Source organism: Triticum aestivum, chromosome 2B (assembly GCF_018294505.1).
Source record: "Triticum aestivum cultivar Chinese Spring chromosome 2B, IWGSC CS RefSeq v2.1, whole genome shotgun sequence".
Taxonomy (NCBI): Eukaryota; Viridiplantae; Streptophyta; class Magnoliopsida; order Poales; family Poaceae; genus Triticum; species Triticum aestivum.
In genome coordinates, this window is record NC_057798.1 from 795945341 (window position 1) to 796017429 (window position 72089).

Here is a 72089-nt window from a genome sequence, read left to right on the forward strand (position 1 = left end):
ACTCAATGCCACAGCCTTCGAATATGTAATCCCGACACTTGTGCTTGATCAGCCGCAGCTTGGATTTATTTTCTTCCGCGTTCACCACCTCCACCTCCACGCCCGTGAGGATACAAGCCAGGGCTCCGTTGCAGATGTGGAACTGCTTGGCGACGCAGAACCTGCGGGCCCCGAGGTACAGCAGGCTGCTGCTCATCAGCGACCAGCTCGGCATGGGAGGGCTCAACAAGCCACGCCACTTGTGCAGCACCCTGGGCGGCGCAGCGACGCCGTCCTGATCGGCGGAAGGGAGCTCCGCCGCGCAGAGGGTGTGCGGGTTGCTGTCGAGGAAGCCGAAGAAGAGGTTGTGGAGCTCCGGGACGTGCAGGGCGCGGCCGATGAAGGGCAGCGCCGAGGCTCCAGACGTGGCCGGACGTGTCGAAGCAGTAGGTGCCGAAGCCGCCTTTTCTGCCCGGGGCGGAGGAGAAGCGAATGGTCTTGCCGTCCTCGAGCAGCGTGTAAGAGTGGATGGCGCGTCGAGGTAGGGCGGCGGCGGGAGATCCAGCCAGCACCACGCCTCCTCCTCCTTCCCGTGTGGACGAGGCCGCGGCCAGAGGGGTCGTTGCGGTGGAGGAGCTAGGGCCTTGAAGTTGCTCGAGTTGGCCCCGTTGATGGCGTAGAGGGCGCCGTCGGCCACGCAGAGGGAGATGGGGCTGTGCCACTTGGGCGCGTTGAGGCGGGGCAGCATCTCCATGGAGCCGGGGTCGGCGTCGTACAGGCCGGTCTGCCCGATCGAATCGGCCACCACGATCTTGCCCTCGCCGCCGCGCCACCTCGGGTCGTAAAGGGGCATGAAGTCGAGCCTCGGGTCGGCCGAGTGGGACGATCTGAACCGGAACTCCGGCGGGCGCAGGTCCAGGGTGCTCCCGGACGGCCTGATCACCTGAAGCGTCTCCCTCCTGGCTTTCTCCTGCGCCGCCGCTGCCTCCGTCGCGGACGAGTAGAAGAGCTTCTCCTCGGGCGCCAGGCGGCTCAGCCAGTACGAGCCGCCGACGCTGAAGTCCTTCAGCACCAGGTTGATGAACCGCCGATGCATCACCGTTTCCTCCCTTTCTTCCACGCAGAAGAGAGACGCCGGTCGCCGGTGGTGGTAGGGTTTTAGTCCTTTTTTTTAGACACGGTTGCGAGACCCCTGTGTGCTGCCCGCGGGCGTCAAAAGAAAGGAGCTTCGCGCAGGCACGCGCCAGCTGGGCCGGTCCACTAAGCCTGCTGCTGATATTTTATTTTATTTTCTTCGTTTTTAGTCTGCTTTACTAGAGCTCTGAATTTTACTGAAGCACCCGGTTTATTATATCGGACCGGTTTTGAACATTTTGAAAAATGCACATTGAACATTTTGTAATATCCGTTGAACATTTTGTAATATACGTTGAACATTTTCTTAATATACGATGAAGATGTGAATAATACATGATGAAATTTTTTATTGTACAATGTACTTTTTAAATATAAGATGCTTTTTTCAAAATATGGAAATATACATTAAACAATCTTTATATACTCATTGTACATTTCATACCATAAGTTGAACTATTTTTGAATACGCATTGAACATCTATGTACTATACGCTGAACAAATTTTAAAACCACAATGAACATGTGTATATCATTGAACAATTTCTAATATGCGGTGAACATTTTTATAATGCATGATAAACTTTTTATGATGAACCTTTTTGTTAGACTTGAATTTTTTTAGAATACACTAAAAATAAAACAAAAGGGAAAGGGAAAAAGGGGAAATGGAAAATAAAATGAAAGAAAAGAAATAGAAACAAAAAGAAATAGCGAAGCGACTGTGGGCCAGCCAAACTGGGATTCAGAAGGCCACGCTTCAGTGAAGCCACGCCCTCTTGACCTCTTGACGGTCGCGGGAGTCAAATAGGAATCGCCATTTTCTTCCTCCTCACCGGGGGAGCAACTGGTTGACGAGCGCTCCTTTAGAAGCCTCCCAACAATCACTTGGGGGTAGGCTGAAAGCGTGTCACTTGACGTGCTCTCAACGGTCGTCACGTATCACACTCTGGACGCTCCCTCCAATTTTTTGTATTTTTTGCACGTGTTTTCTGCTTTTTAGATAGATTTTATAGTTTTTCGCCTTTTTGGTTTTTCACCGATCTTTCTTAGATTAAAAAACAATTTTTCTTATTTTTGCGTGGAAAAATGTGTTTTTTTCTTTCACGAGAGACACGATTTTACTTCCGCGAGAGGCACGGATTTGCTTTTGCGAGAGGTACGCCTCACAAAAATGAAAAAAAATATGTTTTATTTTTTATTTTTCATTCCACGAGAGGCACGGTTTTGCTTCAGCAAGAGACTCGGTCGTGCATATCAGAAACGAAGAAAAACATGTTTTCTCTTTTTTGTTTCTTCCGAGTAACGCCCAGTTTTGCTTCCGCAAGAGGCACGGCCATGCTTCTCGGAAATAAAAAAAAACTTTTTCTATTTCTTTTACTTGCGTGAGAGGCACATTTTTTTTTGACTTTTTTTTTCAAAATCTATCAACATGGTATCTTGTTTTGAAGATTTCGAGGCAAGGAATCAAATGGTGAAAATGGCTTGAGATTTAGACACACGGTTTAAAAGATAAAACATTTTAAATAAAGAAAATCCACGAAAATAAAAGCTCACAGGTCGCTAGAAGTGACGCACATACATCCTATTAGTGATTTCGCCTCGTCGGCCTTGCTCGAGGAATCTTCTAGGCAGCAGTCTCACTAGGGCTATTTGATTATTGCAGCGCGAGACCTATATCTCGCCCAGTGCAAGATGGGTATAGCTCTCGCCTTCACAACTGCTGCAAGTGGGCTCTCCCATGAAATGGGTTCCAAGTTGCGCATGCTCGCTCGGTCGCTGTAGGCTATAGCGCAAGCTTTTTTCATATTGATTTTTTTTGTATTATTGTCTACGAACTAGACTGTTTTCATCGGTTTTCGTCACATTTATTCGTTGTTTAAAAAAATCACTTTATTTTATTCAAATTTATTGTGTTTTCCTTTTTTTGCGGGGGATATTGTGTTTTCCTTGTTTCAAATACATGTTCACTTTCTTAATACATGGTGTACATTTTTTGTATATACTCGAGCCTCGGGTCGGCCGAGTGGGATGATCTGAACCGGAACTCCGGCGGGCGCAGGTCCAGGGTGCTCCCGGTTGGCCTGATCGCCTGAAGCGTCTCCCTCCTGGCTTTCTCCTACGCCGCCGCCGCCTCTGTCGCGGACGAGTAGAAGAGCTTCTCTTCGGCGCCAGGCGGCTCAGCCAGTACGAGTCGCCGACGTTGAAGTCCTTCAGCACCAGGTTGATGAACCACCAATGCATCAGCGTTTCCTCTCTTTCTCCACGCAGAAGAAAGAAACTAGCGGACTAGGGTTTTTTCGTCCTCAAACTAGCTACTAGCCTTTGACAAACTATAAAATTATTAGTATATGAGAGGTATAATATAAAAATTATAATATTAGAAACTCCTCTCACATACAAACTCAATGGTATGTTTGGTGTAACATGCATGTCATACATTATTGTGCTAACCATGGTCAAAGGTAATCTTGAAAAACGTATTATGCCTTACATGCATATATGTGGATGGAGGGAGTAGCTAGATAAAATCTCTTCTGATTTTGCTATTTATCATGTACCTGAAACTTTTTGTTGTGTCTGTCACTTTTCCTTCTTCTTTCCTTCTTCCCGAGTGCGTGAGATGGGGAGTCTGGACCTTGCCGGAGAAGAAGTAACCTCGCCGGAGAAAAACTAGCCCCACTATCTATCTTAGCGAGAAGTCATAGCTTCATTATCTATCTTAGAGGGAAGACGCAAACCCATTATCTATCTTAGGGGTGAAGGTGCAGGGGATCGTCGCAGTTCTTCATCGGTGGTGCAGGGGGCTTAGAGGGTGGCCGGGGCAGTGGCTAGCAACAACGGTGCGGGGGAGGATGAGGGGAGGGCGGGGCGGGGCATGATAGCTGCCAACCATGGGGGGTGGAGGCGGGCGGGTGGGGCATAGGCTGCAGGGGAGGAGGAATTGTCGTGGAGGAGGAAGAAGATGATTGTGGTCGTTGGATATTGATCCGATGGTCAGGAAAGAAAGTTCACGACTTTGACAAACAATTCATGAATCAAAAGAATGTTTATGAACTTCAAAATAAAATTTCCTGAATTCGAAATTTTCATGAATTTGAAATAATATGCCGAATAAAAAGTTCAAAAATTTAAAATATTAACGAATACGAAAACACCGAATTAAAACAAATAAGAAAAATAATTCATAAATCAAAGGAAAGTTCATGAATTTAAAAATAAAGGTTCCTGAATTTAAAAAAATCAACTATAGCCATTTAAAAAGATTTACTCGATAATATTGTAATATGATTAAAGTAAGTATAAAAGTTTGGTATAAAAATAATAATTAGAGGACGTGCTAAAATAACTGACGAGCTTTTTGTTGTGATAGCAGTGATACCCGCCCCACCCCCCTTAGGCTGACAAAAAAAAGAAGCATGTTTCTCTCAAGGGGGGTTGTATATATATAGAACGGACAAAAGGAGACTTGAAGTAGGAAAAAAAGAATATTTCTCTCAAGGGGGGTTGTAGATTAGAACGGACAAAATAAGCATGTTTCGCATGTAAACTGGTCTATTTCAAATGTCTAGAAATGTATTTAATTGCTGAAACGTAGCAAACAGATCCAGAAAATGCAAAATTTTGACATGATTCATATAATGGTGTGTATTGAGTGTGCAATTTTTTTTAAGGTGAGCCGACAAAGTAGCGCTAGGTTCACATGCAAACTTGACATGTTCCCTCTCGAAACCTAGTTTCTTCCTTGAAGATGGTCCAGTTTGTAAGCAGTCTGCGTGAAAACTTTTGCGGGACATACTCAATTTTTTACCGCAACCTCTAGGGGTCATATCATGACACCATGCCAAAATTCATGATTTCCTGCCTTTAATTGATTTTCTGTGAATTAAAATCCTAATAACCAGCAAGTTGGTGCCCTGAGTCTTTCCCACTTGTTTCCATGAATCCTAATAACCTTGCACTAGGCTTAACTCTTACCACTTACTCCCTCCATTCCTCAATATAGGGTGTATAGTTTTTGGCACGAAAATTAAAGAACGCACGTGGAGGAAAAATTTCACAAGTTTTGGGCGATATTACACCCGACTAATTGGCATGAGAAAATAGAGGATATTGCCTAATATAAGGAAATGTAATCAAATCCCTGAAAAATTATCCAAACGAGTGGTGCAAGGCAATACACCTTATATTTCGGGTTTTTTCTCAAAAATCTATACACCTTATATCAAGGAACGGAGGGAGTATTACATAACATGAAAAATTACTAACTTCGCAACTTTACCATTATTACCACTTAGCACATAACCCAATAATTACTTACTCACTAGTTATAATTCTCAAGTTAAACCTTCATAGTTAACTAGGTGTGAAACAAGCCAGAATTATTCTCTCAAGAGAATGAATTTTCTTTGGAGCTTTTTGCAAACAAAAATTCAACAAAGGGGTTTTGGTTAGAAGAAAATATAATACTCAAGTGTCACATTAACACCAACTAGCCCCTCTGAATCATGACTCTCAAGTATTTCCCTCAATGATTGTTCATCATAGCTTGAATCTTTGGTGACAGGGTTATGTCAAAAAGTGATATATGCAATGGGTTTTCGCGTGTGGCTTAAATTTCTACACTACAGACAAAAAAATTGTCTCCTTCAAGCGCATCAATCAGTGTTCGGTTTTTACTGTTGGAAATATGAGCAATTTACCGAGTGATTTTATTAACAGAAATACTAGATAAAACATGACTAGTGTAGCAGTGATAAAACAAGCCATGCGATTTGACAAAGAGAAGGTAAACAACATCTTCATATATGAGCTAGAAACGATCATCTCTTGAGCAGACAGTAGATCAAGATGCATATATGAGGTAGATCCTAACATGTGTAGGCTAAGCACTAGAAGAAAGAACTGTGGCAGGACCTCTAACAACAAAAACAAGAACATGTACTGGACAGCAGCCAGAGCAGAGGCACTGGACTTGGGGTCGGTGTCCTCCATGTCGTCGAGGAGGTTGTCGACGTCGGGGAAATAGTCGTCGTCGGGGAAGTAGTCATCGGAGTCCGGGGCATCCGTGACGAAGAAGTCAGTAGTCGCGCAGAGCGCTCCCCAAAAACCTTATCACCCTTCTCCCGTACAAGACTCAAAGAGGTGCGGTTTCGGAGGCCTACTGTCCCGACTCGCGGTGCATGCTGCAAGCCGGGATGAGGAAGACAGCAGCAGCGCAGAGATTGGAACCGGTGGCGAGAGGAAGGAGGAGTTCTGGTGCGTCTCTCTGGGAGGAGCGACCTCCCTTTTATAGGCGCAAGAGAAGGAGGCGAGAGGCTGCGCCGGGAGCTGAAGGGAACGCGGGAGACGAAACGAACAGGCAGCAGCCGAAGGGGCGGGCCGTTCGAATTTAGTGTCCAGAGACAGAAAAATGTTTCAGCTTCCGAGTGACCTTTCATATACCCATAGTGCGTGGCAAAAATTTAGACACCGGCTCGGCTCATTCCCGCAACCCGCGGCATGTCGTGACGAGGCGGGCGGCAGAGGAGGAGCGCGCGTGGATGTCCCTCTTGTTCTCATGCTCATACAAGTGGGGAAAGAACCTCCCTTATAAGGAGGTCCAACTCCCACTTAACTAACAATGTGGGACTAAACTTTAGTAGTATCCGTTGCCTTGCACAAATGGGCTAAGTGGGCCTCTAGGATTTATTTAGGAATTTCTGAAATAGTTATTGGGCTGTCCCAAAATAGACTAAATTCCAGCAATCCCCCACCAGATCCCAGAGGCACACAAAATTTGCCTTTGGTTCCAAAACAATGTTTTATATACCGGTACTACAGTGTAGACTGTTAAGTTGAACTTCCACCTAGAACTCTATGCTACACTAGTAAGCAACTTGGACAGTGGAGTGGGCCTTGAACTGCAAGTTTTCTGCAAATCTAGCTTCACATAAAGCCTTGACCGATACGTGGCTACCGTGGGTCTTCCCCGTGGGTGGAGCTTATTCGTCATACTCCGAGACCTTTCATGAGTTTACTAGAGAGAACCCTACTCTCGTAGATTGCGACGTTTAACAATCAGACTCATATAGGTGCGTTCTTCAAAAGATGTTCTGCAGGACAACATCTCTGCTTCAAAGAGCCACTTAGAACACATTAAGATATACATCAACCTGCCATGTGGATTTAGGAGAGTATTGCATCTTCATGGAGTGGTATTTTTAACAGTAAGGATACTCTCCTCCCAGTTGACCAACAACTTGTCTTCCACATCTAATTCACGGGATCTCCGATCACAAAGAATAGGTTACCACTGTGAACAACTCATATTGTGGGTCTCATACCCATCTCCCTCGATGCATTATCTATCACATTACGTGATAGACCCTTAGTAAAAGGATCTGCCAGATTTTTAGACGTTTGGATATAATCCAATGCAATAACTCCGGAGTTTTTCATTTTTCTGACAGACTTTAACCTTCTCTGAACGTGTCTTGATGACTTCATGTTATCCTTTGAGCTGCTCACTTTAGTGATCACAGTTTGATTGTCACAGTTCATAAGGATACCCGGTACAGGTTTCTCAACTACCGGCAAGTCATTCAAGAGCCGACGAAGCCAATCTGCTTCGACCGTAGCTGTATCTAGTGCTGTGAGTTCTGCTTCCATTGTTGACCTCGTTAAGATGGTCTGCTTGCAAGACTTCCAAGAAACAGCGCCACCTCCATGAGTGAATACATATCCGCTCGTGGCCTTTATCTCATCAGCATCTGAGATCCAGTTTGAGTCACTATACCCTTCAAGCACCTTTGGGTGCCCGGTGTAGTGAATTCCATAATTCGCAGTGCCTTTCAAATAATGCAAAACTCTCTCTAGAGCTTTCCAATGCACATCTCCTGGTTTTGAGACAAACCGACTCAGTTTGCTAACAGCAAAAGAGATGTCAGGTCTTGTAGCACTAGCTAAGTACATAAGCGAGCCAATAATCTGAGAATACTTCAATTGATCTCTAGCAATTCTTCGATTCTTTCGAAGCAGCACGCTAGCATCATATGGTGTTGGAGAGGGCTCGTAGTCGCTATAGCCAAAGCGACTCAAGATCTTTTCCACATAGTGGGATTGAAGCAATGTAATCCCACCATCATCGTCTCTCAACAACTTGATGTTCAGAATGACATCAGCCACTCCTAAATCCTTCATCTCAAAACAACGAGATAGGAAATCCTTGACCTCCTTAATAACATTCAGATTTGTTCTGAAAATCAGTATGTCATCAACATACAAGAAAAGCATAACTCCCTCGCCCCCACCATGGCGATAGTACACACATTTGTCAGCTTCGTTCACAACAAAGCCTGCAGCTGTTAAAGTTCTTTCGAACTTCTCATGCCACCGTTTGGGTGCTTGCTTGAGTCCATACAAAGACTTCAACAACTTGCACACTTTCCCTTCCTGACCATCTATTACAAACCCATCTGGTTGTTCCATATAAATTTCCTCGTCCAACTCTCCATTTAGGAAAGCAGTCTTAACATCCATTTGATGAACGAGAAGACCATGTGAGGCAGCTAGTGAAAGTAGAACTCGAATAGTGGTCAATCGAGCCACACATGAGTAAGTATCAAAGAAGTCTTCACCTTTCTTTTGGGTATAACTCTTAGCCACGAGCCGAGCCTTGTACTTTTCAACAGTACCATCAGGCCTAAGCTTCTTCTTGAATACCCATTTGCATCCTATAGGTTTCCACCCATAAGGACGATCAATTATCTCCCAAGTTTCATTCGCCAAGATGGAATCCATCTCGCTACGAACTGCTTCCTTCCAGTAGTCAGCATCTTCAGATGCATATGCCTCTGAAATAGAACTGGGAGTGTCATCTATGAGATACACAAGAAAATTATCACCAAAGGACTTTGTACTCCTCTGTCTCTTGCTCCTAATAGGAACTTCATTGTTCTCCTCCACAGGACTTTCAAAGTGTTCCATAGAAATGGCAGGTTTAGTAATTGTAACTGGTTCCTGATTCCATGAACTAGGCATCTCCTGATTAGATGAGCTAGCCATATCCTTCATGGGAAAGATATCTTCAAAGAAAGTCGCATCATTCGACTCCATGATCGTACCGACATGCATGTCGGGTACCTCAGATTTTACAACCAAGAATCTATAACCAATGCTATGAAAAGCATATCCCAGGAAAACGCAATCCACAGTCTTTGGTCCAAGATTCTGCTTCTTTGGAATTGGAACATTGACTTTCGCCAAACAACCCCATGTTCGCAGATAAGAGAGTTTTAACCTTTTCTTCTCCCATTCCTCGAATGGAGTTATCTCTTTGTTCTTTGTGGGGACTCGATTTAGGACATGACATGTTATCAATATCGCCTCCCCCCACCATGCCTTGGAGAGAGCCGATGTGTCTAACATGGCGTTAACCAAATCAGTTAGAGTACAGTTCTTTCTTTTGGCCACCCCATTTGACTGAGGTGAGTAGGGAGGCGTCCTCTCATGGATTATACCATGTTTTGCACAAAAAACATCAAATTCATTGGAAAAATACTCTCCACCACGGTCGGACTTAAGCCTCTTGATTTTCCGATCAAGTTGGTTTTCCACTTCAGCTTTATAGATCTTGAAAAAGTTCAAAGCCCCATCCTTAGATTTCAGAAGATACACTTGGCAGTATCTAGTGGAGTCGTCAATTAATGTCATGAAATATTTCTTTCCACCTTATGTCAAAACACCATTCATTTCACATAGATCTGAATGTATAAGTTCTAGTGGTGTAAGATTTCTCTTCTCCGCAGTCACGTGAGACTTACGAGGTTGCTTAGCTTGCACACACACTTGACACTTAGATCCCTTGACAGTGGTGAAACTAGGGATTAAGTTTAACTTTGCTAGTCGCGACATGCAACCAAAGTTAACATGACAGAGACGTGAATGCCACACATTTGATTCACTATTGTTGCAAATATGATTAACAACTTTATTGCAAACATCTGATAAAGATAAACGAAACAAGCCTCCTGACTCATAGCCTTTACCAACAAAGGTTGCATACTTGGATATTACAAATTTATTTGACTCAAAGACAAGCTTGTAGCCATCTCTACATAGAAGAGATCCGCTAACAAGATTTTTATTGACGGAGGGGACATAATGCACGTTCTTCAGCCGCACGATCTTCCCCGAAGTAAACTTCAGATTGACCGTGCCAACACCACGAACATAAGCACTTGAACCGTTGCCCATCAGCACGGTTGAAGTCCCTGCGGTCTGATAAGACGAAAACATGGAAATATCACCGCATACATGCACATTAGCACCCGTGTCAATCAACCAATCAGGAGGATGACATACTGAAAGAATAGTGGGAAATATACCATACCCAGCATCCTTCATGTCAATGTCTCCGATGACAACATTAGCGGTCTTGCCGCCTTTCCCAGGATGACGCTTGTCATAGCGATTAGGACAACTAAGAGCCCAATGATCAGGATCTCCACACACATGACAAGCACCTTTCTTCTTGTCACTCTTCTTCTTGAAGTTCGTGTGTTGTACAGCCTTGTTCTTCCCATCAAACTTTGCTTTACCATCAAGCTTGCCCTTGTTCTTGAACTTGTGAGACTGGAAGTTTTTCTTCTGTACCAGATTGGTACTCGATCCTCCCTCAATACCTCGAGCACGTGTGTCCTTTGCTCTCTCCTTTTCTTCCATATCAAGAGTACCAATGAGATCCGGAATGGAAAACTTCTATCTCTTATGCTTCAGTAAGGTAGCAAAGTTCCTCCATGAAGGAGGAAGCTTAGTGATGATACCCCCGGCAACAAACTTGTCCGGTAGGATACAATTGAAGTGCTCAAGTTCTCTAGCAAATGACTGTATCTCATGAGCTTGCTCAACCACGGAGCGCTCTTCAGTCATCCTGTAGTCATAGATTGCTCCATGATGTACAGCTCAGTGCCAGCATCCGAGACCCCAAACTTGGCCTCGAGTGCATCCCACATATCTTTTCCATTATCAATTGACGCATAAGCATCAACTATGTTCTCATCAAGAACACTCAAGAGAGAAGCCTTAAACAAAGTATCATTTTCTGAAAAGCTTGTGCCTGTTGAGCATCAAGTTCTCCTTCAGGTCTACCAAGAGTGGCGTCATAGCAACTCATGGTTTGAAACCATAAGACTGCTCTCACGCGCCACCTCTTATAGTGGATACCCTCAAACATAGGAGGTCTCATGGAAGCAGCAAAATCATTCGAGGTGAATTGCCTATAATAAGGTTTTTGGATTGTTGGAAATATGAGCAATTTACCGAGTGATTTTATTAACAGAAATACTAGATAAAGCATGACTAGTGTAGCAATGATAGAACAAGCCATGCGATTTGACAAAGAGAAGGTAAACAACATCTTCATATATGAGCTATAAACGATCATCTCTCGAGCAGACAGTAGATCAAGATGCATATATGAGGTAGATCCTAACATGTGTAGGGTAAACACTAGAAGAAAGAACTGTGGCAGGACCTCTAACAGCAAAAACAAGAACACGTACTGGACAGCAGCCGGAGCAGAGGCACTGGACTTGGGGTGAGGGCTCCCCAAAAACCTTATCACCATTCTCCCGTACAAGACTCAAAGAGGTGCGGTTTCGGAGGACTACTGTCCCGACTCGCGGTGCACGCTGCAAGCCGGGATGAGAAAGACAGCAGCAGCGCAAAGATTGGAACCGGTGGCGAGAGGAAGGAGAAGTTCTGGTGTGTCTCTCTGGGAGGAGCGACCTCCCTTTTATAGGCGCAAGAGAAGGAGGCGAGAGGCTGCGCCGGGAGCTGAAGGGAACGCGGGAGACGAAACGAACAGGCAGCAGCCGAAGAGGCGGGCCGTTCGAATTTAGTGTCCAGAGACAGAAAAATGTTTCAGCTTCCGAGTGACCTTTCGTATACCCATAGTGCGTGGCAAAAATTTAGACACCGGCTCAGCTCATTCCCGCAACCCGCGGCGCGTCGTGACGAGGCTGGCGGCAGAGGAGGAGCGCGCGTGGATGTCCCTCTTGTTCTTATGCTCATACAAGTGGGGAAAGAACCTCCCTTATAAAGAGGTCCAACTCCCACTTAACTAACAATGTGGGACTAAACTTTTTAGTAGTATCTCTTGCCTTGCACAAATGGGCTATGTGGGCCTCTAGGATTTATTTAGGAATTTTTGAAATAGTTATTGGGCTGTCCCAAAATAGACTAAATTCTAGCATTTACCATATACATATCGCTCAAGGGAAAGCCGAACAATCTCAGCATAAACTCAAGAGCACCGAGGGAGTCACATTTACGCGCGTAAAGCCAAATATAGTGCACATGGATCCATGGAGAAGCTGAAGCGCCATGATTTGTTTAAAATTGTGGACAAGCTTTGACATAACTTTGATCAACTGAAATATTCATTCTCAAAACAACTTTATGAGCAATACCATCAAGGCAATCAAATTCATGACCTTAGTCTAATCTTCAGCCTCCGTCCAACTTCGTGGTTCTATAGTTTTTCCAGGCGTTCACGACATGGACCATTGGCAACAGCATCTCCCACCGCTTTTCGGTCGACCCTTTGCTCGTGGGCAGTTCCATCATTGACCTCACACCCACTCTGGTGGCACTTGTGCCAAGTAGGAGGAGGCGCTCCCGCACGGTTGCCCATGCTCTTCATGATCGCGCCTGGATTCTTGACATCCAGGGATCACTTGGGCCCGCTGTAACTACTGAATATGTTGATATATGGCGCCAACTACAACAATGTGGCACTCACCTCGCAGTCAGACATGATTCAATGACGATGGACTGACAATGGCATCTACTTGGCGACCTCATGCTACAATGTGCTTTTCTTGGGTTTTACCTCGTCCGAGCACTGGCGCCTGGTTTGGAAGACCCGGGGCCCCTTTCGGTCAAATTCTTCATCTGGTTGGACTCCCAGAACAGATGTTGGTCTGTTGATCGCTTAGCCGCCGCAGACTTCCCCATGAGCCAGCTTGCTTCCTCTGCTCCTGGAAGCCCGAGACGCTGATCCACATCCTGGTTGGTTGCATCTTCGCTCGTGTTACTTAGGAATCGTTCGGACTTGAAACATCTGATGCAACCCTTGCATTTCGAGGCACGAAATTCTCTCTTAGTGCCGCCTTACGGTTCTCCCGCCGAATGGATTCCCGAGCTTCTTTGACTGGATGTCCATGATATTGGAGTATTGGACACTACTCCGACACCTCTACTGTGTGGCTTGGCAACCATTGCCGCCCTAACTGCCTAGTCAGTTGGGCGGCACCACAATATCGTAATCCTGACAAGATCATGCCCTCTTCCTCCACACTTGTATGCGTGATCATGGAAGAGGCTCACTGCTGGGCTTGTGCCGGAGCTAAAGGACTATTACCGCTGTTGGGGCTAAGCACCCCCTTTGTCTTCCCCTCCGCAAGCGTCCCGGCCACGTCAGTTTGTGTACATGGCTAGGACACTACCCTGTAATTTCTTCGCTCTATCAATGCAATGATATATGATCTTAAGCGTATTTGCAAGAAAAAAGTTTAAAATGAGATGTTTACGCATAATTTAAATTTGATTAGGTCCACACATTTTCTAACTCCTCGTATTACAGGGTTCCGTTAGAGATGGCCCAACCGAATTATTGACGTCGTTATCCTGCTGCTATCTATCCATAGCCTAGGCAGAGCAGACATCACACATCGCAGAGCCATGGAGATGGAGGCCAACGGCGACGACCACGGCGCCTTCATGGAGAAATTCCTCCTGCCGCCGTCTCCTTCCTCCGACCACCAGCAGCCGCAGCAGCCCCCCCTGCACGGCCTCACCTTCGCCATCAAGGACATGTACGACCTCGCTCCCTCCCTCCCCCACTCCCATCCCTTCCGACTGACTGACGGATCCATCGATTGGCCGCAGCTTCGACGTCGCCGGCCGCGTCACCGGCTTTGGCACCCCGGACTGGGCGCGGACGCACGCGCCGGCCGCCGCCACGGCGCCCGCCGTGCTGGCCGCGCTGGCCGCCGGCGCCACGGGCGTGGGCAAGACGGTGATGGACGAGATGGCCTACAGCATCAACGGCGAGAACGCGCACTACGGCACCCCCGCCAACCCCTGCGCCCCGGGCCGCGTCCCCGGCGGCTCCTCCAGCGGCTCCGCCGTCGCCGTCGCCGCCAGCCTCGCCGACTTCGCGCTCGGCACCGACACTGGCGGCAGCGTCAGGGTGCCCGCCGCATACTGCGGCATCTTCGGCCTCCGGCCCTCCCACGGACTGGTCTCCACCGAGAACGTCGTGCCCATGGCGCAGATGTTCGACACTGTCGGTAATTTCAGTCTAGCCCTGCTACTGTCAGTGTTCAGCAGACGAATTATTCAGACATATGAGAGCATCCCAGTGTGATTATGCTTACAGGGTGGTTTGCTAGGGATCTGCCTACGCTGTCTCGTGTCACTGACGTGATGCTACCGCCGGTGCCAGCTGCCGCCGACGATGATGCCGAGATACGACGACGACGACCGAGCCGTGTGATCATTCCTGCAGACTGTTTCAAGATCTTGGGCTCCTCTGATGATGACCACACCTACGAGATCCTCAACGCTTCAGCGGCCAAGGTATTCGGCAGTAAGTATCTAGCAGGAACACTAACTCATCTGAAGCTTCATCCTTGCCATGCCTTAAATATACAAGTGTCTGAGACTTGTGAGGTGTGTTTGGCAGGTGATGCTGTGGTGGACAATGGCAACCTTGGTGATTTTGTCTCCAGCAACGTTCCGAGCATCGGCAAGTTCATGACCGACTTGTCTGCGGTCGAAGCATCATCATCGTGTGTGCCGCCCCTGTCTGCCATCTCACGTGTCATGCGAGTCCTTCAAAGGTGTGCAACCACAACATACCTACTTAATCACACTAGGCGCAACCACCATCAGAGGAACTCAATCATCTTTGTAATGGAAGTGCAGCAGTTTAATCCAAATTGTACTTATGCACACAGATGAGGTTAAATGTACCACATGTTTTTCAGGTCTGAATTCAAATCAAACCACGCGGAGTGGTTTAACACGGTGAAGCCCAACCTCGGCCCTGGCATCCGAGAGCGAGTGCAGGAGGCCATTGCATCGGAGGATGAATCTGCCATGGATGATCTTCATGCCGTCAGGACTGAATTCAAATCTGCGTTAGCCACTCTCCTCAAGGTAAACTCACACAATGTTCATAATCCCATTGCTGCACACATTTTCTGAACATGCAGTCTGTCAGGTAGCAGTAGGAGTTGATTTTTTTCTTGCTGTGATCGAATGAATTCGCATTCCGTAGGACGACAAAATCCTGGCAATCCCTACAGTCCCCGGCGCGCCACCGAAGCTATGCATGGACGCAGCGCTGCTGGAGGACTTCCGGGCGAGGGCCTTCTCGCTGCTGTCCATCGCCGGCCTGTCGGGGTTCTGCCAGGTTAGCATCCCTCTGGGCACCCCTGACGGCGTCCCGGTGTCGGTCTCGCTGCTTGCAGGGCATGGCGGTGACCGTTTCCTTGTCGCTGTAGCACAGGAGCTCCATGAGGCGCTCCAAGCCGAGGCCGCAGCAGCCTGGGGCTCGTCAGCTTAGCCCAATTATGTCATTTCTTGCTGAATTCTCCAGTACAGGAAATTGTATGACTCTGTCTGAACATATGCAATATATACCATGAAGAGCATAGCTGACGGAGTCTGTGTAGTAGATAGATTTTGACCATCATGCAAACAAATGTAGACGGGTGCTTAATACAAACGAAATACTTCACACTACACAACAATCATAATCGGTTCAAGTCTATAATGTCACAGCCCTAGAATATTTGAGTGTATAGGAATTTGAATCGAGGGAATTTTAAAGCCTCAAAATATAAATAAAGGGGAAAACCCCTAAAAATGCATTCTTTGTTTCAAAAATGCCTATCAAATGGTTCTGAGAATTTTTGCAATAGCTGCATCGCAAACCAAAATTTATGAACATTTTTAAGGATTAATTCTGGGCTTTGAATTTAAATCAATATGTATTTGAATTTGGTTTATATTCATATTAAATAGAATACGAATCCAATAATTGTGAAATCTATTAGATGGTTCTGGACAAGTCCCCTAAGTCCACTTATATTTTTCAGAAGGTTTAGTAAAAATGATTTGATTTTAATCAAATAAAAACAGATCCAAACAAAGGAAAAACAGTAAATAAAAGAGAAAGAATGAGAGTAAGTTATCTGGCCCAGTAGCAGCCGACCCAGCTGAGAAGGCGGCCCAGCCTATAAGCCCCTGCGTGTCTTCTTCTTCCTCTGCCAGAAGGAGCTCCGTAAAACAAGAAAACAAGATTTCAGCAAAGTCATACGTGCATCAGGGCTACGTAAAGATGTATCACCGAGAAAACAAGAAAAAAAATAAAGAGGGAAAAAGAGAGGCACGACACGTGCCTTTGGCAAAAGTTTATGCGTGTGCGTGTTCATTGTGATTTAATGTGGTCGATCTTGAGGGTAAAGTTTCAACAATTGGTATCAAAGCTAGGTCGATTGAAGCCACGCTTGCCCCGGGGTCGCAACCCAACTAGCGCCTCGGGACGGGCGATGAAGTTGTTGGGTGGTGCAACGACGAGGAGGATCAGACAATCGTTGTTCGACGGAGTGACAAGGAGGGAGATGGCGGGTGTTGTCGGTAATGCGGTGGGAGGTGGTCGTTGATGGGAGCAGTAGTGCCGAGGCGCGGCGGCGGAAGTTTGTCAAGATCGTCGTCCACGGGAGTTTGGAGTGTCAAGGAGTTGTGCGTGTTTGCACATTCAGTCGTCATGTCCAAGTGCTCGTCTATGTGACGAGGCGTTGAAGATGAAGCGTGCCCAGGTCGTCTATGTGTCTCGACGGGAGGATCCAATTCAAGTACGTAGGGGCAGTAAATCAGTGAAGGTGAGTTTTAGGGCAAAACTAAATAGTTGTAGTTTTAGCCGACGGTTGCCTGAATTGTGGTATTTTTTTCTGCTATATATCCCCTCTGCTCTCAAGTACTCGTGTGCATACATGTGAAGGTGTGTCTATGACGGATCTCGCGGGATTCAATCGGTGGTCGTCTTTCTGGACTACTCGGATCCGTTCTTTGCTCATCTATGTTTATGTGTCTTTACGTTGGGTCTTTCTGATCTACGTACGCTTCTCTTCATTGGCGACACTTATTCTTTTGGCGCGATGGTCCTATGGGGCCTTAGCATGAAGAATTCTCGATTGTCTACTACAACAAGATCTGCCCCGCTCCGACGAGGAATGGGCGCTGACGGCGCGCATTCGGCTCGGTTTAGTTCTTCTAGCCGTCGCTAGGTGGTCTATGGATCTGAATGTAATTTTTATTATTTCTGGTGTTCGTTGCACTGCTATGATTGAAAATGAATAGATCGAAAGTTAAAAAAATTATGTTTTCACAATCTTCAGGGTCAAAAACCACCTCTCAGTAGTTGTTACAGTAGAGACGGGCAATACTGCTAGTACAAGCTTCAAAATTTGATAAACTAACATAAGACAAAGATGTTTCTTTGTCTCCTTCATTTTCTTAAAAAGTTCGTAGGCAAAATTTTAAATATCACCATATATATGTGTTACTTTGATCACTCTGATTCTTAGTTAGTATTACCCGTAGGACTTTTTGTTACAAAGGCCCCACCCCTTCTTTGGTTTGGTGCAAGAAAACATCCCACCACCTAGAAATTAAATAGATTTTCCCGTTTTCAGTAAAGTAGGGTCACTTCAGGCCAAGTTAATCGAGTACACCGCTTAGGTTTTGCCTATTTATCTTGTTACACCAATGAAATAGTAAAGAATACAAAAACTAATGTAATCACACTTCAATGGTGTAGTTGTGATTCTTTTGGTAAAAGTCTTAAAATGTACAGTAGCACAAGTTAAGAATGTACTTGTAGAAGTAAAGTTATTCAACAGGTAAACCCCATAAAGATGCCTACCCTGGTCTTTATTTTACTTGTTTTGATCACAACATTTCTGTTGTTGATGCTATTGAAAAAGGGTGGCATAATTTGTCTTTCGGAAGAAGTTTGTATGGTGATTCTTTGGAACACTCCAATTATGGCCATTCATAAAAATGCCACTGCAATTTCTAAACTTTGAAAAATGTCACTGCAATTTTTGCAAAGTTTGAAAAAGGCCACTGCAGACTTCGAAAAATGCCACTAGAAATGGCATGAAATGGCATTTTTCAAAGTTTGAAAATTGCAGTGACATTTCTTGGAATTGCAAAATTTGGAGTGACATTTATCAAATTAACCCAAAGAAGAAAGATGTGAAGAAATAATCATGAATGGGGGAAAAGATGAACCTGTATGGATGCTTACTGGTGATAGGAAATTCTCTGTGAAGTCTCTACATATGTTTCTTGTTAAGATAGATTTTGTTTTTTCACATAAGTTTTTGTGGAAGATAAAAGCACCTGCTAAAATCAAAGCCTTTCTGTGGCTAATTAATAAGAAAAGCATATTAAACAGAGACAATCTATTGAAAAGGGGATGGGAAGGAGAGAAATTTGTGTTTTCTATGGGCAAGATGAAAGTATTGATCACTTATGTTTCTCTTGCTCTGCTGCAAAATTGATTTAGATTTTATTGCGGTGTGCTTTTGACTTAAATTCCATTACACTAGATTTGAATGATTGCTTTGGCAAAAACTTTCCAAAATGTGACAAAAACCTTGTTTGGTTGGCACTTCGGCTCTGTTTTGGTCCATCTGGAAGTGCCGCAATGATGTGATCTTTAACCATAGTTACTTATGTGACTCGATGGTTTTGATGAGACCAATGTGTAATTGGATCATCATTTGGTCTGTTTTGCAGATGAAGGACCCAGAGAAAAAAATGCTGACGTTGGGAGCAAAGCTGATTGAGTGGGTGTCAAATAAAGTTTACCGCGCTTCGCAGGGGTGGAGGCCTAGAGTCAGGCTTGGTGGCTGATGGTGGCGTTCTTGTCACCAGGATGTGGGTTGTTCTTAGCCTTGTTCTCTGGGTCTTAGTTATACCTTATGAAATGATTTTGAGTTAAATGTATCGAAGGTGCCTCAACTTGTCCTTTACCGTCAATTTAGTGCCTAAAGTTACAAAATACGTGAAACTGGTGCTCGAACTTGTCCTACCGTGCAAATACGGTGTACTTCAAAGTGGTAGACATGAACTTTATATATGTGGATTTAAATATTTCGACCTATATTAGAAATCATTGTGTAAATTTAAGAATAACTATGGCAACTGTGTTTGTATAAATGTAAGGATAATTTACACAACAAAGGTGTTATAATTTTTTTAATACATGTGAAACATTTTCCAAAAAAATGTTGAACGTTTTTCAAATGCACTAACACTTTCTTGAAGTTTATGGAAGTTGTATTTTGTTCTTACATTTCTTTTTTCAAATGGTAAAAATAATATGAAAATTAAAAATAAAGAACTTGAAAAGTAACTGTGCAGACCCATAGGAGCGCTATATATATAGCAACTGAGCACCTTTGAGAGGTAGTACATAGCAACCAAAGCGGAATTTTGGAGCACGGTGGCCACTGAGCACGTTTTCTCTTGAAGTTTAAAAACTGGCACTTAAAAGTTTCATACAAATTTTAGAAATTTCACACAAAACTGTATGGATGTGGTCTAAGTGACTTTCATGTATTGTTTGATTTTTTTATATTTTATCCTGCAAAAAAGAAAAGAAAATCAGGCCAAAAAAATAATTGATTTTGCATGTATTTTACTTTTTTGTATCTCTCACAAACAAATACTTATTTTGATTAAAAAAATCGCACGGATATATTGCACTTCTATGTGTGCATGTACACAAAACGTAAGAAGTTTTTTAGCTCTAAAACTCCATTTATTTGACTTTCGAAAAAAGGGCATAATGTGCCGGTGCTTCAAAATTACATTTTTGCATAGCAAGGCAATATATAAAGTTTGACTTAGTCTATATCTACTAACCACATTATGGCCTGGTGGACAACCTGTGCGTGCAACAGAGTCTGTAAATTTGTGGGGCTTTCCTAAGTGATTAAATCAAACATGAGGAGGTTTGGGCCACCGGCACGTTGGCATGCCGCGCGGGCTGAACGTACGTCAGGATACGAATGGAGGCACATTATTTGCACAGTCGGACAATTTAAAGCCCCGGTTTCATGTATTTTACAACTTTAGATACTAAACTGACCGCGTAAAACAAGTTGAGGCACCTCCAACATATTAAACTCAATGTTTTTGTTATTCTGCTTTAGCTTTTGTAGTGTTCAAGGATGATGTAAGACCAGGTTTCATTATAGGGAGGCCTCTCTTTTGCTAAAAAGAAAAGAAAAACTGCACTATGTGGTTCTACTTGAAGAAAAATGGACGGATTTGCTTTAGTATGTGTAGTGGAGTAGCTTTTACCCAAGCTCAGTAGATGAGTGGGCGTGTATAACAAAATGTCTTATGGGGTAAAATCAAAGTGATACATATATCGAATGTTTTCTACAGTTTGACCTGCAATGTACGGTTGTATACTACGGATGGGAGGGATGGCCGGCTAGGACGACGATGTCCTTGAGGCCTCGTTCGGTTGGGCAGGGTTTGGAGAGGTTTGAAAGGGATTGGAGGGGATTAAATTCCTTGCAAGTCAAAATCCTCGTCAAACCTCCTCAATCCCCTCCAATCCCTGTGGCGAGCGGATTAAACGAATAGGGCCTGAGGGTATTATGGCCATCCGCCTAGTCCTTGTGCTCATAGCAGATATTGTATTATCAATCCGAATTGTTAAATCTCAGTCGACGGAGACTTCATCAAATCTCAGTCGATACTATATTCATGGATCTTACATATGGATCGTGCAATTTTTTATTTTGTCTTTCTTACTTGTTATATCACTCAACTTAGATTTGGATACATTAAACCTACCTACACCATTGTGGATTTAAAATAGTGGTCTTCCACTAACAACATGATAAAGTGCTTCCTTTCTGCGCCACCCCGGCGAATAAACCAAAAGGCAACTACGTTCTCTCCATCCAAGAGCAAGCTCGTTTCTTTTGAGCTCCCAAACGCCGGCCGGGCATGTAAAATCACCATAATGGAGGTCACCGTACACTCGTCCAAGCCCGTGAAGCCTGACTACGGTGACCGCGGCGGCCCCTCCCCCGACATCGTCCCGCTCAGCGTATTTGACAAGGTGAGCTACGAAACTCACCGGCCTGTGCGCGGCCTTCCACCCGCCTGCGCCGGCGAACAACGTCCTTGAGGTGGGGCTCGCTAAGGCGCTGGCCGAGTACCGCGAGTGGGCAGGGCGGCTCGGCGCGGACGCCGGGGGCAACCGTGCCATCGTGCTGGACGATGCCGGCGCGCGGTTCGTCGAGGCGACGGCGGACGTCGTGCTCGCCAGGAGCCTCATGCAGCTGACCACGGGTGACAAGCTGCTGAGCCTGTTCCCGAGCTGCCACGGCGCCGACGAGCTGCTGCTGGCCCAGGTCACGCGGTTCCGGTGCGGCTCCATCATCATTGGCGTGAGCATGCATCACAAGGTGGCCGATGGGCACGCCATCTGGACTTTCTTGTTCGCGTGGGGCCAGGCCACCCGCGGCGTCGCCATCAGCCCCGTCCCGGTGCACGACCCGGCGTCACTATTTGCGCCACGGGACCCGCTGCGGATCGAGTTCGACCACCGCGGCAACGAGTTCAAGTCTCACGGCGACAAGTCGGGAGGCACCCACGCCGGCGATGAGACACTGATACACAGGGTGCACTTCAGCCGGGAGCGGATCATGGCGCTCAAGTCGAAGGCGTCGGAGGGTGCCACCCGGCCGTACACCACGCTGCAGTGCCTGGCGGCGCACCTCTGGCGGTGCATCACCAAGGCGCGCGGGCTGGACGTGGGTGCGACCACCAGGATGCGCATCGCCGTGAATGGGCGGACGCGGATGAGCGGCCCAAAAGTCCCCTCGGGGTATACCGGCAACGTCGTGCTCTGGGCGTGGCCGACGACCACTGCGCAGGAGTTGGTGGACCGGCCGCTCCGGGACACCGTGGAGCTCATTTCACGGGAGGTGGCCCGCATCGACGACGCCTACTTCAGGTCGTTCATCGACTTCGCGAGCTCCGGGGAGGTGGAGAAGGAGCAGCTGGTGCCGACGGCGGACTCGCTAGAGTTGACGCTGAACCCGAACGTGGAGGTGGACAGCCTGCTAGGGATCCCGTTCTATGAGATGGACTTGGGCGGCAGCCGGCCCTTCTTCTTCTTGCCCGGATACAGCATCGTGCCGGTGGATGGGTTCATGTACATCGTGCAATCCTTCGAGGGCGACGGGAGCGTGGACGCCTACGTGCCTCTCTTCGGCCGCACCATGGAAGCCTTCAACAAGTGCTGCTACTCCTCCATGCCGCCCATGGCCGACCAAGGTGCTTATTAGGTGCATGCCTGTGCGCCGGTTTAGTGTTAGATACATCCGTATCTAGACAAATTTAAGACAAGATTTTTAGGACGGAGGGAGTAGTTGCATTGATTGCATACGCATGAAGGGAGTCTTGTCCATTTCGGCGGATCCAAACAATTGTTGCTGTAGTCTATGTATTGCGCTACCAATTGGTAGATGCAAATTCGGAATAGAAGTTGGAGACACTTCTTTATCGAAATGTATTTTCTTAATCTTTACATGTGGATGTGGCACACACAGGCGTCGACGCTCGGAAACTCACCTATGCCAACGGGAGGAGTCCCGTCAACACCGCAAAGAGGGCATGCCCATCCACATAAAATTTGAAAACTGATCAGAGCCTTCCGTCGCTACACCCCTCGCTGTCCACACGACCAAAAAGTGAAGCCACCACCATCACCATGGAACCTGTTGGAAAGGAAACGGGAAGCCCGCCATTCGGGTTCGCCGCCCGCCATCCCCTAGACACCATCAATCATACACTTCACTGCCACACAACCACGGAAGGATGAATGAGAGGCACCTCCTTCCACTCCTTGCCCAACTTCAACCATCGGATCCGGGTCGGTGCTTCCACGAAAGAAAGCGCCTACACTTACGTCTCTAGCAGGCCCCGATGGACCGGGATGATACAACCTAGTGACCATTGACAGCCGTCAGCGAGTATGCTCGAACGCCGTCGTGTGTTGATCAAAGTCCTTGATCCGGTTGACGAACGGGGCACACGTTCTCGCATGTTACATCTAAAATACAATACAACACTACTACACGAAGATGATCACCAGCACGATTCCAGATTAAAGTAATGAATCACATAGATTAACAAAATAGCCGGCCTCAATGCGTGGATATTCAAGAGCCTCCCCTGGTCGTGAAGTGGATTATTTCACGGTCGTTTTGTCGTGCCCTGTCTATGTTCTTCTGAAATTATGATGTTTGGACCCTGGCAACAACTGGTCAGCAGAAGAAGCTTTGTATCATCGAATGTGGTGGCTCGACGCGCCGTGTTAGTTTGTCTGCATGCGCTACCTGTAGCTCTGTCCTCGGCGCCGGCTGGCCTGGCATTTTAGCTTGAACATGTGATGTCGACCAATTGGTCATCCTCTCAATGGCTTATGTGGCCGGCCAAACATTGCAAAGGAATTCCAACTCATCTTCTACCTACAAGCTGTCGACCGGCCCGGTGTCACGCTCTGTGATGGTCGCCTGGTGGCAATAAGAAACAGAGCAAGCATATTTTACATGTTTTTGTCGGAGGCGCACAATCGAGCACGACAGCGACATTTGTTAACGAGATTGGGTAATTTTACCTATTCTCTTCTGTCTATGTACTAATCAACATAATACAACCGACGACAAACCCGCCAAAGCTAACAGACAAATCAGAATCTCTATGACTCTATGCCACGCCCGTCTGGCCGCCCCTGCCGTCCCCTTGTGATCTTGTGTCTAGCCTAGCTGCCATCTTTCATCTAAACTATTTTTGCTACTTACGGTGCCTTTATATATTCGGATTGCCAATTCTTCTTTACATGAGATTAAACAAACAAAAAGAATCTTACAAATCTCCGGGTAAAATCCAACAGTGTAAGAGTTACTAGATGAGATATAGTTATGTGTCTTCTAGATGAGAGTTAGACACAACCTTATATATCGGGCCCACGGTACAAGGGTTTGACTCAAACACCTAATCTACCGCGTATAATTACAAGTTCAAATGTTTCACAACTCATACACATATTCTAACACATATCTCAACAATACATCTCACCATCCAAACTCGAGATGCCAATAAATAGAACGGGGACGCAAGCACATTCCCTAGATCCAAGGTCGATCAAATTCCCTTGTCAGTGTTAGGATGACCCAGGTCAAGTAGGCTAGCTTGTCGTCTAATTTGAGTTCATTGCAAGCGATCCATACATAAATCATCCTAGTTGTAATGGAGATCACCGTGCACTCGTCCAAGTCCTTGAAGCCCGACTACGGGGATGGTTGCAGGGTCGCCGGCGACGTCATCCCATTAAGTGTGTTCGACATGGTGAACTACGACAAGTACATCTTCTACGTGTACGCTTTCCACCCGTCCGCGCCACCCAGCGTCGCCCTCGAGGCGGGGCTCGCCAGGGCGCTGGCCGCGTACCCCGAGTGGGCAGGCCGCGTCGGCGACGGCCCCGCGATCGTGCTCTGTGACGCCAGCGCATGGTTTGCCGACGCTACCACCGACTCCGAGCTGGGCAGCGGCGCCACCGCTCTTCTGGCCGCTGGAAGCAAGGTGCTGAGCCTATACCCTAGTGGTGACGGCACCGAGGAGCTGCTGCTGGTTCAGGCCACGCGGTTTCGCTGCTGCTCCTTGGTCCTGGGCTTCACCATGCACCACAAGGTGGCCGACGGGCCTGCCATGTGGAACTTCATGGCCGCGTGGGGCCAGGCCACTCGCGGCGTCGCCATCAACCCCGTCCAGGTGCATGATCGGACGTCGCTCTTCGCAAGACGGGGCCCACCGCAGATCAGGTTCGAGCACCGTGGCGTCGAGCTCAAGCCTCTTGACGAGAAGCCGGGAAGCGGCGGCCCCCGGTACACAAGGTGGTGGTGGTACACAAGGTGCTCAAGTCGCGGGTATCGGAGACGACGAGGTGGTGGTACACAAGGTGCTCAAGTCCATCACACACGCTAGACTTCAGCCGGGAGTGGATCATGGAGCTCAAGTCGCACGTATCGGAGGGCGGCCCCCGGTCGTACTCCACGCTGCAATGCCTGGCGGCGTACTTCTGGCGATGCATCACGAAAGCTCGCGGGCTCGACGGGCGGCAGGCCACCATGATCCGCATCGCCGTGAATGGGACGCGGATGCGCCACCCGCGGGTACCGAAAGGATACACCGGCAGTGTGGTGCTCTGGGCGTGGCCGACAACAACAGCGCGACAGCCGCTCGACCGGCCTTTGCGGTACGCCGTGGAGCTCATATCCCGGGAGGTGGCCCGGATGGACGACGCCTACTTCAGGTCGTTCATCGACTTCGCGAGCTCCGGGGCGGTGGAGGAGGAGATGCTGGTGCCGACGGCGGACGCGGCGGAGGTCCGGCTGGGTAACAACGTTGACCTGGACAGCGTGCTAGCGATCCCGTTCCCCAAGCTGGACTTTGGCTGTGGAGCACCCTTCTTCTTCAGGCCCTGCTACAGTCCTGCACCGGTGGACGGCGCCATCTATGTCGTCAAGTCCTTGGCGGGTGACGGGAGCGTGGACGCCTACGTGCCATTGTTGAGCCGCACCATGGAGAGCTTCAAGAAGTGCTGCTACTCCCTGCCGGTGCCGCCGCTGGTGGCCGCACGACTTTAGGTGCATGCGTCGCACCGTTTAGGGGTATTAATTTGCATGGTAAAGTTTTTAATCGGCAGCTAAACTTGACATGGGCACCAGGGCATTCTGATACGGACCAGACTTGTCTGCTCCCTCCCTGTGCTTCCATTCGTGCTCCCACGTACGTGGCTTGATTTGATTGGAAGAAAATAAGGCCCGACCCCACCCCCTGAAAATCAGGAAGGGGGGGGGGGAGATGATTAGATTAGAAAAGAAAAAGAGAAAAGGACAGCCGTAGGATGAAGTGGGAGCACGGATCGGAGCATGAAAAGGGAGCAGGCAAGCCGGATCCTTCTGATACTTACTTCTGCATACGTTATAATCTGTTCAGAAATCTGTGTGCCCATGTGATTGCCACAGAAGACCTAAGAATATATAGGCACATCTATTTTTCTAATCAAATTTCATATATAATATGTTAAAATCGGAGTTACGATTTAAAAGATATGAATAATTTTGTTTTAGATAAACTGCGGATTGATTAACCGAAAGGTCAGGGGGTTTTCTGTTAAAACACAAAAAAACGATTCGTATGACTTAAATATGTACGGCGGGTTGATTACCTAAAATCTCAGGGGGTTCTGAGAAAACTAAAAAAACGGTTCGGTATGACTTAAAGATGGACTGCGGATTGATTTCAACAAACTGCAGGGACTTTTTTGCAAATAAGGGTGACGGACGGCAGAAACCCACCGAGCTTTATTATTAGGTAAAGATAAAGACTAGAAAAAAGCTGGTGCGTTGCACCGGGGGACGCCGTGCTTCGCTACAGAGAAAACACCGGACTCCTAGTCCTGCTCATGCGTCGGCAGGTCAAAAGCGCAAACTCCTCTTCATCCCAGCAGATAGCGAGCTCCTCCTCGTCCTTTGGAACATCTCCCTGGTGAACCGGGTCGTGGTTGGTGGCTCCCGATCTAGAGTAAGAAAGCCAACAATGATGATCTCGCCGTGGGCTTTAAGCGGCTCCACTGTTCAGGAATTGCCATTGTCAATTGGGGGAAATCCATGAACACCTCAGCCATCTCATTTCCTCTTTCACCACATCTCACATAAACCAGAGCTTCAGAACTGGACTACTGCAGAGATTTGCATACTCAATATACGGTATACGGTATAGAGATGGTACCAAAAAATAACTCCTATCTCTCCTCAGTAAGGTGATCACCTTGGAAAGTGCCTCACTAATGACATTTTTTCCACAACCAAAAGCACCAGGAATAGCATCATGTTCCTCCAACAACTAAGGGGACCGATGCATCACGCACGCTAGAACCATTTCAAAATAGATAAGATTGAAATTTCATCGCGTCGACAGGAAATGAAAATTGAACATCTGCAAATGTTTAGTTATGTAAAAGCAGAAACCACGATAAATAAAACACACGTTTGATTGTGAAAATTGATGCTCTGATAATTTGTAGACAAACCTGTCCTGTAAGAAGAAGGGTATCCACACCGAGCTTTGATGCAGCAGGTATTTGTGCACGAACATGCCATATCTGCAGCTCAATAAGTTCCAAACATTAAGTTAGTAATTTACTCCTCAAGAAAGATATGCAAAATAACTTCCTTACCTGAAGCATAGTAAATTACTTCTTGATGCCCTGAATTTCCAGCTCTAGAAATGTACTCTGCATACATAGCAACAGCAGTTTTTCAAACAAAGTTAAGCAATGGTAGAACGAATGGGAATAATAAAAATGTGATAAAGTCATAGAGTCCACTAACCCGTAGGCTGTATTGACCCGCTGGAGCAATGTAATTTACTTTCCCATGGAACCAGGTGAAAGGGCGACATAGTGGTTCATCAAATTATTCTAAAAAGAAAATATGTCAAACGTACAGTCAGAAAACATTAGAATGTGCACACAGGTTAATAATGAAAATCTGACTTGTTTTTTTTTTCAAATTTTAAAAGCTCACACTCTGAATATCTTAATCAAGTGGGTGCGCATGCAGCAAGGTGCACAAAATCAGCTCTTAGGGCATTTGTTTTTATCTATGTATGAGATAAAAAATACTGAGTGGTACCTTTAAAAAACAAGAAAATTATGCAACATTGTAATAAGTAGGTCAAGAGTGATATTCGTACGTGGTGATTATTTCCTGGACATTAAGTTCCATAATGTATACAGGAGTGTGGTTTTCAGATGACAAATGATATAACCACAGTTTCAGAATAGAAAGATGTATCATAGTTCTTGCCACTAAAAATATTAGAGCTTGGGAAACTATCTTGAGCCAAAGGCAGAAACATTCAATTAAGTGAACGAATTTATGGGCCATCTTCACCCAATATGGTTACGTGATTCCTTACACTTGATTTTATTTTTTCCAAGCAACACTCATAAGCACTATTTCAAATAAGAAATAGTGTCACACATGTGTGAAAGACCTTTCTGACTAATTGTTGCAGGAATAAAAGAGATACATACACAAATTCATTCAACAAATAACAACTTCTACGTTTGCCTACTTCTCAACAAAATTTCATGGCCGCAGCTACAAAGTTTGTCTAAACTAAGATTAATTACCACACCAACCCAAGCACCTTCGACCCCCCCCCCCCTCCACCCCGAGTGCCTCCAGCTGCTTCCCTCCACCCCGAGCTTCGCCGACCGCCATCCTCCTCCCCTCTGCTCGAGCCGATGAGTTCTACCCGTGATTTAAAAAAATGCAATACAATTGTGCTATATTAGTTAGTTGTAGTTAGTTAGTGAGCTAGATAAAATTAGTTGTATTCATAAAATTGGGTTTATCTAGCAAAATAGCCATTATCTCCCAATTATGTTGTCCAAATAAGCTCAATTTTTCTTATATTATAAACGGCACATATAGTATTTATTGATTTGTTTAAAAAAAACATGTTCATACAGACCGAGAAGACTCACTGTTTGTTTTAGGCCTGAAATAGATATTTTGTGTACTAATGTAGTGGCAAAGGGAGGTCAAATACGGTTAGTTTCTCCTGTATGACGAACACGTGAGACAGGTGAGTTAGTTATGTCTCTGTTATAACCCTCCCAGAAGCACCTTTTGCTATTTCTGCTCGTTGGAGTTGTTTCTGTGTAGATGGGCCAGGTCTAGAGCGGCAGTAGAGAAAATTAATTAATCTTTTGGAGTGTAGGCTTCAACCAATTGAAGCCTCCCTACTAGAACTACCATTGGTTATATTAGGTTAGTTGCAATTAATATAAATGGAGGACTTTATGTATGATCCATATGCACATAACAAATATATTTTTTAGCATATATGACTTTATCTTAGTTGTAGTTAGGTCGAAATTTGTGCATGTGATAATTTTTCTATGTGCTAAAATTTGTGCAAGTCTTCGTGGGGGAGAGGCCTCGATTGTCGGAAATCTTTGTGCAGGAGAGGTCCAAATGTTCGACGCCAATCACGCTCTGAGGGTAATAATATCTCACGGCTCTTATCAAAGTATCTACGGTTTATGTATTTGTTGATCACCTATGTAACACCCCTGCAATTAGGCCACAGTAAACCTCCTCTAATTATTGCCAAGTCATTATCATTAACCTACTAATAGTCATTAAGTTCATATCTCATTTGAAATTACACTTCAAATCAAAATTTAAACTTTAAGTGAAATTAGAAGTTGCATAAATAAGAAAGCAAAATAGCTCATAATTTTATAAATAATCCATATGTAATTAATTTTAAGGAAAAATATCACTTATTTATTCATTTGGAATCTACCATCCAAAAAACAGTATCAAACTAGCATCACTTAATCCATTTCCATTTAAACAAAATCCAGACAAATTCTAATATGCTCCAAGCTTTTTGTGGCAGTATTAAACATAAATAAAAGAAATAAAGGAAAAAGAGTCCGGGTCTATTGCTACAGTGCCGGCCCTGCCCACTCGCGCAGTCCTCATAGCAGGTAGTTGGAGAGGATAAGGACGACCCCCAGAGCCCCCGCAACCGAACCTAGCTGCCATTTTCCCCTTCTCTCGCTCGTCCCCTCCTTTTTCTCTTTAACGCCCGAACGTAGCCGCCGTCGCGCCATCGTCGTCGTCACGGCCGCAGACCTCCCCGCTCCCTTAAAAGATGTCCACAAGGCTTCCCACCCTCACCTCCTTCCTCTCCACCAAAGAACCCGAGCGGGGCCACAACGTAGGCTCGGGATCGAGCTCATTTCCCGCCACGGCCGCCACGTCCGGTCATCCCCGTGCCTTCTAACCATGTCCACTAGCTTCGCGGTGATCTCATCTACCGATTCCTCCTCTTTCACCCTTCGATCTATGCCGTTTACGCCGACGTTCACCGTGGCCGGAGCTCCGCTCCCGTGCGTGCCCGCACCCGCCGCTGCGTACTCCTGCTGCTCATGCTGCGCTGCCGCTGCTCAAGCTGCGCTGCTGCTGCTCCTGCTTGCTGCAGCTGCGCTGCTACAGCTGTTGTTCCTGCTAAGCTGCTGCCGCTGCTTAGTTGCTGCTGCCGCAAGGTGCTACGGCACTTGGCTGCCGCCGCTGCTCCGGCCTCGGCTATGGCCGTGGCCATGGCCGAGCGTGTGCGTGTGCAGGGGCGGAGCTAGGATTTGAGGTTGGGGGGGGGGGGGGGGGGGGGGGCAACTGACAAAGACACAAGAAGGAAAAAAAATCTAGCATTGCAAAGATGACACTAATTTTTCATGGTTCGGTACAGACCATACAGTCAATCAAACAATGCAAAGAAGTTACATCTCTATTAGTTTGAAATTGGCTTTGCGACAACCAAGAAGATCAAATATGTCTATAATTTCATCAGAACTAAACTTTGACGCTATATCCTTCTCGATGTAGATTATCATACAATGTCGAAGAAAATCATCACCCATTGTACTTCGAAGACGAGTCTTGACAAGTTTCATAGCTGAAAATGCTCTCTCTGCTGTTGCAGTCGACACCGGGAGAGTTATTACTAATCGTAATAACCTGTCGACCATTGAATACATAGATGATTTACCTGTTTTGACCAGACCATGTGCCAAAGCTGCAAGTGATGGTAACATTTTCAGTTCTTGATGGTTGCATGTGTCAAGTTGAAAATGTGGTAGCTGACACTCCAACTGAGCTCTTTCTTAAGAAGAAAAATCTGCAGGATATAATTTTTCAACTAGCGTGCATATTCTTGAAATGTCAAATGTGTCACGTCTTGGATCCAATGATGCACAAAGGCTTAAAAGCTCTGTCGCTTGAAGACTGAAACGATCATCTAACTCTGTCAACTGTTGGTCTATGGCAACATTAAATACATCCATTTTGTAGTGATGGAGTGTTGTGGTGTTGTCATGCTTGTTTCTGGATTTGGTCACATCAACGTACCTAATAATAATATACATAAGAACTAGTTTCACTAGGTAATAAATATGTAACATAATCTTAAGTACAGAGTTGGGAAAAGGTGCATACTTGCGATTAAAATCCGGAATATCAATCTCGTGCTTCAGGCAAAAAGAATTAACCTCTTCAAGAAGAGATTCCCAACCATTTTCTCTTAAGTCAACAAGCAGCACCTTTGTGAACACATAATCCAAAGCATTCAAAATATCCAAAGATTTAATTTGCAGTCTTACACACAACACATCAGTGATCTTCATGATTTTTTCCATTAGGTGCAGAATAAACACAAAATCAAATGAGATGAGAATCCTAGAGCACCAACAACATCTCCTCGAGAAAATTGTGAGACCGAACGATCACTTGCTATACTTCTTAAAACAGAAACAAAAGCAGCAAACATCTTTCTTAAGCTTTGGATTGATTTATAGTGGGAGCTCCATCTAGTGTCTCCTGCTCTTTGTAAAGAGCCTAACTGATTTGCCCCTCGGCCAGTATCAAGTTCTCCTAGTTCGATCTCTCATTCAATTTGAGCTGCTTGGTTTGCTAGCAATTCTTCGTTGCGTTTGGAAGAAGCACTAACAACATTGACTATAAAGTTTGCATGCTGAAAGAAGTTGTGTACCTCATGTACCTCTCTGGATGCTGCAACAAGAGCCAACTGCAGCTGATGAGCCATACAATGAATGTAGTATGCATACGAACACTCCCAAAGAATAAGAGCCTTCAATCCATTCCACTCTCCCCTCATGTTGCTAGCCCCATCATATGCTTGGCCCCTGATATCTTGCACATTTAGGTTATTGAAAGCTAGAACAACAAGTATCTTGTCTTTGAGAGTTGTTGCAGCAGTATCTTTAACATGCACTACATCAAGAAAGCGCTCTGTAATAATTGATTCTTCATTAGCAAATCTAATAACAACCGCCATATGCTCTTTTTTGGATTCATCCCTAGCTTCATCAACCATTATACAAAACTTGCGATTGCCAATTTCTTCTTTAATTGATTTCTGCACTTTACGAGCAATTATGCTTACAATTTCTTTCTGGACTTCCCCGCAAGTGTACTTTGCATTTCTTGGAGCATTTTCTAACACCACTTCATTGACCTCTTTATTATACGACGCCAGAATCTTGAGCATCTCAATAAAATTACCTCGGTTTTTAGATCCTGGAGATTCATCATGGCCTCTAAAGGGACACGCTTGAAATGCTAACCACCTGTAGATGCAACAATTGCTTAGTATAGAATTTGCAAGTAACAAGTCCACTTGGAACATAATAGATATAGAAATCATGCTTACCTAATGGCATCAATTGTAGTCTTGAGTCTTAGTCTCGCATCTGCCACTCTTTTCTCACATTGCTTCACCATTACCTTGTCTATATGAGACATGCTATTCTTAAGATTTTCAAAACATCTAACAACAAAGTTATGAGCTGAGTTAGGATCACGACCCATGTGAGTTAGAAAAGCACATTCTTTCCCATTATTGACCTTTTTCCAGTTTTGAAATCCCTTGACTGTGAATGTATCTGAGCCACACCTTCCAATTGGCTTTTTGGAAAAGAGGAAGCAAGGCAAGCAGTATGCCCTATGTGTGTCAGTTGAATACTCCAACCAAAAATGGTTTGTAAACCAATCTTTCTGGAATCGACGGCGATGATTACCCGTTCCAGCAAATGGGTATTCCTCTGGTTGTAGGATCGGTTGATATGCGCCCTCAGATATATAAAAACGCCGAGCTTCGTCTTGCTTGGCAGGAGGGAGTTGCCAAATTTGAAGACGTTTGCGGGGGTCTCTAATATAATCTGTTTCTGCTGTTACAACTGTCTCTTGCTGTGGACCTTCTACAGATGCTGAAATATTCTGATCAAGAGTGTCACTCTGTCCACTACTTTGTCCTTGTTCGGCTGTGTTGGAATCATCAACACCGGTAGCAGTAGGTTCAGGTTGGGAGCCAGGGCAGGAGCTTGATCCAACCTTCTCAAAAAAAAAGAGCATTATCTTCCTCTTCATGACTACACAAACACAAAAATATAGATCGGTGACAACAGACAATAAATCCAAACAAAAGAACGGGCCTAATTTGTGTCATGCCTAATTTGCAGTACATCTGTACATGTTTGTGAGGATAAACAAGATATTAGTTCCCCTAATTTCCCTGATCCCATTTAACCTAAGTACCTAACTCAAGAATTTCTGCAGTACGGATCAGTTCGCCGGCATATAAATTACATAGCGTGAATTAAAGAAGACTCACTTGCAGGTTCGGCCGTCCGCGCCGCCGGAGCTGGCGCCAGGCCTGGCCGGCGCTGTCGCGCTGATTGCCTGATTGGAGTCGCAGGACGAGGGAGAGGGAGAGACCGAGAGATGCGTCTCATCTGTTGTGCGTGCGTGCGTTGATCGATTCCTGGACGGCTGGACCTGCCTCTTTGTCTTCCGTGTTGGGTTAGTGGGCTAAACATATGCTACTGGGCTTGAGATCACCGTTGGGGGGGAGGGGCTAATTAGTTCTAACTAGTCCTGATCGAACAAAAATTACCCTATATAACGTTGGTTCGACGCGCACGTTGGGGGGAGAGGGGGGGGGGGGGGGGGCGTGGCCCCCGCTTGTCCCCCCCTAGCTCCGCCGCGTGTGTGCTCTGTGTGTGCGTGAGTGTGTGTATTGTGTGTGTGATGTGTGTTCGTGAAAGTGTGTGTAGCCGGCACTATTAGTTAGGACTAATTTCCAATTAGTTTGGGCTAATTTACTACGAGTAGTACTATTAGTTAGGAGTGCTAGTTTAGTTAGTGCGTCAATGACATGTGGACTCCAGGGCCTAAAATACTTAAAATATGTCACTGACATCCGGGTCTCACGGGCACTATTCCTTCTTTTTGACCAGTCAAATTGACTTGGTCAATTCGGATTAAATAAATACATAAAATTTCAGAAAATCGATAAAACTTTGAAAATTCGTATAAAATAAACCATAACTTGGATGAAAATAAGTTATATATGAAAAATGATCAGAAAAATCTAATGAATCTGAATATGCCATCCACATGCATGACAAACATTGTTATCACCATGAACATGGAACAATTGCATCCGGAGCAATACCGAGCAAAATACCTGGAGCTGCAAAAATATTTCCAAATATTTTTCGTGTTCCTTTTAAAATGTCTACTAACGCACTAGAGCACATAGTCATCACCATATTGCCATGCCATGCATTGGGTTGCATTTGATTGCTCTGTTATTTATCTGTTTCCCCGCGTTTGCTTCTTTTCCGGTAGACCCCGATACCACAATAGTACCCGAGTACCACTACGACCACTTCCGAGGATCCCTTTCCGTCTGCGGAGCAACCAGGCAAGCAACCCCCCTTGATCATTCATATATTTCCCAAGTCATTCTCTCTTATGCTTGCATTGGATTTTGCTATCTGTTGTTACCCCATTAGCTCCTATTCTGATGCATAGCCTGTTTTGATAACCTGCTATTGTTACCTTACCAGTTATCCTATGTGCTTAGTATAGTTCTGTTAGAGTCCCACCGGTGGCCCTACACCCTTGTCCATGTTGCCATGCTTTGTTGTCAGGGTTGATTATACCAGATGATTGATGCAACGAGACCTGAGACCCCCTTTGGCCATGCAACTGTATGACTCTTCAGAGGCACAACAAGTGTGATCCTATCGAGGGTGATTCCTCATATATCACTCTCGCTGTTGGCCTTGTAGTACAGCACATCAAGTGTGACTTATCTGAGGGTGATTCCTCGTGCTTCACTCTCGATGATGACTTGGCGTGCAATGTATCAACCGTGGATTCATCGAGGGTGATGCGGTATGGATCTGAGTTATTACATTCCCCCTTTATTAAGACGGGTCGGCTCCAATAGCACCCGTGAGATGTTTGAATGGAAGTCGGGTCGGCCCCAAGGGTGCCTGCTGCTACTTGTAAACTGCGTTGCATTTTTATCCCCGAAGAGGAGAGGATAATGCAGCACAGTAGAGTAAGTATTTCTCTCAGTTAGAAAACCAAAGTTATCAATCCAGTAGGAGAACCTAGCAACACCACGTAAATAGCACCTACACACAAAACGCAAACCCTCGCACCCAACGCAAACGAGAGGTTGTCAATCTCTCGCCGGTCAAGTAACAAGATTAAATGGTATATGACAGATTGATAAATAAATAAAAGATAAAAAAGTGCAGCAAGTATATTTGGTATTTTTGTACAAGTAAACAAGATAGATCTTATGGTAAAAGTAGACCCGGGGCCGTAGAGTTCACTAGTGGCATCTCTCTCAAGAAAATAGCATACAGTGGGTAAACAAATTATTGTTTGGCAATTGATAGAAAAGCAAATAATTATGACGCTATCCAAGGCCATGATCATGATATAGGTATCACATCCAAATCAAGTAGACCAACTCCTGCCTGCATCTACTATTATTACTTCACACATCGGCCGCTATCCAGCATGTATCTAGTGTATTAAGTCCAAAAGAACGAACTAATGCATAAAGAACGAAAACGGGGCACCGCACCCAGGTAACAACTTAGCGTTCTCGAGCCTAGCAAGAGGAGCAGGCCAAACTACGCTACTGAAGCAGTTTAAAGTAGAGCCATAACATGACCAGTCATCAACAGTTGGTTTACAGAGAAAGAAACTAGCCTATTACATCGCCAGCCCTTCTCATCCTGAGTGAGGTTGCAGCGCAAATCCAACCAGCTCCTTGTTCACGCCAGCCTTGTTTCTCCCCACCACACGATACGTAGCAGCTCGCCTCTTCGCCGGTCCAGCCGCCGGAGACAGCGCCGCAATAGCACTGACTGGTCCCTCGCGCACAGAATCTTCCACTGATGTAACATGGCACAAGCTCTCCCCAATATCACCCGAGTACTTATCCACGTCACGCCCTGAAAACAAAGATCGTTACGCGTGGTACATATGCTCCAAACGACAGCAACACGAGCAAAATTAACAATGTTTTTTATTGTTAGCACCCCACAGATCAGATAACGCCCGCATATGTCGTTGATAGGTAAACTCAAATGATTGTGCTATATCCAACCAAACTTCTTTTGCAACCACACAATCAAAAAACAGATGATGCACCGATTCACTTTCACAGCAGAAAAGGCATGTCCTGTCATTCACATGGTGTTTTTTATCCAAGTTATCCCCAGTTAAGATCTTGTTATGGAAAGCTAGCCAAAGAAACACTAGGTATTTATGTGGGACCAAGATCTTCAAAAGTTTTTCCACAGTGGGGTACAAACCCCACCCCAGTTACTCATGTTATAAAACGATTTTACGGTGTAAACCCCGGATACCTTCAGCATCCAAATAGGCTGACCGTCCTCCTCATTTGGTACATTGGACCTAATAGTTTGGAGCAGATCCTGCCATATGGTAATGACTCTATCATCCACGCATCTAGTAAAGGAGAGTTTAAGGGTTTCTCCATCCCAGACCTGCGCAACACTACATTCTTGCTGTTGGCAAATGGTGTATATCTCTGGGTTTTTAGAGAAGAATCTCCAACCCAAATGTCATGTCAAAAGCTGATCCTACGCCCATTTCCCATTTTCCATCTAGAAGGGTCTAGCCCCAGCCAGCGCCCAGGTGACCCCTTTCAAGAAGGGGATCCCACCTCAGGCTTCGCCCATAGCAGATTAGGCTTATCCGTCCTGTACTTGTGGTCAAGTAGTTTCTGCCAGTCTTTGTTGTCACTCGGGAAATATAGTTTAGACCACGAGGCAAGCAGAACCACCAAAAGATTTCTTTTGGGAGATGAGCCCCCAATTGGCCAGATTCCCCCCCCCCCCCCCCCCCCCCCAAAAAAAGTGTGCCATTTGAGATGTAATAGCCTTAATGGCCCATTTAGGCTTCGCCCATAGTAGATTAGGCTTATCCGTCCTGTACTTGTGGTCAAGTAGTTTCTGCCAGTCTTTGTTGTCACTCAGGAAATATCGTTTGGACCACGAGGCCAGCAAAACCACCAAAAGATTTGTTTTGGGAGATGAGCCCCCAATTGACCAGATGGTATTTGTGATTTTCTCCCAGATTCCCCCCAAAAAGTGTGCCATTTGAGATGTAATAGCTTAATGGCCCATTTAGGGAATTTTATAACAGACATCAAATACATGGGCATGCTGGCTATGCAAGTCTGTAGGAGAATTAGCTTAGCCTCATTACTAAGTAGTCTCCCGCGCCACCCACAGATTCTTTTCATAATTTTGTCGATAATGGGTTGGAGGTCTTCCCTCCTCAACCTCGAATAATCCAGTGGTACCCCAGATATTTGAGGGGAAGAGTCCCAGTTTTACAAAGAAAATCTGAGATAGAACTTTAGCAGTTGCCTCATCTAAATTTATAGGCACCAACTCGCATTTGTTATAGTTAATTCGTAGCCCAGATAGGTTTTCAAAACAAGCCAGCAGCCACTTAAGGTTTTTAGCTTTATTCGTATCTGAGTCTAGAAACAAAATTGTGTCATCAGCATACTGCAGACTAACAAAGCTGTCAGGGATGATGTTGGGAACAATCCTAGAGACAATCTCCCCCCTAACTTCTTTAGCTAACATTTGGGAAAAGACATGCGCAACTAAATTGAACAGAATGGAAGAACTAGGGTCTCCTTGTTTCAAGCCTTTGCCACCCACAAAGTAGGGGCCCATCGTATCATTGATTTTGACAAAAAAGGAACTGTTTTGGAGAATAGATAGAATCCACCCTATCCATTTAGAGCCAAAACCTCTCGAAGTTAACATCTCTACTAGAAAATCCCAGCTAACCGTATCATACGCTTTTTCATAATCCAACTTGAGGACAACCCAAGGCTTCCCAGCTCCCGAGCGGTTTCTACCGGGAGAAATCCCGTAACCGCCTTGCCGCCGTTTTGGCTCACCGGCCAGAGCCGCGTCACCCGCTCCTGTGGGCCCGCCGTTGTCTCTATCGCTGGTAGCCACGGCGGAGGGAGCTGCTGCCTCCTGGGCCGGAGGGAGTGGCCCAGCTGCCGGTTTCCTCGCCGCGCGCGTGCCATAGGGCGTCGCTGCGGAGGGCCGACCAAGGGCCGTTGCCTCGGGCGCCATTGATCTGCGCGGATGTGAGTTGTGGGACGCATCTTTTGCCGCCGGTCTCGGTCTTCCGCGCCGCGTGGCGGTTGGAGGCCGTCCTCACGGGAGCCGAGGTTCCGTCTGTGGCGGGCATAGTGGGAGGGCGTCCCGTGGCCAAGCACAACACCGGGGTCGATGGCCGCGGCGCGCCGGGAGGAGCACCGTTGGGCCAAAGGCTGCCGCGTGCTCCGTGCTGGGAGCCACGTACGTCACTGGTGTTGAGTATATGTTTTATGTGCATATTATGTATTGGGTTCTCGTCATAGTTCCTTGTATAGTTGAGGTCCGTGGCCTATCTTTGTACATTATATATACGTGGCTATGCACGAAGAGCAATGCGTCGTGCAATTCCCACAACATACATGGTACGTATTAGTTTTCGGGTTCTAACCCTAGCTTCCACCGCCGCCGTGCGAATCCCACGCGCCGCCGCCGCCGCCGCGCGACTCCCTCGCACCGCCGCCGCCGCGCATCTCCTCCGCGACCCCGCCGCCGCTGCTGCCGGCGCGCCAACCACGCCAGCCGCCGCTACCCTCTATCCCTCCTGCGCTACAGCCGCGGCTAGCTTGCTAGCTAATTGATCCTTTCTGTGTACGCCGGCCAATGGATTAATACGTAGCTAGCTAGCTTACTATCTGTTGTGATCAACTCCGACGGAAACAGCCGCGCGCTTTATCACAGCCCTGCTCGCTAGCCCCGCTCGCCAACCCCGCGCGCTTCGCCAAGCCCCGCTCGCCCGCATCCACAACCCGCTGCTGTCGTGCGCTTCATCGCCAGGCCGCCGCGTATAGCCAATGCTGCCTCTAGTGCCCGCCACTGCTGGATCGCTACACGCTACTGGATCGCTAGCGCTGATTCTAATCGCTACACATGCCCTTTTGGCTTCTCCACCGCTGCTCTCCCTGGCCTGCGCCTCCATGGCTGCCACTGCCCAGGTGTCCGCCGCGTGTAAGACAATAGGCTTTGGGGGGAACCGGCACAACCCTCTAGGGGTGGCCTATCACATATATATATAATGAGGTGGTATACAACGTTACAATATACACATGTAAATACAGTCTAACACCCTCCCTCAATCTTAGCCACTTTCTAATGAATCTAGAAGGGTAAGATTGCGCCTGCAAGTCTCAAACTGTGGCAAAGGCAATGGCTTGGTGAAGATGTCAGCAAGTTGATCCTTGGAAGAAATAAACTTGATCTGTAGTTGCTTCTGAGAGACACGTTCACGCACAAAATGATAGTCAACTTCAATGTGTTTCGTTCGGGCATGGAATACCGGATTTGCAGAAAGGTATGTAGCACCGATGTTATCACACCAAAGAACAGGAGGCTGTGATTGGGGTATACTTAACTCCTGAAGTAAGGACTGTACCCAGATAATCTCTGATGTGGCATTGGCCACAGCCTTATACTCAGCCTCAGTACTGCTACGCGAGACAGTAGCCTGTTTCCGAGCACTCCAGGCAATCAGGTTAGAGCCAAAGAAGACAGCATAACCCCCTGTGGATCGCCTGTCATCCGGATTGCCAGCCCAGTCTGCATCAGAATATGCTGAAAGACAACCAGAGTCAGACGGCCGAATATGCAAACCATGAGCCACCGTGAAACGAATATAGCGCAAAATCCGCTTAACAGCAGACCAATGAGTGTCACGGGGTGACTGCAGATACTGGCAGACTCGGTTAACAGCATAGGAAATGTCTGGTCGCGTGATCGTCAAGTACTGGAGCCCACCAACAATACTCCGGTACTCGGTCGCATCAGAAGAAGAAAGAAGCACACCATCAACAACATTGAGCTTATCAGTGGTAGACATGGGTGTAGTCGTCGGTTTGCACTTAAGCATCCCAGCTCGCTGCAACAAATCCAGAGAGTACTTCTTCTGCGTCATAACAAGGCCAGCAGCACGAGAAGTAACCTCCACACCAAGAAAGTAATGAAGTTTCCCAAGGTCCTTGACCGCAAAATCAGCACCAAGTGAGCGAACAAGCGCAGTAGCAGCCGACTGAGAGGAGCTGACCAAAATGATATCATCTACATAGACCAACAAGTACATAGTAACCTCAGGCCTTTGAAGAAGAAACAATGAGGAGTCAGCAGTTGATGATGCAAAACCATGAGCACGAAGAGCCATTGCAAGACGAGCATGCCAAGCACGAGGAGCCTGCTTCAGACCATAAATTGCCTTGGACAGACGACAGAGATGATCAGGGCGATCCGGATCAGAGAAACCCGGAGGCTGGCGCATGTAAACCTCCTCCGCCAAGACACCATGAAGAAAAGCATTTTGAACATCAAGCTGACGAAGAAACCAACCTCGAGTAACAGCCAGAGAGAGAAGAAGTCTGATGGTAGTAGGCTTGACCACTGGACTGAAGGTGTCTTCATAGTCAAGTCCAAAACGCTGTCGAAAACCACGAGCAACCAGACGAGCCTTATAGCGCTCAATGGACCCATCAGAATGCTTCTTCACTTTGAAAACCCATTTGGAATCAATGACATTTACCCGTGATTGTGGAGGAACAAGAGTCCATGTCTGATTGCGAAGAAGCGCTTGATACTCCTGCTCCATGGCCTCTCTCCAATGAGGAATGCGCATAGCAGCTTGATACGTGCGTGGCTCAGAGGATGGATCTGCGAGAGCAGCAGACATGCACGCCGCTAACCAAGCAACTGTGCCATCGTGACATTGCTTAGGCTGAAAAATGCCACTCCGACTGCGCGTATGTGGACGTAGAGCAGCAGCAGGAGCCGGCGGAGGCGAAGGTGACGGAGACGTGACGGTCGCCGGAGATGCAGGAATCACCTCAGGCGAGCTCGGGACAGACGACTCCGGGCTGCATGGCGAAGACTGGCCCGACGACAGGGGCTCAGAGGCCATGGGCGAACCGAGGGTGGGCGAGGCCAGCTCCGGTGACACCGGCCCAGACGGCCTTGGCGAGGCGAGAGCAGGCGAGGCCGACCCTGGTGAGAAGGGCCCAGACACCCTGGGCGAGGTAGGGGCGGGCGAGGCCAGGCCTGGTGATGACTGCCCCGATGCCCTGGGCGAGACGGGGACCGAGGAGGCCGGCCCAGTCGGCGGGGTTGCAGGGCGCGATGATGGCGAAGGCATCCCATAAGCCAGAGGCGACCGGGCCAGGACGTCGATCGGCCGTGCATGAGCACGGAAACCGAGGCCATGCAGGGGCGCCATGTGCTCCTCATGCACAACAGAAGGTGCCGAGGATGAAGGCGATGTCGACGAAGAGGAAGATGGCGCTTCCAGAATCTCCAAACGAGCCCCACGACCAGTGCCTGCACCATGGTTAGGCAACAATAGAGGAGAATATGCAACATCATCAAATTGGTCAGAAGCAATAGAGGATGAATGCATGACAGGTGGCTCGGTAGTGGACACAGGGAGTTTGGCAAAGGGAAAAACATGCTCATCAAACACAACATCCCGAGAGATGTAGACACGATTAGTGGGAACATGAAGACATTTGTATCCTTTATGAAGAGAGCTATAACCAAGAAAAACACACTTCTTGGAACGAAACTCGAGCTTACGCTTGTTATATGGACGGAGATGGGGCCAGCAAGCACACCCAAACACCTTGAGAAAGGTGTAGTCCGGTTGTTCACTAAGGAGAACTTCAATGGGAGTCTTCATATTCAAAACACGAGTGGGAGTACGATTGATGAGAAAACATGCAGTGGTGAAAGCATCACTCCAAAAACGAAACGGAACAGATGCATGGGCCAAAAGAGTCAGACCAGCTTCAACAATGTGACGATGCTTACGTTCTACTGAACCATTCTGCTGATGTGTATGTGGACATGCTAAACGGTGAGTGATCCCAAGCGACTGAAAGAAGGAGTTGAGGTTGCGATACTCGCCACCCCAGTCCGACTGAACATGAACAATTTTGTGCTTGAGAAGGCGTTCAACATGTTTTTGGAACTGAACAAAAATGTCAAACACATCAGATTTACGTTTGATAAGATAAAGCCAGGTAAAGCGGCTGTAAGCATCAACAAAACTGATATAATAATTATGACCACTAACAGAAGTCTGAGCAGGACCCCATACATCTGAAAACACAAGTTCTAAAGGATGTTTCACCTCACGACTGGACTCCGAAAAAGGAAGTTGATGACTCTTCTCCTGCTGACAAGCATCACACACTGCTACATCTTTATTACTAGACACACTAGGAAGCTCATGACGACGCAAAACATGCCGGACAATAGGTGTGGCCGGGTGACCAAGACGAGCATGCCACTGTGACGGAGATACCCGAACTCCACTAAAGACGCGAGCGACGCCAGGATGCTCCAGACGATAGAGACCTTGGCAGAGCCGCCCACTAAGAAGAATGTCCCTCGTGCCCCGATCCTTAATAAAAAGATCAAAAGGATGAAATTCACAAAGTACATTATTATCACGAGTGAGTTTAGGAACTGAAAGAAGATTACGTGTCACAGATGGAACTCGAAGAACATTGCGAAGTTGAAGACTCCTATTGGCATGTCTAGTGAGAAGTGATGCTTGACCAATATGAGAGATGTGCATACCTGCTCCATTGGCGGTGTGGATCTTGTCGGAGCCATGGTAGGGTTCACGAGTGTGAAGCTTCCCCATCTCACTGGTCAGGTGCTCTGTCGCCCCAGAGTCCATGTACCAGTGGGGATCAATGGAGTAGGACTGAGTGTGTCCCTGTGGCTTCTGCGGCGGCGGACGATCAGCCATGGCGACCTGGTGAGCAAAGTTGCGTGTATCCTTCCCGTCATTGCCAAGACCAAGAAAACCCCGCTGGAAGCGCTTGTGACACTTCGAGGCCCAGTGCCCATCGCGACCACAAAGCTGGCACACACGGGGACCGCCAGCCCCTGGTAGCGTCGCAGTAGGAGGAGGGGCCGAGGCAGGTGGTGGTGACTGCCCCGAAGGAGCCCTGGATGAAGCAGAGGAGCGACCACCCTTGGTGGCGGCGTTTGCCGAGAGGGTGCCGTTGCCCCTGGATCGGCGCGTCTCGACTCATTGCTCAGTAAGCAGGAGGCGTGAAAAGACCTCGTGTGCTGGCATGGGCGTGGAGTTGCCCCTCTCATTGATGATCTCGACTAGGGCGTCATACTCCTCATCAAGACCATTGACAATAAACGAGTTGAACTCGGAGTCGGTGAGGGGCTGTCCAATGGAGGCCAGCGTGTCGGCGAGACTCTTGACTTTGTTGTAGAACTCAGTGGCGGTGGAGTCAAGCTTCTGACACTCCCCAAGTTGGCGACGGAGCCCAGATACACGAGCCTGCGACTGTGCCGCAAACGAGCGCTCAAGAATAGTCCATGCCTCGTGGGGCGTCTTGGCGAAGACAACAAGCCCAGCAACGGCCGGAGAGAGCGACCCCTGGATGGAGGAGAGGTTCGCCTGATCCTGCCCTGTCCAGACACGGTGAGCCGGATTATAGACCGGACCATGCACGCTGTCAACCAGCGCAGGAGGGCAAGGGAGAGAGCCGTCGACATAGCCAAGCAGGTAGTGACTCCCAAGAAGCGGAAGAACCTGCGCGCGCCAGAAGATGTAATTGTCCCACGACAACTTGATGGTGATGAGATGGCCGAAGTGAAACGGCGGCGGCGGCTGCGATCCCATCGAGGAGACTGGCTGAGGTGAGAACACCGTGGAGACAGTCGGAGGGGCAGCCAGCGCGGTGACAGAGGGCGCGATGGCCGCGGTTGACGCCGCGAAGCCTGCCAGCGCGACGTCCTCCGCCACCAGTGGCGCAGTGGCCGAGGGCGCGACAGCCGCGGTTGACGGGGCGGCGGTGGTGTGAGCCACAAGCGCCTGCCCGGGCGAAGTAGCAGCCGGCGGGAGCGCGAAGAGGGAGCCGACGCTCCGTGTCCCGATCGGCGCCTGAAGGGAGGCGGCATCCAGCGGCCTCGAGAGAAGTGCCGCGAGGGAGGTCGGCAGAAAACCGGTGGCGGTGGAGCCGGACGCAGCGGCGGACGTCATAGCAGTCGGGCGACGGCGGCGGCGGGCGCGGCGGCGGCGGCGGTGGCGGCGGCGGCGGCGGTTTAGGGTTTTTAGGCGGAAGCGGACGTAACCTAGCGTGATACCATGTAAGACAATAGGCTTTGGGGGGAACCGGCACAACCCTCTAGGGGTGGCCTATCACATATATATATAATGAGGTGGTATACAATGTTACAATATACACATGTAAATACAGTCTAACACCGCGTCACCACTGCCGGTCTTTGGCGACTCCGTCGCCGGTGGGCTCCTATGGCGCCACCGTCCCGTCTGCGCCGTACGGCGCCACTCCCGTCTGCGCCGTACGGCGCCACTCCCCACCAGTCATCAGGGCGTTGTCCCGCTTCCGTATGGAGTCCCGCCTGCAGGCTTCTACGGCGCCGCTCCGTATATGCATCACCAGGGTGTCCCGTCTGTGCCCTACGGAGCAGCGCATCCACATCAGGGTGCTTCGTCCCTTCAACAGCCGCCGGTGGCCGGCTCCTACGGCGTCGCGCCGGCAAGCCAGTGGCCGGCTCCCTCTGTGCTGCAGCAGTCCTATGGCCACGCTGCCCCGTTGGCCTACGCCTACCCGCCAACCTCGGTGTTTGCGTCTCCTTACGGTGCGCCCGTTTCGTATGGAGCGCCCTACGGAGGTGCATCGATGGAGCAGGTGGCTTCATCTGTGGTGCTGAGTGATCCTTCACCCTCGGTTTTTTTATGTTCCGCCTCCCGCCGGAAGGCGCCGCAGGGCCGGCACGGTGGCAAGCACGGTGGCCAGCAGCCGCATCAGCAGGACATCGGTGCACCTCGTCAGCAGCAGCAACCACAGCTTCAGGTGCCTTCCCCGTGGGCCTCCGGCTACAACCCATGGACCGGTGTCATTCCTGCTTACACCATGGCATCTCCGTTCCCCTCGCCATCCTTGCCGCCGGCGCCTGGGACCCGGTGCTCTTCGCCGCGCTGCCCGCCGCTCCAACGCAGAACAACTCTACTGGAGGTGATGATTGGTACATGGACACCGGGGTTACAGCTCACATGTTTGCTCATCCTGGTAATCTTGCCTTCTTCACTCCCGTCATCACCGACCGCCGCATCATTGTCGGCGACGGTTCCACACTCCCTATCTCACAAGTCCGGCACACTTTTTTTCCTTCTAATTTCATGTCTATTATTTTGTCTAACATACTTGTGTCACCTCATCTTACTAAGAACCTTGTTTCCGTTCGTTGTTTAACTCATGAAAATCCAGTTACTGTTGAATTTGATGAGCTTGGGTTTTGTGTCAAGGATGCTCGAACCAGGATGGTACTTCATTGATGTGACAGCCTCGACGAGCTTTATCCGGTGTATTCGCCGTCCACCTCCACCACCGCACCGGTTGCTCTCTCCGCCTGCGTCAATCTCTGGCGCGCTCGTTTGGGTCATCCCAACTCCATCACATTTTGTCATATTCTTAAGAGTTTCAGTTTCAATTGTCATAAGATAGAGGATCACACCTGTCATGCCTGTCGTGTCGGAAAACATGTTCTCCTCCCGTTTATTAACTCCACCACCATAGCTTCTTTTCCTTTGAGTTGATTCATAGCGATGTGTGGACCTCTCCGGTTCCTAGTAATTCGGGCTATTTGTATTATCTGGTTATCCTTGATGATTATTCTCATTATGTGTGAACTTTTCCTTTGCGCAAAAAGTCGGATGCACTCTTCACTTTAACGGATTTTTACTCCTATGTCAGCATGCAGTTTGGGCGTCCCATCCTTGCTCTTCATACTAACAATGGAAAAGAGTTCGACAACCTTACTTTCCGCACTTTTCTGTCGCACCACGACGCAATTTTTCGTCTCACATGCCCGTATACTTCCCAGCAGAACGGTCGAGGCGAACGCGTCCTTCGCACTCTGAACGACTGCATTTGCACGCTCCTGTTCCATGCTAATGTGCCGCCTCGTTTCTGGCCAAACGCACTCACCACTGCTTCTCTTCTCGTTAACCTTCGCCCCTGCCGCCCACGGTGGAACTATGCACCTCTCCATCTTCTCTTGGGTACGCCCCCATCTTATGATGGCTTGCGTATTTTCGGGTGCCTTTGCTATCCTAGCACTACCGACTCCGCTCCTCACAAACTCGCACCTCTTTCTGTCGCTTGAATTTTTATCGGCTACCCCTCCAACTCCAAGGGATATTGGTGCTACGATCCCGTCTCCTACCGTGTGTTCACTTTCTAGCACGTTTATTTTGATGAGCATGTGTTTCCGTTTTACCAGGTACCCCCGGCTGTTCCTCCCGCCACTGGTGATGCAGGTTCCTCGACGACTCTCCCAGGGCGCTCGCGCGCCTCTCTTGGTCCGCCTCCTGGCTTTGAGGTGCGCGCCCCGCATGTGGCGCCTCATACAGCCGCGGCGCTGGCGCCCCTGGCGCCCCCGACGTTGGCGCTCGCGGCCCCCTCGGCCCCCCCGGCGCCCCTGCGCCCGTGGCCCCCTCGGCGTCCCTGGCGCCCTCGGCCCTCGCGGCCCCCTCGGCGCCCCCGGCGCCCGCGGCCCCCCTGGCGCTCGCGATCCCCACGGCGCCTGTTGCCGGTCCGGTCACCCGCGCCCGTACGGGCTTTTTTCATCCAAGCTCGCGCTACGCCTCGGATGACTACGTTCATGCGGCGTCCACTTTTGAGCCGTCGCCGTTGTTGTCCTCCGTTCGAGCCGCTCTTGTGACCCGCTCTGAATGGTTGCGATGCAAGAGGAGTTTGGCGACCTGTTGCGCAACCGGATGTGACAGCTTGTTCCCCGTCCCCGGCACGCCAACGTGATTACCGGGAACTAGGTATTTAAACACAAGGTCCGTCCTGATGGTTCGCTACAAAGCGCGTTGGGTCATTCGTGGCTTCCGCCAGCGTGCTGGCATCGACTTCACCGACACCTTCGCTTCGATCGTCAAGCCCGGCACGATACGCACGGTTCTCCACCTTGCGGTCTCCCGTGCTTGGCCGGTGCACCAGATGGACGTCTCCAATGTCTTCCTCCATGGTCACCTCGAGGAGCAGGTCTTCTGCCAGCAGCCCACCGGGTTTGTTGACCCGGCGCTTTCCGACCACGTGTGCCTGCTTTCGCGGTCCTTGTACGAACTCAAGCAGGCTTCGGGCGCTTGGTACCAGCGCATCGCGGTGTTTCTCCACCAGCTTGGGTTCCGCTCTACCCGCTCGGACGCTTCGCTCTTCGTCTATCATCAGGGCTCTGGCACAGCCTACTTGTTGCTCTGTGTCGACGACATCATCCTGACGGCATGCACGGCTGGTCTCCTCAGTCAGCTCATGGCTCGTCTTCGCGCTGAGTTTGCCATCAAGGACTTGGGTCATTTGCACTACTTCCTCGGTGTCGAGGTGGTGTGTCGTCCGGATGGCTTCTTCCTTCATCAGCGGAAGTACGCTCACGAGCTCCTGGAGCGCGCCGACATGCTTAATTGCAAGCCCGCCGCTACGCCTGTTGATACGAAGGCCAAACTTTCTGCCACGGATGGTTCTCCTGCTTTGGATGCTGTTTTCTATCGGTCTATCATTGGTTCTCTTCAATACCTCACTCTGACTCGGTCGGAGATCCAGTATGCCGTGCAGCAGGTGTGTCTTCATATGCATGCTCCTCGAGACGTTCCTGGGCTGCCGTCAAGCGGATTCTCCGCTATATCTGTAGCACTATGGATCTTGGCGTCACGCTTCACGCCTCCGTTGACACCGTCCTCATCGCCTACTCCGATGCAGACTGGGCGGGCTACCCTGACACTCGTCGCTCCACTTCGGAATATTGTGTCTACCTTGGACCCTCACTTATCTCGTGGTCATCCAAGCGGCGGCCTACGGTCTCTCGTTCTAGTGCTGAGGCTGAGTATCGTGCGATGGCCAACGCCATCGCTGAGTGTTCGTGGCTTTGCCAGCTGCTTCAGGAGCTCTCTTGTCCTGTTGACCGTCCCATGGTAGTCTACTGCGACAATGTCTCGGCGGTCTTCCTCTCTGCTAACCCAGTGCATCATCGACGGACCAAGCATATTGAGTTGGATATTCATTTTGTTCGGGAACAGGTGGCCCTTGGCCATATTCGTGGTTTACACGTCCCTACTTTCCAACAATTTGCCAATATCATGACCAAAGATTTGTCTACGGCGTCATTTGAGGAGTTCCGGTCTAGCCTTTGCGTCAGCCGTGGTGCCGCTTCGACTGCGGGGGAATGTTGAGTATATGTGTTATGTGCATATTATGTATTGGGTTCGCCTCCTAGTTCCTTGTATAGTTGAGATCCGTGACCCATCTTTATACATCATATATACGTGACTATGCACGAAGAGCAATACTTCGTGCAATTCCCACAACATATAGCTGGGAAGGCATCGCGCATTAGGCGGCCGTTGGCTGCTTGGCGCCGAGGCCGTGCCGCCGTGTCATGGCTTGTGCTCAATCACCATGCCGGAGGGTCAAGCCGAAGGGCTTCGCCACACGCTGTCATGTGCTGACGACGCCACGCACCGTCGCTTCGCGATGCCGTGCCGAGACGAGCAGCGTCGTGGCCAAGGGCCTCCGCAGTGAGCAGCAGTGTCGACATCTTCCAGTTCTTACTTGAGTAGCACACACTCGATACAGTCGATTCGTACATGCATAGATGAATAGAGCATCCACCATTAGTCATTAGATTTATGATTGTAATTGCATAAGCAACTATTCCCTCCGTTCTAAAATAGATGACCCAATTTTATACTTTCTTCGTCCGAAAATACTTGTCATTGAAATGGATGTATCTAGATGTGTTTTAATTCTAGATACATCATCCATTTTGATGACAAGTAATTCCGGACAGAGGAAGTACTAACTTTAGTATAAAGTTAGATCATCTATTTTGGAATGGAGAAAGTATCTCCTAATCAATTTATTGTACGGATGCATGCGAGCGGATGCATTCTCGTCTTTGCCGTGGTGGAATGTTCTGTAGTTCGTTCCCGTCGCGTGCAGGGGCATCGTTGCCGCCGTCACTGATGTCGCCATTCTATAGTTCTATTCGGGTCTCATTTCAATGAAAAGATCAATCTTCTCATAGCAATGAAAAGATCAATGAAGAATAAGTAGTGGACTCATTTGTTCATTGTCATTGCAATCTGGAGTAAATAAGACATCAAGAATAAGGGACGAGGCGATTAGAAATGGAAAAAAAATTCACCAAGGTCGGGACCAATAGGCTCACACAGATCGCGCATGCTGTTGTACAGCCTACCCAAACTGCTTTCATGCCGGACAGGAACATCCTTGAGGGGGTTGTGATCCTTCATGAAACGCTCCATGAAATCCACACGAAAAAGCTGGATGGGGTTGTTTTCAAAGTGGATTTTGAAAAAGCGTATGACAAAGTCAAATGGCCATTCCTTCAATAGGCCTTACGCATGAAGGGTTTTGATGAGGCTTGGCGACACCAGGTAGAATCCTTTACGCAAAAAGATAGTGTTGGAATTAAAGTAAATGATGATATAAGGCATTATTTCCAGACACACAAAGGCCTGAGGCAAGGAGATTCAATGTCCCCTATTTTGTTCAACATTGTGGTTGACATGTTGGCAATTCTCATAGGTAGGGCAAAGGAGGCCGGTCAGGTAGGTGGCTTGGTGCCTAACCTAGTTGATGGGGGTGTGTCCATTTTGTAGTACGCTGATGATACAATCATCTTTATGGAGCATGACTTGGCAAAAGCGAGAAACATGAAGCTGGTGTTGTGTTTATTTGAACAATTGTCCGGTTTAAAGATTAACTTTCATAAAAGCGAGTTGTTCTGCTTTGGTAGAGCCAAGGAGGAACAAGAGGCTTATAGGCAATTGTTTGGATGTGAATTAGGGGCTTTACCTTTTACTTACCTAGGTATAACCATTCATCATCGTAAGCTCACGAACAGAGAGTGGAAATGCATCGAAGATCGGTTCGAAAAGAAACTTAGTTGCTGGAAGGGCAAACTTATGTCTTATGAAGGCCGGTTAATTCTTATTAATTCGGTGCTCACAAGTATGCCGATGTTCCTACTATCTTTCTTTGAGGTTCCAGTTGCTGGACTTCTACCGATCAAGATTTTTTTGGCAGAGTGATGATCTTAAGAGAAAATATAGACTCGCCAAGTGGGATGCTATTTTTCGTCCTAAGGATCAAGGGGGGTTGGGTATCAAGAATCTTGAGGTCAAGAACAGATGCCTGCTTAGTAAGTGGCTATATAAACTACCAGTTGAGACTGATGCTACTTGGGCACAGATTCTCCGTATCAAGTATCTGCAATCCAAAACTTTGTCACAGGTGACAGTGAGACCAATTGATTCGCCGTTTTGAAAGGGGCTTATGAGAGTTAAGGCAGCCTTCTTTAATAGAACAAAATTTATTGTTGGAGATGGCAACGATACTCGCTTCTGGGAGGACACTTGGCTTGGTGATACACCATTGGCATTACAGTACCCAACTCTGTATCGTATTGTCCATCGCCGTGATGCGCTAGTGGCAACGATTATGCAGGCCATTCCCCTTAATATCCAGTTTAGGAGGGTGCTTGTTGGTGATAGATTGGAAGCTTGGCTTCATCTGGTGCGTAGACTGGTGGAAGTCCAGCTACATCATCACCCCGATCAGTTGTGTTGGAAACTTACTAGGTCTGGACAATTTACCGTTAAGTCGATGTACATCGATGTTATTAACTCGAGTGTCATTCCTAGCTCTAAATATGTTTGGAAAGTCAAAGTTCCTTTGAAAATTAAAGTGTTTATGTGGTTTGTCCATAAACAGGTCATTCTAACAAAGGACAACTTGGTTAAGCGCAATTGGACATGATCTACTAGGTGTAGTTTTTGTGATCGGGATGAGACCATTAAGCATCTCTTCTTTGAGTGCCCGTTGGCGAGAATTTTGTGGCGCTCCGTGCAAATTGCCTTTAACATTACTCCTCCGAGTTCGGTCGGGTCGTTATTTCGAATGTGGCTGGATGGGATAGAGTCCAATACAGCTAGACACATTCGTGTAGGAGTTTGTGCGTTGTTATGGGCAATTTGGAACTGCAGAAATGATTTGGCTTTTAACAGAATAACTACTATTTATTTTTTGCAGTTTGTATTCCGTGCTACGGCGCTGATCCGTATGTGGTCCTTGCTCACTCCAACAGAGGCCAGGGAGCGTTTGGTTACTGGATCTGTCCGGTGGGAGATGGTAGCGCGGGATATCTTCAACCGGTTTGGATGACGGTCATGTAATAGGATAGACAATTAGTTTTCCTATCTTTATTATGCCAGCCGGTTGTGGCTTTATGGCCTTTCTCTGTTCTAGCATCGAGATCTATGTGAGCTCGACTTTTTTTGTTTTACGACTCTAAAACATTGTTGAACAGTTTTTATTTATCTAAGTGGCCGTATGCATCGTTCTGATGCAGAGACCGGGGAGTCACCCTTTTAAAAAAAAAAAATGGAAAAGGTGCCTGTTCAGGAGACATCCCACTCGAGCAACAGGTGCCCACGCGGCAACAGCGAAGGATGCATGCAACTGCAGCGCAGCCGCCTAGCGGTCGTTGATTTCTAACAGGTACGTCGGGGGTGCCACAGGCTTGACGGCACGACAGACGGACTCTTGGGAGCTTGATGCATGGCATGCGGAGGAGCCTGACGACACGTTGGCATGCTGGGAGCTTGACGACGTGCGGAGAGGCTCGACGGCATCCTCAGCATGACGACATTCGGAGGGGCTGGACGGCACGTCGGCATCTTGAGAGCATGACGATTCATCACTGCCTGTCGAATAACTGCTTGCCAGAAGAAAAACACACACACATAACTTTAGCTAGTTAGCTAGCTTTGCTTAATAAAGAATAAGTAGTACGTACATAAATAAATTGGGTACTTTGGATCATAGAAGGCGTATATCTGTGGCACGCTTGGACATACGGTCTTGGTTTCGTCATTGGTAATTTGAATCCTTCTAAGCTGGGAATCCCCCAGCCCATAGTGGGCCATGAACAGCCAGGCGAAGGTGATGAGCTCCCCTCCTCTGCTCAACTGCGTCTTGTGCATCTCCACCCTCGATTTGCCAGCGGCGTAAAGAAGGAGCCTTGTCCACATGTGTACCAACCCCTCCAATGCTTCCTTGCTTGGCTCCATCCTCTCCAATACTTCCTTGCTTGGCTCCTTCCCTTCCTCCTTGGCCATCAGATCTTGCTCGATTACTCTAGGATCCACCTGATATCTCTCCAGCGTAGCTTCCGCGCTAATATTGAGGGGCAGCATGGAAGGGTGAGTAACCAAAAGGTACATCATGTAGTGGGATAGCTTTCGGCATACCTCCACCATACCAGCATTATTGGCCTCCATGTCTGACGGAGGAGGATATTTACTTAAGTGTAGCTCAGTCAGCATATGCATTTCCGAAATACCACAACCAAAATCAGTAACTAAATCAGTTTCTGTTCTTGTCAACAGCGGTTGAATACTTTGCCATTCTCGGCGTCCCTTCTTGTGTGGGGGCTGTTTAGTGGGGGAATCTCCAATGGGGAATTCATCATGTAAGAGACATATCTCCTTTGCAACACACTCCATCATCATCTTATCCACATTCACGTACTCGGTGTCTAACAGCTTGCTCATCCAGAATATATTTTTCTTTTCGGCACAGAACAAATACATAAATAACCTTTTGACCACAGCCATGACTCGTTGCTTGCATGTCCTTGGCTGCAGATCGTTGCCACTCAACCAGCTTCGAAAGTTGTACTGTCCCATCAAATTTGGCCAGCGTTGATTCTTCTCCGGCCATCCAATATTAGTGGAAAAAATAAACCAGGACAATTTGGCAAGCCTGTTGCACTTTTTAACCTTCAACCATGCCCATGTCCATGGTGACATCATGAAAACAAACATCGCACAGACTTCTAGTAAAAAACCTCCAAAAAATAGTGTATAAGTGATTGCAGTGTCGCCTCTACTATACCTCCGCTTATCGTCTGCGTGGAAGAGAGCAAAAGAGACAAAAAAAGATATCTGAGAAATGCATCTAAGTATGATGACACTCCTTGTTCTTAGCACAACAGCCTTAGTGTAGAGATCGTCATACATCATGCCAAGTTCAAGCCTCACCACCTTGAGCATTTTGTCCGGGTCTCGTAGTGTGTCTTCACTCAAGGGGCTTGTGGCAAACAGGCTGCTCGCTGAAAATATACCAAGAATATATGGCATCGAATCTAGGGCAGCACAAACAATGCTAGAATAGCCAGCATCTACGACATTGATTTCTTCAGGAAATAGTTTGATGTAATGATGCCCAGTTGAGCTCTCGAGGCTTCCACACCTGAGAGACCATGTTCTTTCTCCATACTTGACAACTCCAGCAACAAACACAAAGATACCCGAGACTAGAAGCTCCACGTTGTGCCTTCCAATGGACTTCCAGAAAACATATAGAGCTAAGAGAACTTGCACCACCAGATTCAACAAATGCCTCAACCACAAGTTGTTGTCCTCCATGGCAAAAGCAGTAATGGTGTCCTGCCCACCAAGATGGATGAGGAGGAATGGTGCCCAAAAGAAAGCCAGTAGTTGCATGTGCCATTCAGTGGTGGTGATATCCTCATGTCGTGAGAGAAGGCCAAGGGCATAAACTGCTACTAAGTCTGCCCCCAAGTAAGCTGCCCAAATGGAGAGCCTTAGGAACCCGCTGGTGCCATTGCGCCGAAGGCTACCAGTAAAGAAGAGGAACAATTGTAGTGTGAAGCTGAGGAGCACAAGTAGCTGGATTTCCCACTCACTGAATAGTTTGATCAAACTCTCCGTCGGATGCATATTTCATTTATCTTAGATCGCCTGATGCATACAACAATAAGTTAAATGTTGCAAAATAGCGAAATCCTTCTTCGTGCACTACCTCTAGTTCAAAATAGAAGTCATTTCAGCTTTTTACATGCAGAACAAGAAAGTAGCCTGTACACGTCTTTGTTTTTTACATTATTTGTCCCCCTGCTAATTATACCCACGTTATACCCTGTCAGCACTAAATGAATGTTTTCTAGAAGGCCTATGCTGCTGCTAGAAACGGCTTGGGTTACATATAAAATATGAGCTCCATGCAATTCAAATATAGATTACAAATGACATGTCTAAAATATAATACTAAATTAGTGTACAACATGGAAGAAATTTAAATTTACCTTTAGATGTATATTAACTAAGTTTAGAGATAAATTGGCGCATCTAAATTTGAGTTCCACACTCTAATTAAATTTGGAATGAAAATAAAACAAGAAATGTATCGAGAGATTAAAATATAAAGATATACAAATAATTAAAGTAAACTCAAAATTGAAATCAAATTCAGAAGATTATGCCTTGAGATTTGGAAATAACACTAAATTAGCAATAAATCAAAGCCATAACAAAACTGAAGTCAAATTCATATTACAATAATTTTCTATCATAAGTAAAACATTTTTTTTGCGGGGATATCATAAGTAAAACATAACTAGAATAATTTTGGACATATAAACTTACTAATTTAGTGCATACATACAGGCTAAAAATCATAAATAGAACTAAATGCAGAATCTCTAAGATTTAAATTGCAACAAAATATTCAAGGAGAACAGAAATATGTTTTGAACAAAAATTTAAATACTGAATATAAAAAAACATGAATTCATGTTTCTAGTTACCTTGGTCAAGTATGTTTTTTATGAGAGCCTATTTTGCAGAAAAATGCAGAAAAATGCTAGAAAAGAGCCCTTAGGTAAAGACATCATAGAAAACAATGGAATTTTATGAATATATTATATTTTTTCAACCTTTGTATCTAGAATCAAAATCCATTGAAAATTTTAAGAATTTTCGAAACCCGTCATGGCCTAGTGGCACGTGGCACTAAAGCATCCAGAGTCTCGAAATCAACCTTAAAATTGAGAGAGAAATATAAATTGGAGTTCGTGTTAGAGCTAGTGACGTGTGGCACCCTACATTTGCCGAGTGACACCCCTCTGTAATTTCACCTATAAATTGTGGGCTTCCACCACACAGTAGGGACATCCAAGATTTCACAAGTTTCGAAGGCCAAGCTTGAAAATTCTGCCGAAAAGTCACAATTTAGAGAGATTAGATATTTCATAGTTCTAGTGGATTAGTAGTAGATTATGGTAGAATAAATCTAAATTAGCTCGGAAACTGGCACTCTAGTTGGCATTAGTTCCTCTTGTTCCATTCTAATATCCGACTAATGCCGAGGTTCTGAATGCTCCTTTCATCGAATTAATGTATATGTGAGTAAACTCCCTAATCTTCCCAAGTTTAGGGAATCTTAATGCATTGTAATTTACGTCTGTATTATCTATGATGCTTTTGACACTTAGCCTCTTTTGATGGTGTGCTTATTTTACAGTCAATACCAGTATGGCTTTATAGTTGCTTGATTTAAATGTGGTGTTTAAATTTAGTCAATTGGTCTATGTCAAATAGTGCAGAGATTATTATGCTTCAACTAGTTTAATCACAAGACAGGTGTGTGGGGGAAGGCCGGCGCTACGCGTTGGCCGACTGATTTTTGGGAAAAATCAATAGGCTCGCGAGCCGTCCGATTCGCTCTCACATAGCCGTCCGATCGCTTCTCATCGCAACAATTGTGATGTTGCAATCTGACAAGCGCAACAACAGTAATGTTGCGGCCCGACAAGTGAAGCATCATGAGCTCGGTTGCCACATGGCCGTTGTTGCGGTCATCGCCGCAACATCGCCGATGTTGCAGACGCCGCCATGAGCCTGGTCGCAACATGGTCGCCGTTGCGATCATCGTCACAACATCACCGATGTTGCTGACGTCGCCGCGAGCCCGGTCACAACATGGATGCCGTTGCACATCGTCGCCATTGTTTGATGTTGCAGCAAAAATATTTGTACATAGTATTAACGTCGCTTTGATTTTCTCCGCCATGCCTTGGTTTGGTTGGTCGCGCTTCCGGCGTCGGCCATCTCCTCAATGCCCACTGGAGTCTGACGGAAAGGCATGGCTCTAGGTGGTTAAGGGGGATGAGGAGGTGCTAGACGCCGGCTCAGAGAATCGACTTGATTTTGCGGCTGCTCACATGACACTAGTAGAAAAACGACTTTACGTGAGCCCGATTAGTCCCGGTTTGGAAACGCTGGTACTAATGTGACATTAGTCCTGGTTCCAATGGCTAGGGGGCGGGCATCATTAGTCCCGGTTCGTGTTGAACCTTTAGTACCGGTTTGTGACACAAACCAGGACTAAAGGGGTGGTGGCAGGCTAGTGTCAGGCTGGGGCCCCACGAGCACATTTGGTCCCGGTTCGTGTCACAAACCGGGACTAGAGGTGCACCTTTAGTACCGGCTTGTGTAACCAACCGAGACTAAAGATGCTCCTATATAAACACTTCGTCCAGCCCAAGCTGTCTGTTCTTCCCCTTTCCTCTCCCCTTTGTTCTTTCCCTCTTGCTTGAACTCATCCTCCATTTTTGTAAAAGATTGTCAAGATTTGAAGGCACCCCATTCATCCAAGTGTTCACAAAGCTTAGCAACTTTGTCCTTTCATCTCTCAGTGCTAGATTAGCTCTTGCAATGCTCTATAAGTATAGTGATTTGTGGGTTTTAGTTTGGGAGTATTTATATATGTGGTAGTTTATTTGATTTATATGCAATTTGAGCTCACATTAACTTCTTAGTTTGTATGTGTAGGTGTGCTTTACTTAGTGCCTTCCCGTCTCCTTCCTAACCACCATCGATTGCCCGCGCCGTCCCGTCACCGGCACCACCTTGGTGAGCCTCTTGTTCTTATCATTTTTATAAAAAGAAAATCATGTTTGTGTGATTTAGATAGTTACTTGTATAATTTTCTTACCCGTATGTTGGTTGTTATACATAGTGGCATGGTTTTGATATCCGTCCCCGTCGGCCCTCGTCCAGCTTATGATCCAGATGTGGTATGTTCTCTTTTATAACTATTTGTTGCATTTCATGTTTATGACAATTATGCCTATCAAGTTGACATAGATTTTTTTATCTAGGAGGTATGTGAACCGGCAATTGCAACCGACCCTCTTGTCAAGAAGTTAAATTTAGTTTAAAAAGGAAATGAGTATTTGAAAGAAAAATTGAAAAGATTGAAGAAGAGAAGATGAAACTAGAGTTGTATGATGCTGATGTCGTCGATGGTCACAAGATCAAGATGGATGTAATGCCTTGAATATTAGAAAATTTTAAAAATATGCCATTAATCAAGAGGCTTGGTATCACTATGTTGTTGGATCAACTGTTACCTTAGTTGCGATCTTGATCGCATTTGTTGTTGCATTTAAATGCTTAAGCTAGAGAGTTTGTATGTTGTTTTATGAGAATAAGTGTGTATGAACTTGTATTAATTTGGTATTTTTGGTGTTGTGTAATGAAGATGAGCCGGTAATGGATGTACGATGACCGATGTTCTCCCCGGTTCATTAACGGCATGCATACTTTTCTGGTTGCGACTGAGGCAAACAAGCGGGCGGATGGTTTTATGTGTTGTCCATGTGCCGTCTGTAAGAATGATCAAAATTGCTCTAACTCCAGAACCATTCACGTCCACCTGTTTGAGTCTAGTTTCATGTCTGGCTATAACTGTTGGACCAAGCACGGAGAAAGAGGGGTCCCAATGGAAGAGAATGAAGAAGAGGAGGATGACGATAGCTATCTTGGCCATGGGTTCCCTGAATACGATGGTACAACAATGGGGGAAGAAGCTGAGCCGACAATGCGGGAAGAAGCTGAAGAAGAGGTATCAGATGAGCCCGCTGATGATCTTGATCGGGCCATTGCCGATGCAAAGAGAAACTGCGCAAGTGAAAAGGAGAAGCTGAAGTTGCAGCGCATGTTAGAGGATCACAAGAAATTGTTGTACCCAAATTGCAAAGATGACAAGAAAAACTAGGCACCACACTGCAATTATTGCAATGGAAGGCAGAGAATGGTGTATCTGACAAGGGATTTGAAAAGTTGTTGATAATGTTAAAGAAGATGCTTTCAAAGGATAACGAATTGCCTGACAGTACGTACGAAAGCAAAGAAGGATGTCTGCCCTCTGGGATTAGAGGTCATAAGATACATGCATGCCCTAATGACTGCATCCTCTACCGTGGTGAGGACGAGGATTTGAATGCATGCCCGGCATGCGGTGCATTGTGCTATAAGATCAGCCGCGATGACCTTGGTGATGTTGAGGGCGAGTGCCCAGGAAGGAGATTCCTGCCAAGATGATGTGATATGCACCTATAATACCACGGTTGAAACGTTTGTTCCAAAACAAAGAACATGCCAAGTTGATGCGATGGCACAAAGAAGACCGTAAGAAAGACGGGAAGTTGAGAGAACCCGCTGATGGGTCGCAGTGGAGAAAAATTGAGAAAAAGTGGAAGGACTTTGCAGATGACGCAAGGAACGTATGGTTTAGTTTAAGTGCAGATGACATTAATCCTTTTGGGGAGCAGAGCAACAATCATAGCACCTGGCTTGTGACTCTATGTATCTATAACCTTCCTCCTTGGTTGTGATTGAAGCTGAAGTTCATTATGATGTCAGTGTTCATCCACGACCCTAAGCAACCCGGCAATGATATTGATGTGTACCTAAGACCATTAGTTGAAGAACTCTTACAGCCGTGGAATGAAAAATGTGTACATGCATGGAATGAGCACAAACAGAAGGAATTTGACCTACATGCGTTGTTGTTTGTAACGATCAATGATTTGCCTGCTCTCAGTACAGAGGAATAAGGGATACCACGCACGCACGCACTATTCTATTTTTGAGAATATCAATGAAGGAAAATTCTATATGTTATGTCTCAAAATATTTCACAAGCATAACTAAAACATAGGAAGAGTAATCATTACATGCTTACTTGTGGATGGTCGGATTCTTTGGTGGTCCTTGGATTATTATCGATGCGCTTGATGAAGCTAGCCTAGAAGATGTCACCCTTATGTGCCCCATATAGGAAGCATGATTTGGAAGGGAAAAAAACGACCAGTACCTCATTAGCTTGTTTGCCATAAGTAAACTAATGCTATATATATGTAATTTATATATCGTACATAAGCAAAATCTCCAACTACTTATATTCGTCTCCAGATGTCTTTTTTTTGCACTATATATTGAGCAGAGGAGAGGTAAAGTTTTAAAACCAGTTAACAACATATGAGATTTCTTCAAGTATAGAAGCAAAAACCAGTTAAGAATAGAAGAAAAAACAAAGACTGCACAGAAGACTAGTTTATGGAATGAGATTGAAAAATCCAAAATATGGGCGCATACCTTATAGGCTAGACGGACAATTCGATTACTCACAGCCAAAAGCCTGCCTCAGGACATGTGTTTTCTATCTAGTTGGGGCATGTGAACCGCATATATATTGCTTGCTTACATGCTCAGTAGTCCCTGCCCTTCTTTGTTGATCTATTCTTTTCTTGGAGGAGAAAAGGTGTACGAAGCACTAGATCTCTGGAGATAGCACTGTCGTCTTTTGATAGGTTTCTTGCAAGGAGAGCAAGAAGAGAGATGCTTTTCTTATGTACCCCGTTCCCTCTTGATTCATCAGTAAGAATTTTCATATGAAAGAGTTGCATGTGCGATGGGGAATGCATTGAGGTGGGGGCGCGATTCGCTTTTCCTTTTCCTTTTGTCGGATCAAGCAAAATACCTGGGACAAACTGATATGGCTAAAAACGCATTCATTCTGCGTAAGAAAGAAATATATTCTCTGTCGCCAGTCTTTCGCTAGGAATCATCAAGATTAATGGTAGGAACAGCGTCGTCTTTCCCTGGGTTTTCCCAACCACAAGGTAGGTATATTTTTGTTACGCAATCTTCGATCTGCTAAACTAGCGTTTCCAGCCCCGTTGCTCCATGGGCCCGCTACATCAGCGTCTAAACCCAACCATAGTGTAAATTGAAATGGTTCTTCAAGTTTGAGCACACCTTCATCTTCTGTTTTTGCAATATTACTTCTTCAGAATTATTCACCAATACTGACTACTGTCTGTGGTCAACTCTTCCTGTTCACTTTGGCTTCCGTTGAGGTCTATGATCCCCTACCGCCACATTATTTCTTTGAAAACTGATGAAAATTCCGCTCTTTGATTTATGCAAATTTCACCCCCCCCCCCCCATGTTTCGCGTTACTATACCTGTAGAAATTCCTATCAATTTGTTCTCAAAATAGACAGGCGCGGCAACGCCCGCCATCTATGATCTAGTTCTCACTACTGCAAAACAGGTTAGCAGTGGCGGGCAGGGCTGCGGAGGACGCCCGGCACTGGTAACAGGTCACCAGTGGCGGGGAGAGCGCCCGCCAATTGTAATTGTTCCATCCGTCGCGGGCATATATACCCACCAGTCACTGGTAAACTGCCCCACCAGTGGCGGGTCTACATTCGGCCGCCACTGATAGTGTCGCCGAGGTAAAAAAAAATAACGCTGTCGCAGCAGCATTTTGCTGCCATGGCAGCGTTTTGCACACAATACATGCATATTATATTGATACCCATAAGAAATTACAATACAATGCAATATTACATTGATACCCATTGTTACATGCATGCATTTTGGTACCTTAGCCAGTAGTTAGTATCATGATTAAACATCACATAATTTAACCATTGAACATGTTCATCATGTCTAGACAATACACACTAGGTTTAGCCTAAAACACGCTTGATAGTCAAAAGGAACTATGACTCGAAAGGTCATTGACAACTACTAGCTAGTTTTCTCTTTTCAGAATGGATGTGAAGAATAGGAAAATCCTAGCACGTCCATGGTGGAGCATGCTCCAATTTTTAGGTCGCACTCCTTCAGTATTCGCCTCCACTCATTAACTAGGATGCGTCCATCTCATAGGGCTGCAGTCGAGTATGTGTCTCTGGAATTGGTCTTATCATGGCAGATAAGTGTCATCTCACCATGCCCATCCATCATCTTAGGCACAAACATCTTGGGAGCTTCTGTTGCAAGAACACAATAGTAGCATAGTAAGCGCTATATTTAATTTACTAAGTGTATATGAAAAAGATGAAATTGAATACGATTCTTACCAGATATTTGTTCTGAATGTTGGTCTTGTTCAAGGCATGCACTAGTGGCACATATGGTGCATCCTTTTGTTCGGCATTGTAAGTGTTCGTAAGCCATTCAATACCATCAACAAAGGAGACGAGGTAATTCTTCACCTCCCAAGTAAGCATGGAGCCATCAGTATAATAAGTGTTGTCAACTATCTTCCGAGTTGTTCTCGTCGCTAGGAAGTAAGTTGTCCAAAAATATGAAAGCAAGATTAATTACTTATGAATAGCAACTTATTTTGACTAATATAAAGGTTAATTACCAAGTATGTTTAAGAAACTTACACGGAGGAAGGATTGGAATGTTGTCCAAATCCACCAAGATGTCACGATCAGAATCAGAATATTTGCTTAAATCAAAATGGAGACCCATCCCTTCCTCAAATTTGTAAGCTTTAGCAAATGCCCTCTAATTAGAATAGGTCCATTTGCATTTCTGTCCTTAACGAGACCACCTACTCAGATTTGCCCCTAACTTCGAAGCCTGCTCAAATTTGCCCGTCTGCCGTTAAGTGTCCTTACAAAAATGCCCTTCCGTTCCGTTTCCGTCCGGTCAAAGGGGTTTGACCATCTATGAGACGTTTGTTTGACATTTTTACCCCTGAAAAAAATAAAACAGAAATTAAAGAGAAGAAAGAGAGTGCTTACCTTTTGGCCCAAGTTCAATGTGCACTTTGGCCCATGTGCATAGCGCCAGGCCCACCCATCTCCCCCAGTCATCGTCTTCCTCAGCTCATCGACTGCACGCGCCGGCGCGCGCCACCGTCGCCGCTGTTCGACAGCTTTCTGTCATAGTAGTTCAGGTAGGGCTACTTAATGACGCCTGCAGGCCCCTAACAACCCTAGCTAACTTTCCCTCCCTTCCCCCGCTCGCTCTCCTCCCCTGCGGCCGGATCGACCGTCTTCCTTGTCTGCGGATCGCCGGAGCGCCATCTTCGATTCGCCAGCCATGTGCTGTAAACCACAAACTAATGTCTCAGTCATGTTTGTGCTGCCCCTAAGATGTCGCCCAGCCCCCTAAACCACTGGATCCATGGCCGCCTTCTCGAGTCCATCGAGCACCGCCTTCGACCGTCGCGTAGCTCGTTACTGCGGTCGATTCCGACCACCCCTGCACGCTCTGTTGGTACCACTGGACGCACCTCAGCGCACTCATCCGAACTGTACTCTCCGCCAACAAGTTGGTCGCCAGAGTTGCGACTTCGTCCATCGTCGCCATGGCTTTGGTCACTGGAGCTCGCCGCCAGTCTAGGGCGCAGGCTAGGGAGAGGGAGGGAGGGGAAGGGAGGAAGGGAGAGGGAGGGCTGCGGCATGTGGGGAGCTGGTGCCGACGACGCACATCCAGGGCTGTCGGCGCTCGCCGGAGGTGAGACAGAGAATTCGTGAGGTAGGGGAGAGAGGTGGGAGGGATTTTTCCTTTTTTATTTATGTTTTGACTGGGTCCCACATGTAAGTGGCACATGGAGGCAGGGGCAAAATGTCCAATAAACGCCCAGTAGATGGTAAAACCCCTTTGACCAGACGGAAACGGGACGGAAGGGCATTTCTATAAGGGCACCTAACGGCGGAGGGGCATTTTTGAGAAGGCTTTCGAATTAGGGGCAAATGTGTGTAGTGGGTTCGAGTTAGGGACATAGATGTAAAAGAACCATTAGAATAATCAAAATAGGTTCACTCTTGTCCGTTATGGATCGTAGAATTGAAAATGAAACCCTATTTGGTCTCGAGGTCAACAGTGGTGCTAGTCTCCTGATCCATGGCGACCTTCGGCTTCTTTATGAGGTCGGGCCTTGCAAAACAGGGGATGCACTGAAGCAAAAATAGAGAAAGAAAAAAATTACACTTGTTAAGCAAAATCTTTCAGACATGCTTACGAATGAATTATGTGCAATAATTCGTAAAACATATATACTGTTATCCATTTATAGCCCTCTGAAAGCATGAGGTAGAAGCAATTGGTCTACAATCCAACATATTCACAAACCCCTGGTGTCCAAACAGTTGGGGCACTCCTTTTGTTGCATTGAAATTGACAAATAAAAATAAGAAATCATAAATCAACAGAAAAAATCGCATGACCTTTGCTAAAACATTGACATATTGAGTGTCAGAAATTTGACGAAACGAAAATGAATCAATGTTTCGCCAAAACGTTGGCACTCATTTTGAATCCCTGCAAATTTTGAAGACATGCACATCCTCCATGGACATTCTGACTAACACTTGTTATCTAGTACTAGTTGCTATGTAAATATTAAATAACATGCTATCGGAGAGAAACAACATGCTATGTAAACGGATTTGTTATCTTCTAATTGTTATCTTCCATAAGAATGGGAATTAGCTATGTAAAGGGATTTGCTAGTAGTTGTACGCCAAATCATATAAACCAATTGTTATCTTCCATAAGAATGGGAATTATCTATGTAAAGAGATTTGCTAGTAGTTCAAAACCAAATCATATAAACCAATTGTTATCTTCCATATCTTCCATAAGAATGAGAAATAGAAGTTGTTCTAATGCAACAAAAAAATAACCCACCACTCCAGCACACTGTGTAAATGCGGTCACGTTGTTCTAATGATATATACATGTAATATGTCCATAATCTCACTAAATTTCCACTTAATAATGTAATAATAATCTATTTAGCACACTATGTGTGCGTGTAAGTGCGGGCACTACTCTATTGATCTACATCTCATTGATTTGCTATTTTTCTTAGTTTTGCATGATTTTTAATATAAAGCTAAACTTAGATTGTACGTTGTGATCATTTTTGTGCCAACAGGCGGAGCAAGGAATCATAGAATTCCCCTAGACTAGATGGCGAGCCCCCCCCCCCCCCCCCGCGCGCAACCCACTTGCGGCGGCGACGTGGTTGTTAGATAAGTACTCCCTCCGTTCCTAAATAATTGTATTTCTAGATATTTTAATAAGTGACTACATACGGAGCAAAATGAGTGAATCTACACTCTAAAATTGTTGGAAATATGCCCTACAGGCAATAATAAAAGGATTATTATTATATTTTCTTGTTCATGATAATTGTCTTTTATTCATGCTATAATTGTATTATCCGGAAATCGTAATACACGTGTGAATACATAGGCCACAATACGTCCCTACTAAGCCTCTAGTTGACTAGCTCGTTGGTCAACAGATAGTCATGGTTTCCTGACTATGGACATTAGATGTCATTGACAACGGGATCACATCATTAGGAGAATGATGTGATGGACAAGACCCATTCCTAAGCATAGCACAAGATCGTGTAGTTCATTTTGCTAGAGCTTTTCCAATGTCAAGTATCTCTTCCTTAGACCATGAGATCGTGTAACTCCCGGATACCGTAGGAGTGCTTTGGGTGTACCAAACGTCACAACGTAACTGGGTGACTATAAAGGTGCACTACAAGTATCTCCGAAAGTGTCTGTTGGGTTGACACAGATCGAGACTGGGATTTGTCACTCCGTGTTATGGAGAGGTATCACTGGGCCCACTCGGTAGTGCATCATCATAATGAGCTCAAAGTGACCAAGTGTCTGGTCACGGGATCATGCATTACGGTACGAGTAAAGTGACTTGCCGGTAACGAGACTGAACGAGGTATTGGGATACCGACGATCGAGTCTCGGGCAAGTAACATACCGTCTTACAAAGGGAATAGTATACGGGGTTGCTTGAACCCTCGACATCGTGGTTCATCCGATGAGGTCATCGAGGAGTATGTGGGAGCCAACATGGGTATCCAGATCCCGCTGTTGGTTATTGACCGGAGAGCTGTCTCGGTCATGTCTGCATGTCTCCCAAACCCGTAGGGTCTACACACTTAAGGTTCGGTGACGCTAGGGTTGTATGAATATGAGTATGCAGCAAACCGAATGTTGTTCGGAGTTCTGGATGAGATCCCGGACGTCACGAGGAGTTCCGGAATGGTCCGGAGGTAAAGAAAACTATATAGGAAGTGCTGTTTCGGCCATCGGGAAAGTTTCCGGGTCACCCGGTATTGTATCGGGACCACCGGAAGGGTCCCGGGGATCCACCGGGTGGGGCCACCTATCCCGGAGGGCCCCGTGGGCTGAAGTGGGAGGGGAACCAGCCCCTATTGGGCTGGTGCGCCCCCCCTTGGGCCCCCCCTGCGCCTAGGGTTGGAAACCCTAGGTGGGGGGCGCACCACTTGCCTTGGGGGGCATTCCACCCCCCTTGGCCGCCGCCGCCTTGGGAGATTGCATCTCCCAGGGCCGGCGCCCCCCCCTAGGGGCCTATATAAAGGAGGGCAAGGGGGAGGGCAGCCGCACCCTTGTGTCTTGGCGCCTCCCTCCCCTGCTACACCTCGTCCTCCTCCCGCAGCAGCTTGGCGAAGCCCTGCCGGAGTTTTGCTGCATCCACCACCACGCCGTTGTGCTGCTGGATCATCATCAACCTCTCCTTCCCCCTTGCTGGATCAAGAAGGAGGAGACGTCATCCGCTCCGTACGTGTGTTGAACGCGGAGGTGCTGTCCGTTCGGCACTTGGTCATCGGTGATTTGAATCACGGCGAGTACGACTCCATCATCACCGTTCTCTCGAACGCTTCCGCACGCGATCTACAAAGTGGTACGTAGATGCAATCTCTCTCCCATGACTCGTTGCTTAGATGAACTCATAGATGGATCTTGGTGAAACCGTAGGAAAATTTTTAATTTTCTGCAACGTTCCCCAACAGTGGCATCATGAGCTAGGTCTATGCGTAGTTCTCTATTGCACGAGTAGAACACAATTTTGTTGTGGGCGTAGATCTTGTCAACTTGCTTGCCGCTACTAGTCTTTTCTTGCTTCAGCGGTATTGTGGGACCCGGACCGACCTTACACGTACGCTTACGTGAGACAGGTTCCACCGACTGACATGCACTAGTTGCATAAGGTGGCTAGCGGGTGTCTGTCTCTCCTACTTTAGTTGGAGAGGATTAGATGAAAAGGGTCGTTATGAAGGGTAAATAGAAGTTGACAAAATCACGTTGTGGTTATTCGTAGGTAAGAAAACGTTCTTGCTAGAACCCAATTGCAGCCACGTAAAAGATGCAACAACAATTAGAGGACGTCTAACTTGTTTTTGCAGCAATTGTCATGTGATGTGATATGGCCAGAAGTTGTGATGAATGATGACTGATATATTGTGATGTATGAGATCATGTTCTTGTAATAGGAATCACGACTTGCATGTCGATGAGTATGACAACCGGCAGGAGCCATAGGAGTTGTCTTTATATTTTGTATGACCTGCGTGTCATTGAAGAACGCCATGTAAATTACTTTACTTTATTGCTAAACGTGTTAGCCATAGAAGTAGAAGTAGTCGTTGGCATGACAACTTCATGAAGACACAATGATGGAGATCATGGTGTCATGCCGGTGACGAAGATGATCATGGAGCCCTGAAGATGGAGATCGAAGGAGCTATATGATATTGGCCATATCATGTCACTACTATATAATTGCATATGATGTTTATTATGTTTTATGCATCTTGTTTACTTAGAACGGCGGTAGTAAATAAGATGATCCCTTATAATAATTTCAAGAAAGTGTTCCCCCTAACTGTGCACCGTTGCTAAAGTTCGTCGTTTCGAAGCACCACGTGATGATCGGGTGTGATAGATCCTTACGTTCACATACAACGGGTGTAAGACAGATTTACACATGCAGAACACTTAGGGTTAACTTGACGAGCCTAGCATGTACAGACATGGCCTCGAAACACAGAGACCGAAAGGTCGAACATGAGTCGTATGGAAGATACGATCAACATGGAGATGTTCACCGATGATGACTAGTCCGTCTCACGTGATGATCGGACACGGCCTAGTCGACTCGGATCGTGTAACACTTAGATGACTAGAGGGATGTCTAATCTGAGTGGGAGTTCATTAAATAATTTGATTAGATGAACTTAATTATCATGAACTTAGTCTAAAACTTTTACAAAATATGTCTTGTAGATCAAATGGCCAACGCTCATGTCAACATCAACTTCAACGCGTTCCTAGAGAAAACCAAGCTGAAAGATGATGGCAGCAACTATTCGGACTGGGTCCGGAACCTGAGGATCATCCTCATAGCAGCCAAGAAAGATTATGTCCTAGATGCACCGCTAGGTGAAGCACCCATCCCAGAGAACCAAGACGTTATGAACACTTGGCAATCACGTGCTGATGATTACTCCCTCGTTCAGTGTGGCATGCTTTACAGCTTAGAACCGGGGCTCCAAAAGCGTTTTGAGAAACACGGAGCATATGAGATGTTCGAGGAGCTGAAAATGGTTTTCCAAGATCATGCCCGGGTCGAGAGATATGAAGTCTCCGACAAGTTCTATAGTTGTAAGATGGAGGAAAACAGTTCTGTCAGTGAGCACATACTCAAAATGTCTGGGTTGCACAACCGCCTGTCCCAGCTGGAGATCAACCTCCCGGACGAGGCGGTCATTGACAGAATCCTTCAGTCGCTCCCACCGAGCTACAAGAGCTTTGTGTTGAACTACAATATGCAAGGGATGGTGAAGACCATTCCTGAAGTATTCTCAATGCTGAAGTCAGCAGAGGTTGAAATCAAGAAAGAACATCAAGTGTTGATGGTCAATAAGACCACTAAGTTCAAGAAGGGCAAGGGTAAGAAGAACTTCAAGAAGGACGGCAAAGATGTTGCCGCGCCCGGTAAGCCAGTTGCCGGGAAGAAGTCAAAGAATGGACCCAAGCCTGAGACTGAGTGCTTTTCACTGGAAGCGAAACTGCCCCAAATACTTAGCGAACAAGAAGGCCGGCAACACTAAAGGTATATTTGATATACATGTAATTGATGTGTACCTTACCAGTACTCGTAGTAACTCCTGGGTATTTGATACCGGTGCCGTTTGCTCACATTTGTAACTCATAGCAGGAGCTGCAGAATAAGCGGAGACTGGCAAAGGATAAGGTGATGATGCACGTCGGGAATGGTTCCAAGGTCGATGTGATCACCGTCGGCACGCTACCTCTACATTTACCTACGGGATTAGTTTTAAACCTCAATAATTGTTATTTAGTGCCAAGTTTGAGCATGAACATTGTATCTGGATCTCGTTTGATGCGAGATGGCTACTCATTTAAATCTGAGAATAATGGTTGTTCTATTTATATGAGAGATATGTTTTATGGTCATGCCTCGATGGTCAACGGTTTATTCTTAATGAATCTCGAACGCAATGTTACACATATTCATAGTGTGAATACCAAAAGATGTAAAGTTGATAACGATAGTCCCACATACTTGTGGCACTGCCGCCTTGGTCACATTGGTGTCAAGCGCATGAAGAAGCTCCATACTGATGAACTTTTAGAGTCTCTCGATTATGAATCATTTGACACATGCGAACCATGCCTCATGGGCAAAATGACCAAGACCCCGTTCTCCGGAACAATGGAGTGAGCAACCAACTTATTGGAAATCATACATACTGATGTGTGTGGTCCAATGAGCGTTGAAGCTCGCGGAGGATATCGTTATGTTCTCACTCTCACTGATGACTTGAGTAGAATGGGTATGTCTACTTGATGAAACACAAGTCTGAGACCTTTGAAAAGTTTAAGGAATTTCAGAATGAAGTAGAGAATCAACGTGATCGAAAGATAAAATTCCTACGATCGGATCGTGGAGGAGAATATTTAAGTCACGAATTTGGTACACACTTAAGAAAATGTGGAATCGTTTCACAACTCACGCCGCCTGGAACACCTCAGCGTAACGGTGTGTCCGAACGTCGTAATCGCACTCTATTGGATATGGTGCGATCTATGATGTCTCTTACCGATTTACCGCTATCATTTTGGGGATACGCTCTAGAGACAGCTACATTCACTTTAAATAGGGCACCGTCTAAATCCGTTGAGACGACACCGTATGAATTATGGTTTGGGAAGAAACCTAAGCTGTCGTTTCGAAAAGTTTGGGGATGCGATGCTTATGTCAAGAAACTTCAACCTGAAAAGCTCGAACTCAAGTCGGAAAAATGCGTCTTCATAGGATACCCCAAAGAAACCATTGGGTATACCTTCTACCTTAGATCCGAAGGCAAGATCTTTGTTGCCAAGAACGAATCCTTTCTGGAAAAAGAGTTTCTCTCGAAAGGAGTAAGTGGGAGGAAAGTAGAACTCGATGAAGTACTACCTCTTGAACCGGAAAGTAGTGCAGCTCAGGAAAATGTTCCTGTGGTGCCTACACCAACTGGAGAGGAAATTAATGATGATGATCAAGGTACTTCGGATCAAGTTGCTACTGAACTTCGTAGGTCCACAAGGACACGTTCCACACCAGAGTGGTATGGCAACCCTGTCCTGGAAATCATGTTGTTAGACAACGGTGAACCTTCGAACTATGAAGAAGCAATGGCGGGCTCAGATTCCAACAAATGGCTAGAAGCCATGCAATCCGAGATAGAATCCATGTATGAAAACAAAGTATGGACTTTGACTGACTTGCCCGATGATCGGCGAGCGATAGAAAACAAATGGATCTTTAAGAAGAAGACGGACGCGGATGGTAATGTCACCATCTATAAAGCTCGACTTGTTGCTAAGGGTTATCGACAAGTTCAAGGGGTTGACTACGATGAGACTTTCTCTCCCGTAGCGAAGCTTAAGTCCGTCCGAATCATGTTAGGAATTGCCGCATACTATGATTATGAGATATGGCAGATGGACGTCAAAACGGCATTCCTTAACGGCTATCTTAAGGAAGAGTTGTATATGACGCAGCCGGAAGGTTTTGTCGATCCTAAGAATGCTAACAAAGTATCCAAGCTCCAGCGATCCATTTATGGGCTGGTGCAAGCATCTCGGAGTTGGAACATTCGCTTTGATGAGATGATCAAAGCGTTTGGGTTTATGCAGACTTATGGAGAAGCCTGCGTTTACAAGAAAGTGAGTGGGAGCTCTGTAGCATTTCTCACATTATATGTAGATGACATACTTTTGATGGGAAATGATATAGAATTCTTGGACAGCATTAAGGCCTACTTGAATAAGTGTTTTTCAATGAAGGACCTTGGAGAAGCTGCTTACATATTAGGCATCAAGATCTATAGGGATAGATCGAGACGCCTCATAGGTCTTTCACAAAGCACATACCTTGATAAGATTTTGAAGAAGTTCAAAATGGATCAGTCCAAGAAAGGGTTCTTGCCTGTACTGCAAGGTGTGAGATTGAGCTCGGCTCAATGCCCGACCACGGCAAAAGATAAAGAAGAGATGAGTGCCATCCCCTATGCTTCAGCCATAGGATCTATTATGTATGCCATGCTGTGTACCAGACCTGATGTAAACCTAGCCGTAAGTTTGGTAGGAAGGTACCAAAGTAATCCCGGCAAAGAACACTGGACAGCGGTCAAGAATATCCTAAAGTACCTGAAAAGGACAAAGGACATGTTTCTCGTTTATGGAGGTGATGAAGAGCTCGCCGTAAAGGGTTACGTCGATGCTAGCATCGACACAGATCTAGATAACTCTAAGTTACAAACCGGATACGTGTATATGTTGAATGGTGGAGCAGTAAGCTGGTGCAGCTGCAAGCAGAGCGTCGTGGCGGGATCTACATGTGAAGCGGAGTACATGGCAGCCTCGGAGGCAGCGCATGAAGCAATATGGGTGAAGGAGTTCATCACCGACCTAGGAGTCATACCCAATGCGTCGGGGCCGATCAAACTCTTCTATGAAAACACTGGAGCTATTGCCCTTGCCAAGGAGCCCAGGTTTCACAAGAAGACCAGGCACATCAAGCGTCGTTTCAACTCCATCCGTGAAAATGTTCAAGATGGAGACATAGAGATTTGCAAAGTACATACGGATCTGAATGTCGCAGATCCGTTGACTAAACCTCTCTCGCGAGCAAAACATGATCAACACCAGAACTCTATGGGTGTTCGATTCATCACAATGTAACTAGATTATTGACTCTAGTGCAAGTGGGAGACTGTTGGAAATATGCCCTAGAGGCAATAATAAAAGGATTATTATTATATTTCCTTGTTCATGATAATTGTCTTTTATTCATGCTATAATTGTATTATCCGGAAATCGTAATACACGTGTGAATACATAGACCACAATACGTCCCTAGTAAGCCTCTAGTTGACTAGCTCGTTGGTCAACAGATAGTCATGGTTTCCTGACTATGGACATTAGATGTCATTGACAACGGGATCACATCATTAGGAGAATGATGTGATGGACAAGACCCATTCCTAAGCATAGCACAAGATCGTGTAGTTCGTTTTGCTAGAGCTTTTCCAATGTCAAGTATCTCTTCCTTAGACCATGAGATCGTGTAACTCCCGGATACCGTAGGAGTGCTTTGGGTGTACCAAACGTCACAACGTAACTGGGTGACTATAAAGGTGCACTACAGGTATCTCCGAAAGTGTCTATTGGGTTGACACGGATCGAGACTGGGATTTGTCACTTCGTGTTACGGAGAGGTATCACTGGGCCCACTCGGTAGTGCATCATCATAATGAGCTCAAAGTGACCAAGTGTCTGGTCACGGGATCATGCATTACGGTACGAGTAA

General features: G+C 46.6%; 2 protein-coding genes and 1 pseudogene across 4 annotated transcripts; 2 read left to right on the top strand and 1 right to left on the bottom strand.

Moving 5' to 3' along the window:
• The first annotated feature begins 13759 nt into the window (after positions 1–13759).
• Positions 13760–19368, top strand: LOC123047495 (amidase 1). Of its 3 annotated transcripts, XM_044471065.1 has the most exons (7): positions 13760–13973; positions 14047–14450; positions 14540–14749; positions 14846–15002; positions 15150–15321; positions 15443–15577; positions 18976–19368. In XM_044471065.1, exons 1-7 carry the CDS (start codon positions 13840–13842, stop codon positions 19090–19092), a joined length of 1329 nt encoding a protein of 442 aa, XP_044327000.1. In that variant the 5' UTR covers positions 13760–13839; the 3' UTR covers positions 19093–19368. The 3 variants fall into 3 exon arrangements, with proteins under 3 accessions (XP_044327000.1, XP_044327002.1, XP_044326999.1); XM_044471067.1 differs by lacking the exon at positions 15443–15577; XM_044471064.1 differs by lacking the exon at positions 18976–19368 and having other exon boundaries at positions 15443–15825.
• A 1855-nt stretch (positions 19369–21223) lies between these two features.
• LOC123039695 (agmatine coumaroyltransferase-2-like) lies at positions 21224–25919 on the top strand (annotated as a pseudogene).
• Positions 25920–30606: 4687 nt separating this feature from the next.
• LOC123042826 (zinc finger MYM-type protein 1) lies at positions 30607–33667 on the bottom strand. Its single transcript, XM_044465201.1, has 4 exons — positions 33547–33667; positions 32587–33304; positions 31353–32503; positions 30607–31265 (listed from the first exon to the last, which is right to left on the bottom strand). Exons 1-3 carry the CDS (start codon positions 33665–33667, stop codon positions 31801–31803), a joined length of 1542 nt encoding a protein of 513 aa, XP_044321136.1. The 3' UTR covers positions 30607–31265; positions 31353–31800.
• Between the last annotated feature and the right edge of the window lie 38422 nt (positions 33668–72089).

Excerpts from the sequence above, each read along its gene's own strand:
- LOC123047495 (XM_044471064.1), top strand. The coding sequence starts at position 13,840 with ATGGAGATGGAGGCCAACGGCGACGACCACGGCGCCTTCATGGAGAAA. Across the intron at positions 14,451-14,539 it reads GCAGATGTTCGACACTGTCG|GGTGGTTTGCTAGGGATCTG; the intron begins GTAATTTCAGTC and ends TTATGCTTACAG. Across the intron at positions 14,750-14,845 it reads AGCGGCCAAGGTATTCGGCA|GTGATGCTGTGGTGGACAAT; the intron begins GTAAGTATCTAG and ends TGTGTTTGGCAG.
- LOC123042826 (XM_044465201.1), bottom strand. The coding sequence starts at position 33,667 with ATGAGACGCATCTCTCGGTCTCTCCCTCTCCCTCGTCCTGCGACTCCA. Across the intron at positions 33,305-33,546 it reads GCGGACGGCCGAACCTGCAA|TCATGAAGAGGAAGATAATG; the intron begins GTGAGTCTTCTT and ends GTGTTTGTGTAG. Across the intron at positions 32,504-32,586 it reads ACTACAATTGATGCCATTAG|GTGGTTAGCATTTCAAGCGT; the intron begins GTAAGCATGATT and ends TTGCATCTACAG.